This window comes from Vicia villosa, linkage group LG3 (genome assembly GCF_029867415.1).
Source record: "Vicia villosa cultivar HV-30 ecotype Madison, WI linkage group LG3, Vvil1.0, whole genome shotgun sequence".
In the NCBI taxonomy this organism is placed as follows: Eukaryota; Viridiplantae; Streptophyta; class Magnoliopsida; order Fabales; family Fabaceae; genus Vicia; species Vicia villosa.
The window spans coordinates 107,045,611-107,117,699 of NC_081182.1; the positions used below are offsets into that span (position 1 = coordinate 107,045,611).

Below are 72,089 nucleotides of genomic sequence, written 5' to 3' on the forward strand. Positions count from 1 at the left end.
TAGTAAAAAAAATCATTATTATCATATGCTCCGTTTAAAGAATATGTAACTTTCCCTAAATCAATAGCGTCTTCATCTTATTAATCCATGTAGTCTTGTACTATTTTTGGAAATGAAAGACCTTCATCCTCTTCATTATTCAAAACAATTTTATAATCTAAAGATTCTTTTACTACTTTCAAAAATATTGTTAAGTCTTTGAAATTTCATGAAAAATATTTCAAAAATGATTCTATGGTATTAGAAAAATAATACTTTGATAATGTTTATAAAGACACCATAAAATCGAAGTTCATTGTTCATAAGTAACTAATTCTCTCATAAACATAAGATTGTGATTGATTTGTTTTGTAACAAGAAATAATTCATTTTATTTATAATTCCTTCTATATAAAAATAATTTAAATTTATTTTATCCTTTGATAGAATTAATGACAAAAATAATTCATGGTAGTTTATTTATTATACTTATTTAAATAAACACTTGTGATATATAAGCTTCAAATAAATTAATTATCTAAAAAAAATTATTGTAATGGCTAAGAACAACTTATCAATATCCAAACTAACCACAAAATATTAACGTTATAATTGCACAAAGTCACCTATGAGTTCTATAACACAACTCTCTATATTCCAATTGCAAGTTCTTGAGTTGTCCTCTTATTTTTCTTCTTCCATAATGTGATCCAACTTACCACCTCTAACGATACCGCAATTAAAACCAAAGATACAATTACATAGTCATAGATATTTCTCCAAATAAAATACCCTCCATAGATCCCAAACCCTTTAAGGGCATTCCACACAGTCAAGAAAAAGTTCCAAAATATTGTATACTTGTGATCATTCTTTGGCCGGAGACAAAAAGCAACACAAACTTGAAGCAGTGCTAGGGTCATTAGTGTGATTCCAACGCATCTATGTGGAGTTTTGTGCAGTCCTTGATGATTTTCCATGTTTAAACCAGTGCCAATACCAATAGTGCCAATGAGTGATGCTATAGATTGAAAAATATTTGTTTGTGTTTGTGAATGATTAATCAATTGCTTATGCTTGTATTTATAGGGATAATTGGTAACAAACTAATGACTTTGGTTTTTAAAAGTTTTAATCTAGCATTTTTTTCGGAGCTGATTTAGCAAAAAATTGAATTTAAAACATCCTAGCAACACACTTATTAATCTAGCATTTTTTTCGGAGCTGATTTAGCAAAAATTTAATAAAACATAATTAATACTATCTTTGTTCATTTAATTAAACCATTCACTAGTATTTTCTAATGGATTGATACAATGCAACCAATGATTATATTTAAATTGTTAACCTTAGAAAGCGCTTTTAAAAAGCGCAGCTAATTGTTATTTGTTGAAAGCGCTTTTAAAAAGCGCTGCTAAAGGCATAGGAAAAGAAAGTGCTTTTATGGAAAAAACGCTGCTAACTCTAACATTACGAAATCTCTTTTGGAAAAGCGCTGCCTTAATTCATTAATTAATAAAAATTAAAATAAAACGACTGAATCCCTAATTCAGTCTATTTCCCTCTTCTCTCATCCACAGTCGCACTCCTCTTCGTTCATACACTTCTCCGTTCACAGCCTTCCTTTTTTTAACCTCCCTCTTCCCTCCGTTCACAGTCGCACGAGCTCCTCTCCATTCACAACCGTCGTTCGTTCTCAAGTTTGGTCGTCGTACTCCTCTTCGTTCACAGCCGGCGCCGTTCGTTCTTTTCTCATAGAGAAACGAAAGAGAAGTAACAACGCAACACAACGCCTGTTCGTATTCAAATTTGACTATGTGTTTGTTGCAACAAACAAAACTGTTGGTTTTTCTTCGCCGATTCCGTCTTTTCTAGTTCCTTTTCTTCTTCGTTTCTAATTAAACATTCTTTCTTCCCCTAATCTTTTTTTACTTTGAATGTTAGGGCTTAAATGAACCCCAATTTTGAACTGGGGGAAAAATGTTAAAAGCTAGGTTTAGCAATATTAAACGCACTGCATTTTTTGGGTGGGTTTAAAAATTGAATCTTTGTGAAGAAATTTATACTTCAAATAATTAAGCATCTGATTTTATAGTTTAATGCTTTTGATTCATTGATGCTTGAAAACTAAATGGTATTTTGTTTGATCTACTTGTTTGAAGAATCGGAGTGTGGAAGCGCTTGCTACTACTGCTCTTGTTCAGGCCATTCGAGAAGCTCAAGAACCTAGTGTCATACCCCAAATTTGTCCTACCCTTTAATTTCTAACTGGCTTTAGCTTCGCATTTCATCTGCATACCTCCACTAGGTCACTTAACATAACATGCACCATTAGGCAATAAACTGGGCAGGGGATTGAGGTCATAGATAGAGTTTAGATTTCACATGGTTCGAAGTTCACATCTCATGCAGGCTTGTTTCTATTGGGGTTTTCAATTGATCATGGATTGAGGTTCATTTCACTATGCTTGTGTCAACTAGTCAAGGTTTCATCTGGTTCACCTGATTATTTGGAATACAAGCTATTTGTCTAAAGCTTCATTAAAAGAGCGTGGATCCGTTCATTTGGGGACGGTATTGTGACACTTTCAATTTTTGAAGATATTTGGCAAAATTTTAACTTTTGGTCAAAGTTAACCGTTGGTTGACTTTGTGACCAAAATCCAAAATGGGTTATCTTGGGTTTTTGTATTATGATGTTTGGTCAAGTTGCAAATTGGAGAATATTTGGAATTGAGGCACTTAGATGGAAGGAGTTCTTTTTAAATTCAATACTATAGAACTACATGAATATATCATCTGCAAGTCAAGAAAGATTACATTGTTTGGACTACAGTTTCTAATTTGGTTCGAAGTCATGCAAGAATTACAAACTTCTGACATGAATGATCATGGACTTTCTAACTTCCTAAGGACCTATTCCTTTTTCATTTAGGTCAATCCCTAAAGCATCTCCATTCAGTATCAATCTGCCATGACTCCAGGAGTGCCTTCATGCATCATGTATACACATCCATAAAGTGCCAAACAAACCTGCATTCACAACAAAAACCAGTTCCAATCAGTTCATGAATCCAAGTACTAACCTACATCACATTATCCAAACCAATTCATGTTAGAGAAAACCATTTCAGTTCACCAAATGCCACAGTCAAATACATTCAGCCCTCATACATTTCCTAAACAACACAGTAAACCATCATCATATCATATACATCAGTTCAAAAAATCTACTAAACCAAAATCAGCCATCTACTAATCAGTCCTGAGCATCAAACTTCAATTCATCGAACACCGCTTTTCAGCCCAAACCAGTTTCATTTCAAACCTGCACTAGAGAAAAATTCCCTGCATCATAAAAGAACAACCCTGCCACATTCAGTCATCAAAAATCCCCAAATCTCTTCTAAAGTACCAATATGTCCATTTACTAACAGTTTCCAAACTAACTGATTTTCTAAGCTTAGCCACATGTCCACATTAACTCCTACTAACAAGTTTCCTAACAGCATTTCATTAACTCATAATTGAACCCACAATTAAACCAAAAAACAGAGTTATAACTAACAGACGGCAACAACAAAACCCATAACAGAAAAGAGATGACAGCTTCACAACCATCATCATCCTCAGTATTGCCTCCATGTGCGAGTCTCACGTACCATTCCGTACAACCGCAACCAAACTATCATCCAAATGATTCATCTGCTGCACAAAAAACAGTATGACCCCGCATAGCCGCTGCGTCTACTTGCATCAAAGTCAACGGAAACCGGTCCCTCTATCAATTCACGATTCTATGAGTCAATCCGAAGGGAAACCTGCACAATACACAACCACATTAGTCTCCAAAATTGCATCATCATATTAAACCATACGCACCATTTTCAAAATAATCCCAAGTTCACAATTCTAAACCAAGGGGAAAACGCCAGCTACATCAGTTCAGGAAATAAGAGGAAGGGTCTGAAATCAACACAACTGCTAGCTTAGCAAAAACAGAAGAAACAGTTCAAGCAAGAAAAGAAAACCTACTGCAGTCTTGTGTATACATTCGGAACGAAATCATGCGACTGGTTTCAAAATACGAACATGTTCACAGCTGAATAAACTCATCTCTACCTTCTAATTCCAATCCTAACTTCAAGACAAAAGCTAGCAGCCAATACAACCCAACAGAACTGTCACAATGTAACTAACCTAACAGAGTCTAACTGAATTTTTAACCAACCTAATCAGCACCTGTAACTAACTTGCCAGCTCAGTAACTAACTTTCACAGAGTCAACTCAAAACAAACTTCACTCCTAACTACGTATAACAGTCATAACAGAATTGGTTACAGAACACATAACCACCTCAAACCAACTTTAATCCTCACCCTTCAATTCATAACCGAAAATCAAAATCCAATGGCCCTAATCTCCTTCCAATTGAATTCATCTTACTCTCATCCTCTATTTAAACAGATTTCCCTCCAATTCAGAAACCTCCTCCACCATTGTATTTACCTTACACGTTTCATTCATCACACTCACCTTTCACTCTTCATCACTCTCTCACATATCCACTCATCTCCATCAATATACGCCATTTTCACTGATTCACTCTCACTCACCATATTCATCTCCTTCTCTTCTGCAACTCACCATCATCTTCTCCTTATCCTCACACTCTCTGCAATTCATCACCAACCTCACCTCAATTTTATTATCCCTCACCTCACCGTACGCACGTTCCCAGAGCTATTGAATTTCACCATTAGAACTTCAATAAGCTTGTGTTAAACCTTTGCTCCATCACCATTTGTCCGCACCTCATCACAGTCTACGCATCATCATCATCATCGCAGAGCATGGGAATTGAAAATAGAAGAAGAAGAAGAAGCAAGATGAAGTAGAAGTGATTTGAAGCGCAAAAAACGGGAGTACCTGAATCATCATCTTCTTTACCCTCGCGTTTATTTCGCGCATTTCGTCGTCTTCGCGCATTCCGTCGTCTTCAGAAGATTATTACATCGCATCTGGTTATCTGAAGCCGAGCATCATCATCTTCGAGTTATCGATTCAGGTTCCTCTTTCTTCGAATCCTTTAACTTCTTTTGTAGAACTTAATTTTGTTCTCGAATCTGTCCCTCGGATCCATGAGCGTGAGAAGTTTTTGTGCGAAATGAGGAAAACTGTGAGTTCGGATAGGAATTTTAGGCTAAGTCTTTATGGAGGAGAGGGCGGAACGAGGAGGCGATGGCGGTGGCGACACTGCCGGAAATCGCTCCGGTGAGAGAGAGACGAAGTGAGGCAAAGAGTCTGAACAATGAATCTCTATCGTCACTTTTTTTTACCCTAATTTCCCCTTTTTTCTATTTTCTTGATTTAATTTAATTCAATTCTTTTTTTTTAATTAATATCAAAATCTGAATAAAAAAATATAATGGATCATAACAATCCTTGGGCCTTCACTGAATTGTTCATTTCACCCCCTAGGCCCATGATTCGTTTTTGGCCACAAGAAAATCTGCAACAAAACTCTTTGGGCCTCCTGATTGGGTCTAAGCCCATTTCGCTTACTACACCACCATTTTCAGTATCACTACAACACGGAAGGGCTTTAAAAGCGCTTATTTTGGGCTTTAAAAGCGCTGCCAAAGCCAGCGTTGGCGTAGGTAACGAAAGCGCTTTTAAAAGCGCTCTGGTAACCCCCCCTATAAGAGCGCTTTTTCCAGAAAAGTGCTCTGGTAGCCCCCCCTATAAGAGCGCTTTTTCCAGAAAAGCGCTCTGGTAGCCCCCTATAAGAGCGCTTTTCCAGAAAAAGCGCTCTGGTATCCCCCCCTATAAGAGCGCTTTTCTGGAAAAAGCGCTCTGGTAGCCCCCCCTATAAGAGCGCTTTTCCAAAAGCGCTTTCGTAGGTTGCGTTTTTTTTTATTTTTTATGCTTTTTTTAATCTTTGCCAGCGCTTTTACTAAAAAGCGCTTTAGTAGGTGGCCCTTTAAGAGCGCTTTTTAAAAGCGCTGTCGTAGCTAAATGAGGTATTTTAAAGTGCAGCCTGTAATTTAAGCCTCCCAGTTCGACCTGTAATATATTTTCGACGATATATTTTCAACCATAGGTAGGACAATATATATACTAATATAATACCATTATAATATCCAAAATTATATATATACATCATTACAAACTAAATCAGTAACATCAACAATATTATACTTCAAATCGACACAAATCCTACATGAATAGTTGCTGAATATAAAATTGACACAAATCCTCTTTGATTTCTTCCAACTTAAGTCTCGTGTAAGAAGCAGCACGGAATTCGTCAAAGTACTACAGAACAAAAACATAATATGAATGATTTAGTTAAATGTAATAAATTATAAGAAATTATCTTAAGTTATAAATTCATACCGTGAGCGGAATCTCTAATTGATTCGCCTGAAGGATTTCTTTCATAAACCTCAAAACATAGTATCCGCAATCTGAACTGTTTCGCTGTTGCGGACACTACATAGAAAAACAAATAAGATTTTATAGTTGTCTTGTTTTATGAAGTAGCATAAATATTATAAGCAAAATTGTGAAAAATAATGTACCTGCACTTTGATCCAAGTAATGTTGTTTGATTTAGTCCGGGATACCTGTGCGTCTCGTTGACTTCGGAACACTTGTATTGATCTAACAAAAATATAAAAGCATATGTTTAGATCAATCTCACAAATAATTAAATATATAAATATAAACGAATATTTAGAACGATCCGACTTACAAATCAATCATTTCCTTCATAGCCGGATAATTGGTCCAGTCACCATTTACCGAATTCAGAGAATATACCACTTCTCTTATAGGGTTGATAGCAAGCAACAACCAGTGTGCTCTATAAATTAAAACAATAGGTTATATGAAAATTTTGCTACACAAAAGAAACAGAGATTAGATGAACCAAGAATGAGAAACTAACCCTACTGGTCAGGTATTATACGCCCAAAGAATCAGACTTTCTGTATTGCCGGTGGACAGGAATCTATCGACTAAACGCTGTCTAACTGATTCCGGTTCCGAAGCAATTGTCATTCCGCTGCAATGGGCGGAAGACACGAAACGGAATCTGTTTGACAATGCAGTCCCGCGCAACACTCTGTCATACAACAACCTTAAATAAAAACATAATAAACATTAGATTATTTTCATAAGGGCTAATAACTCTGTGAAACTTTTATCCGACCATCCATTGTCCGCCTTTAAGTTGTACAACTTTAACACCGCAGACAATCTTGTGAATTTTGAACAACCATCATACAACGGTTTCTCTGCATCGCTTACCAAACTCTCGAACATTTTGGGACAATCCTCAAGATCTTCTTCAAGCGCTTCTGCAATCTCTTCGACTCGATCGTAATCGTATGTGCCTGTGCAATCTTCATTTGAAGCATACTTCGTATTACACCTCGACTCAGCATTCCTGTTACTTTTCTCACCATGCAAACTCTAAACTGTATAACTTCTATCAATTCCAAACGTAGTAAATGCGATGCCATCTGTTTCCCGTCAACCTTATCCCCATAACAGCAACCCAAGCAAGGACACGTCATTCGAATCGGGTCTTCGGAGTGCGCAACCGCAAACTTAACGAATTCCCATACCCCTTTCTCGTATTCTTTCGACAATAGGTTTGAATTCATCCATGTCTTATCCATGTCTTAATTAAGCTAAACAAATGCTTCTTGGTTTCTCTATCAGGTACTAAGGAATTCTATCAAGGTAATAAATAGCTATCATCATTATGTCTTGATCAGAATACCTAATGAGATCTTATAAAGTGTGAATAATAGAATACCTAATCAGAATACCTAATCAGAAACCCCGATTTCTTAAAGAAGACATTACCTTATTTCAAGGTAATATAAGTCCACAAACCAAAAAACTGATTGAGAGACACTAAATTGAAATTAAATAGAACCATAAACTATAAACTATAAGCAGAAAACAACAAACTATAAGCAAGAAGAAAGGGATAGTAACCTGAGTTAGACTTGATGTGGGAGATGGGTAGGTTTGAATCGGCGTTGTACAAGTAGAAACCAGAGACTTCAAAGTAACTAAAATTAAACACACACACGATGCAGTTAAATACACCACTACTAACAAATATCAAAATAAACCCAATCTAGAACTCAATTATTTAAAATGATATGAAATCAATTATCAATTAGCTAGTAACTACAAACAAGAGAAAGAACAGATGCATACATGTGTACCACGGCTTGTTCAACATACATTGGTTCGTAAATGAGAGGCTAGTTCATTAGTCCTAACAATTAACCTCAACTAACAGTCTAACTTTATAACTAACTTACAACATAACCACTAGTAGGATTAAGTGACTTAGACTTTTAAAAGTAAAACATGAAAATTGTATTATAAAAAGAATATACAGGTGGATTCTATTGTAAGGTAACTCTATTATAAATGCTTAAATTTTTAATAATCGGATTTAGATAAAAGCATGGATAACTTATGAAGTTAAGTTGTGCAACCTACTTAGTTGTTTTTTGTTGCTAACTTTTTAAAATAGAATCTTAATTTTTTTTCATACATTACTTTTAATATGAAATGAAATAAATATCGAATTAGTAATGCTTTGAGATTATAAGAAATCAAATTACACAAAATACATATTATCACTTTCAAACATATATGCATTTATACAATTAAACAAACTTTAGTAACAAAGGTCTCCATTTTTCAAAACTCTACTCCTTTTAAGAAATGAAAGAATCCTCACTCATATTTTAGAATCAAGTAAAACCATAAAACATTTAAGTGAACACAGTTTCTCTTAATAATCATTTGGTGTAGACAAGTTAACCCTCAATTGAACTACCCATTACAATCCAAATAACTCAATGATATGAATTGGACTTGTTGAAGACATAACAATTGTTTAGTCTATCATAAAGTCAAACCACCTTGGATTCTTTTAATCAGATTAGTATTATCAGATTGACTAATATGTGTTCTTGTCAACAACAGATCAGTTCCACTTTGTAGAAAAAAATGCAGGCTACTTCTAAATCCAATATATCAAACAATTGACAAAGAAGAAATTATGCAGTAAGTAGTTCATATCATAACATAGCCAGTCGAACAAAAACAATTACAAATAAAGCAAAAGAAAACAAGCTGGCATACATGAAGATGACGACGGCGGCGGCGAGATGGTACACGGCGGCGGCGGCAGTGAAGAGCTTTGATATACAGAGTTGTGGGAGACAAAGTGGGGGCGACGACGGTTTTCTGGGTGAATGGTTTTTGCATATTCGAAGTGGGGGCGACGATGGTTTTCTGGGTGAATGGCTTTTGCAGATTCGAAGTTGAATTTGTGGAAGATTGGTTTTTTGGGCAGTTAGCGTCAATGGGAGAAAAAAGATGAATTAGGGATTCTGAAACGCGTAATACAAAATTTTGTTTTTAAAAATTTTAATTTAAAAAGGCTATGACAGCGCTTTTGAAAAGCGCCTTAGTAGACATAGTTATACCAGCGCTTTTAAGGGAAAAGCGCTCTTGTACCCTACCCCCTATAGCAGCGCTTTTGAAAGCGCTTTCATACCCCCCCCATATAAGAGCACTTTTTGAAAGCGCTTTCGTACCCCCCCATATAAGAGCGCTTTTTGAAAGCGCTTTCGTAACCCCCCTCTTCAAGAGCGCTTTTTTTGCGTATTTTTTTAGCGAAACCTATACCAGCGCTTTTTCCTAAAAGCGCTTTAGTAGAGGTGCTGCTAAAAGAAAAATTTGGCATAGTGTATCATACCCCCTGTTCATGTTAGATTTAGGTCTTTTCACATAGTTTCTTCATGTTATTTTTAGGTATTAAAAAAACGCATATAATCACAATAAAAAATTACTAGTTTAGGCTTATTAGAATTTAAGTTTCTTTAATACAATTTAAGCTTGAATTAGATTTTCTCCCACATAAAACTTTCATTAAAAGCTTGTAAAAAGGGTTTAATATACTTCACCCCCCTGCCAATATAGCGAATTTCGGTTTGACCTCCTTGAATGTTTTTTTTTAGCAAACGCCCCTTATAAAACCCAAAACCTGGATTTACCAAACCCTTTTACCACATTTGCTGACTGGGCTTTGACTTAGAGATGATGTGGCAAAAGAGTTGTATAATTAATTAATTGAATTATATTTAACCACTAATACCTCCACTTTCCACCACCACCACCTCCACCTCCACCTCCACCTCCACCTCCACTGCCACTTCCTCCATATCCACTATCCCAGCATTAGACGCAACATCTTCAACCAAAAGATGCACTACAACATCAACAACGATCCGCAATGGCTACAAAAAATGCCCTCGGCTGCTGTGTTCTAGTGTTCTAATGTCTGCTGCACTGAAATTCATTCCTTTGTGTCATATCTAAACATCTTAGACAACAAGTCTAAAGCATCATCACTTGCCATTGGAAATAAAGAACGCAGAGGAGGGGCAGGCACGTATTGATATTCCTTTGTGAAAAATTAAAGAAGAAACTCAATAAGAGACATAATATTATAAAATGTCAAAATATGTTTAGACTTGAGCATGCATGAACTATACATATAGTTATAGTTATATATATATTAGAAGTTGATTTGACCTGTAACACATGGCTTATGCAGTGGGAATAGGAAGTGGTCCAATTGAGTAAGGAATTCCAGACTGAACAATCCAAGCATCACGCAGAGTTGAGTTTGCAAGTTCAAAAAACTTTCCGGGGTAAAAAACAGCAGCTTCAGGTGCAGTTAGGACTTTAATTCCTGGCCATTTCACTCTTTGCTCAGTGTTAGCACCAAGACCCTTGTTGTTGTATTCATAATAAGTGCAAGTATCCTTATAAAGACTTCCCATCCATGGCATAAAACCCTCTGGGTTATAGAGACCATCAATAACGGAGATCGATTGTTCCGGAGATCGTGCAGTCGCGGTAACTTAGTTGAAAACATGTGTCAATGTTGTGTCAGTGTTTGATATCGGACTTGCCGTTAATTTGAAACACCGGTGCTAATAGCTTTAAGATGTCAACTCAACTGATCTGATTACTAATGTCTTGAATTTGTTGAATTAACAGGAGTTGCATACTCAAGGCACATTGTTCAGATATTCTCTTACCGTGGCGGTGATGAAGTTCAGCAGCACTTGGAGGTACACTCACATATATGTGTAGTTATAGTATATTACAGATAGATATATGCATTGTTATAACTGTTTTAATGTGAACTCGTTTTCTAGATTGATGCTCATGCCGATGGTTGTATGAGCAATTTGGGATCTCGTGTTGATTATGATGCTCCCGGTCGATGGTGCACAACCATGGCGTATAGTATTAGCATCAAAGCATGAAACTGTTCTGATTTTTCATAGCAGATATCGAGGTTGATATATACAAATTCAGGTAATGCTATTCTAGCATTAGCATCAAATGCCATTCATCATCTTCTATGGAAATGGCCGCGAAATGAACGTAACTCATCCGGCGATTCTTAAAGATCCATTGACGAGATTGTGGCCGGTCCTTTGCACTCACAAAACTTGTTTGAGAAGTGGATGGTCAGATTTTCAAAGAGTAAATAATATTAAAACCGGTGATGTGTGTGGTTTTAAGGTCGAAAATAAGTATGAAAATAAGTATGACAAACTTGAACCTTGGTACAGGGTGGCCTTACAACAGCCTTTCCTTACCTGCTAACAATAACCATTTTTGTTGTTTTTATATTTGAGAGTATTTGAATTCGAATATGAAGGAAATTAACTGTCAAATACTCCAAAGAAAACACTGGAACCAGCCTGGCTACTAGTACGTTTGAAAGCATACTCCTTTCAAAATAAAATGTAATAAAAAAAGAGTATTTAAAAAGTTGATATATGCAGTCTAATAAAGTTAAAAAGAATTTATTAATTTTTTAAGAACTTGAGTTTTTTTCCAATGTAATTTCTTAGTTGGCTGCATGTTCTCATTAGCCACTTTCCTTGCATGTATTTTTCGTTTTTATGAAATAGACAACTTATTCTTTCTGATAGCAGACTTTATCATTGAAATTTTCTTCTATTATTGTGAACTTTATATTTCCAATCTTTTGGAAAAACTTCTTTTTATGCAAATTCCAACATCACTTCAACTGTTACTCATACTGTTGTGCCATTTATAGACAAACAATGGCTTCTAACAGCATCAATGTTGATAGCAGTGGCCATATTGTTGTTAAGGGAGAGAGGCAAGCAAGTGAGCAGAAAACGTGTTCGTTTTCATCTGAGTTTTCCAGCACCATTGAAAATCCTTCTCAACCAAGTGACCTTCATTCAACTGCACAATTCTAGAATGTTCTTCCCTTGCTTTTGTGTTGTTTGAATGTTACAAACTAAATGGTTGTGTTACTAACCGAGAGAGAAAGAAGAAAAAATGAAGAGTGTAAAGATGGCAACTTGATGTAATAGCATGCTAAAAGAAGAACTAAATGAAAAAAGAAACTTATTTTGCCACATCATCAAGTCACCAAGTCTTATTTTGCCACATTATCAAAGCCCAGTCAGCAAAGAGGGTAAAAGGGTGTGGTAAATCCAGGATTTATGTTTTATAAGGGGCTTTTAATAAAAAAAAAACTTCAGGGGGCTCAAACCAAAACTCGCTATAATGGCAAGGGGTGAAGTATATTAAACCCTTGTAAAAAATATTAGTATTTTAGGTTAATTTTTGAATTGCCTCTTTTATTCTTTTATGCCATTTCCATGTTAAATTTTGTATGTTTTTTAGTATGATTTTGTTGTGTGACTTTGGACATATTTTTGGCCTATTTTGTTTGTATGCTCCTTTTAGAGTCTACCTCATTACCATGTTCACCATTAGATTTAGACCCCTTGTACATAAATAACAATCATTAGGCTAGTGATAGGATAGTCTCCCTTTCATTTCTTTTTCTTTTCGACTTTTAAAATACTTAATAAATAGATATGCGAATCACACGTTACTTAGTAGGAGAGAAATGAGTGGGATTTATTCCCTAATCTGTTTCTCAATCACTTAGTGGGAGAGAAATGAGTGGGATTCATTCCCTAATCTGTTTCTCGATCACTACATAATGGAAGAGAGATGAGTGGGATTCATTCCCTAATTTGTTTCTCTACCGTTATACACTTTTATGTGATTCAAATCGCAAACAAATTCCCCTTAAAAAATACACAACCAAAAACACTTAAAACACGTAATAATGGTTCAAAATTAAAACAAAGTAGAGAAAGTGGTGAGTGGCCCGGTATTGGGAACTGTTCATCACTCATCTACCCTAAAAGACACAAACCAATCATTTCTTTTTATTTTGCCTCGTTAGCACCTAAGGGCAATGTTATTTCCGCTCGATCGCATCGTAGGTCGTCCCTTATGCAAGAGCGCGAACGTTAACTCCGCCCAACTAAAAAACACAAAAACAAACAGAAAATCGTGAGCCGAGCTACGATAACTCTGATTCCTGAAAAGGATACGTAGGCAGCGGGGTATGGCCCGTGCGAGTACAATTCTTTCTTTTCCCTACATTCTGCATTCATTCGCATATAGACATAGACATAGTACACACCCTTTAGATAGAAACAAACATAGGTGGATACCATCGAGTACGATGGGCGTGAGGGGTGCTAGTACCTTCCCCTTGCGTAACCGACTCCCGTACCTTGATTCTTTGGTCGAAAGACCTCGTTCTTATTCTTTGTTAGGTTTCCTGGTATTCCTTTCCCTTATGGGATAAATATATTAGTGGCGACTCTGTTCTTTTTTCGCGAGCGTGCGACACCTAGAACCCTTCAAGTCTGTTTTTTAATTCAATTATTGGTTGTTAGTACTTTGTTAGAAGTTATAATGATCTTGATTTATAGAAGATTATGAATGCATGATTATAATTCCATTAATTCAAATGCAGAGTATACTTATTGTTAGAGTGGAACGTCCAGATAAGTATAGCAACTTCATTGGACTTAAATAATGGGATGATTTTGTAACCCAACGATTAGAAGATGAGAAATTCAAGAAAGTGAGTGACAAAAATCGCGAGAGAGTATCAAAACCCACGTATCCATACAGAAAAGGGCGTTTGGGATATGTACGCTTACAACAAAAATTTGTAAGTATATATAAATGCTACGATCTTATTAATTATCTCAATGTGTTATTTATGATCTTATTATTTGTGAAAATGTGTAGTTAGACGAAACGAAAAGTGATGAAACATCACTTCCCATACATGTTTTGTGGAAGGACACTCGTGTGGGAAAGGATAGAGTCATTAGGGAAGATGTTCAACATATTTATGATGAATGTGCAAGTATAACATTGTGTCTTTAATTAAATTAAAATTTTATTAATATATACTTAATTTTTTATCTCCACTAATAATTTTCGATATGTAAATGAGTTTCAGGAGACTCTATCTCAATCGATAACCACAACTGAGGACCAAGATAACAGGAGTGTACTTAGTCGAGCACTAAAACTTCTTGAGTATCCCAGTCGGGTGCAGGGTAAAGGATATGGTGTGACTCCAACTTCCTTGTATGAGAATCCAAGGAAAAGAAGTGATGCAAACGTTGGAGGAATTAAAGGCGCAAGTTCGTGAATTGCAAAGGGATAAAGAGAGATATATGACGGAAAAGTGCAGTTCAGAGGTGAGACAAACTAGTGACAGAGCTAGTATCAATTGCCAAAATAAATTTCCTGAGGTAATTATATATGTTATTTTGAAATTAAATTAGCATATTTATTTTAATTGACATATATACACATTAGTAACATATTTATTACTGGTTTAGGGCATTTCATCTTGTCAACTATACTTATCGTCACCGACTTATCGCCTAGTTGGCAAGGGAGAAGTGCATAACACATTGGGAGATTTACTTCACCATAGATCGCTACTGATGGACACCTGAAAGTATCGGTTGATGTTGCATTAGATCAGGATGCGTTGATACCAATTGAAAATTCTAGTAACACACGCTCGATGTCAAACTGGATGTTATGACATCTTGAATTACGCAACACAGACAGTAATAACAAAACAACATAAAAACAGTAAAGAACAAACGGAATTATTTACCCAGTTCGGTTCAAACAACCTACTCTGGGGGCTACCAAGCCAGGGATGAAGTCCACTATTAGTAGTATCAATTCAAAGCTAAACTCCCCCGTTTACAACTTCTCACTTAATCACTACCCAATGATCCTTCTACCTAGATTCTAGCTAGATATGGAATATCTCCATTCCACCCCCTTCAATCACAACAATGATTACACATAAACACATAAACAATTACAGATAGAAGACACTCTTCAAAAACACACCTTGATCTGCTTAAAAACTTCAATCAAGAGACATACACTCGTGCTTAAAATCTTAGAGTGACATTACACAAACACAAACTAATTCCAACGCAATCATCAAAGACAATTGCTTGGATCACACGAAACAAAAATAGAACATCAGTTCTTCACAATACACAGTCAAAGGTAAACTACTCCACAACAATTATCAACATGATAATTGTTTGGATCACAAGAAACACACACGGTGGAAACACAGGGAGTTTACTAATCTTTCATGCTGAAAAACTCTACCTCTGAAAGTAGGATTTGAAGTCGATATATAGTTAGCTGGCAGAAGGACTTGGGCCATGGGACTTTCATACATAAATTAGGGTTACCCATGTAAACTTAATTTCCACATCATCAGGATGATCACATGCGTTGTGATTCGGGATATTTTAGCACAAAACAAACATCGCACAATATAAATTTTCCTAAAAAAGAGACCTGAGATAAAAAAGGAAACCTCACAACTAAAAGGTGACAGCTTCTTCTGTCACATACCAGTGTCAAGACACCAAGCATGACATCCATTGAAAAGTTTTACTGGTTCAAACATACAATTCTGCATAATTCCACATACATACACTATGAATGTTTTACCACAAAATACAGCCAATTTAAAACATCTTCAACACCTTTTCCTAATCGTTTGGGAAAGTTCAAAAACTGCTAATCGGTTCGTTAGCTGAGCCTAAGTGAAATTTTTTTATTTGGATGGGGATAAGCTATTCTAAAATCTCTAGATCTTCTTGTATCAAAGGTTTATGGACATAACTGGTAAAAGCTCAAGTTCATAATAAATTCTCAGAAGATCTCTTAGGGTCAAGAGTAGGCCAACGTTTGGCAGAAACTGGATAAATCACTGGTGTCATTTCTCTAAACCATTATCTCTTACTTTCTGCTATTTACTTTTTGCTTTTAATTTGTCGTGTTCTAATTACTCTGATCTTAAAGAACATTAACACAATTCACCTTTTAAGTAACAAAACCTTAAATTTGATCGCCAATTTTGAGTACCATAATTCACTCCCTCTTATGCTTGAAGTCACTTGTCCAACACTATTCCCTTAGTTTTTTTCTATCTTTGACTTCTTCAACATCACTCTTTTTTTTAGGGATCACCACTTCATCCAATTCTCCATACTCCATGAAGATTTTATCCATTCATTTTTCTCAAAAGTTGTTTTAAATTTTTATGAAGAAAATAGTGGTACTCCTATCACCTTTTACAATTCTTCTTCCCTTCCCTCCCTCAATATCCCAATGACCTCCTGCTTGTCTTTTACCTAAAAAATTATTTCTTATATGTCTTTCTACTTCACTCCAGTCATCCTAATTCTTCCATACTTCAACCCTTGAATATTATCTTCTTCTATTCTACCCACCATTCCTTTCATGTTTAAGCATTCTCAATCTCTCTATATTCTCTGTTCTCTCTCTTTCTCATGATTTCTAAATAAAAACCTTCACACTAAAGAAGGGAATTGATTGTGAAATGGAAGGGAAAAGAGATAGATAGGTAATAGAGAATGAAAGAACAAATAAAAACATGAAGAAAAAAAGAGGGTGGAATTTTGTGGACTTCGATATTAAAACATATGAATGCGAGTCAATTGAATTTTTATCAAGTAGAAAAAACATTAGGATCAGACAAATAGACTTTATGTCTATGTTTCATGTTAATACCACTGCTAGTCAAAGATGACAATTAGTGTGAATCTGGAGCTTGGAAAAAATGCACATATAAATAAAGAGGCGACAAGAAGTTGAACGTGTGCCACCACAAACTCTAAAGTCAAGAAAACAATTAAGTATTATCCCCGTAAGTAGTTGAATGAAGAATCACTTCTAAAGGTTGTGAATCCATTACCAATAATATATTTCCTCTATAAATATCACAATTTTTAAATTTTTTGACACATCTAATCAATCAACCAAATTAATTTAGGCATATTTATCTTTTTTTATACTTTTTATGCTTATTTTAAGTAGTAATTCAACATCTCCTCCATACCCCGTAATTTATGTTTTTTTAGTAGTTAATGAATCCACAACTAAGACAAAAATTTATTTAGTGCAATCAATTAAAGACAAAAGAATTACTATTAAGAACTGATCGTACCTAATCAGACTGGATCGTCAATGGTCTTCAACAGCTGGGCTCTCCGATGCCAAAGTGACAATTCGAGCAAGGGAGAGCAAGTACAATGATTAGGTTAGATTGAATGAGTTACTTGACCCTCTAGTGAAAGAGAGTATTTATAGCTCCGACGTGGGGCCATGATTTCCTTATTTTAGGCTGGATTGTTGGAGGCTCAAAACGAAGGAAGGTTTCGAAACTGCCAGGATGCCACGTCGTAGGGCAGAGTCAACAAGTGATCCACGTCCTGGTTGAACCACCTGTAGGGTTCAGAGAGAAGGTTTATTTTTTGTTTTATTTCATGTATTTGTTCTTAGAATATAATTACATTTTGGAATGAGAAATCCGAAATTAATCACTTAGGGTTTTTTTAATGAGTTTTGGTTTTAGTTTTAAAATATTTATTTTGTAAATTAATTTAAAAATATATTTTTAAATAAAATAAAACATGTTTGGTAATCTGACAAAAAAAATATTTTGAAGATGATAAAATGAATACTTGTTTGATAGATTTATTTTCAAAATATATTAAAATTATAGAAAAGAACTTTTTTACACGCATTACATTTTTTATAATAATTTTTAATATATTTTATAATATAGATATAGTTCAAGGTGACGTCTAAAACAAAGCTCAATTAATTTCTTCACCGGTATAACATCCAATTGTTCCTTAAATATAAGTATACATCATATTATTACACTTTCCTGTATTAGATTCAATCTCTCCACGCATCCTAACATTGAATACTATTCTTTCAGAATCTTAATTGGACTAAAGCTCTAGCTCTTTTTAGTTTCACCACCATATTCCTATTTTCTCTGTCCCATATTATAAGTAAAAGTTATTAGTTCAGATACATTAATTATTCAATAAATCTGAAAAGGTAATTTTTGCGACGGAGGGGAGTATATTTTTATTTGAGTTTAAATAGCAAGTACACAATTTCCTACTATTTTTTCTTGAGATCTAAATCTTCTCTCTCTATGTTTTTTCTAAGATATGAATGCCTAAAAAAAATACCCATAGAAAAAAACACTTTTTATTATTTTTCTTGTCAAATAACTTGGCTTCTTCTCCATCTTCATTTCATGTAGTTTTCACCAAAGAATTAAAATTAAATATAAAAAGGCAACAAAGGTTACTGATCTTACCGAGCAGATCAGATGGCCAGCAACAATGAAGGCTTGAAGTTCGGGATGATGAATATGGGAATAAAGGGTTGTACCTGCAAGGCACTCCGATGCCAAAGTAAGTAGGTATTCCACAAGGTACAACAAAGTAATAGGGTTTTTCTGGGGTAAGAAAAGATTACCTTGCCCTCTGTATGTAGAGGGCTATTTATAGGATGTTTTTGAGCGGATTAGACTCCTCCTTCTGGGGCGGATATTTAGGAGATGCGTGGACTGGTTGTTTTCCGAGCACGAGGGATCCTCGTGGTCGATCGCTTGGCAAGTTTGCCCTGTCTGGTCGGACGGAAACAGCCATATGTGATCCGACGCGTATTGGGCCGAAGGCGGGAATGGCCCAATTGATTAAATTGGGCCGGTCTAGAACAGGAGCCCCCCAATTCGTTGCTTCCGGTCAGAGGAGTGACGGCTTATATGAAGTTGATCCAGGGGTCCGAGCCTAGGATATCCAAGGGAGGTAGGTCGTGCGTTTCCGGGGAGAAGAAGGGTTAGGCCGGGAGTAAGGAAGCGTGTCGTTTCAGAAAAGTTGATAGGGGGCGTGTCGCATTTAATGCGAAATGATGGCTAATCTATTCCCTAGGCTGTAGGGTTAATGATTGCCATTCCTCTGAATAGTATAGCACGTGCGGCGCGTGTGGTGCCTCAAGTATCTTATAAATAGAGGAACCCCTCATTTTTCCAAAACTTTTCAAACTCAGTCGCTTCGTTCTCCCTCCGCCGGCCTTTCTTTCTTGCAGTGGTGTCTGTTACAGATTCTTCAACCTTTCATCAAAATCGTACCTGTAAGTCGACCTTTAATCCTTACTTTCAGTATTTTTATACTTTAATCGTTGTTTAGAACTGATTGCATGTGGTTAGGGTAAGTTTTTAGTGAGACTTTGATGAAAATAGATGATGAATGTGGTGGCGTATGGCGGATATAGGAGGTTTCTCCGTCGTCCACGGCTGCGTCTTGTTGAGTTTATCTTTAGATCCCAGCTTTTTGTATCGTCGATAGACGTTTGATTATGCTTTTGGTGTTTCTCTTCGTATGTGTGCGTCATAGTTAGATGTCCTGCGTTTTTACCCTTTTCTCGGGCGCGAACTTTGTCTGGCTCGGAATTGGTGTTTATGGAGGGGGGCAAGGACGTGGTTCATCTGGTATATGGGCCGTTGACGTGCCCTTTCACTCTAGACGATGGTGGAAGAGTGAATTTGATTTAATTGTCGAATTCACTGTTTTGTCCTGTGTTTCAAGTGAAAATGACCGATGAAACTCGTCCGATGGCGTCGGACTCGTCGTCCTCTACCCCTCCAGCCCGGCAAGAGGCGCCTCAGTTAGCCTGGGTGCATCAAGAGGCACTGGATATAGAGAGCTATTTTGTGGAGGACGACTCTGATATTTTTACCGAGGTGGGAGAAGGGTGGTCGGTTTTGATTCCGGCCGAGGATGACCGCATTTGTGACGTGTACACCCCGGATTTGATTCCCATGTATGAGGTGGTGTTTTGGGATATGGGTTTTCGTGCCCCTTTCACCGAGTTTCAAGTGGCGGTGCTCAACCATTTGGAGGTGGATCCCGGGCAGCTTCACCCCAACTCAATCGCTTTTATCCGGGCCTTTGAGTTGGTCTGTACGCATTTAAAGATAGGGGCAACGATCCCTCTGTTCTTTTATATCTTCTGTGTTCAGCGTACAGTGAAGGATGGCCATTATGCATGGGTGTCTTTAAAGCAATCCAAGAAAATTTTTAAGTCTTATTCTGATTCTTTGAAGGGTTATAAGCCTCGCTTCTTCCTTATTCGTCCTCACTCTCGGGAAGCTCGGGAAAGTGTCTTTGATCGCGTGCCAACTTTGGACGTCCATGGTCGTCCGGTGCTCAATGACATTGGGGAGCCTGTCACCTCTCGTCGTTATAAGTTTAGGTTTTTCTGGTCGCGGGACTATTTCAGGTATGGGACCGATTAATATATAACTAGGCTTTCGGATTTGGACGATGATGCTCGAGGGGATTATGTTGCTCTCTAGCGGCTAGTGCAGGGTCTTCCCGTGGTCGCCAAAGTGGATCGCTCGGGGATACCTATCCTTGGCGAGGACGGGGAGCCGATCAGAGAGTCGGGGGTGATTAATATTAAGGAGTTTCTAGCCGAGGGAACCGATGAGGGGGCGTTTGCCTATTTGGGTATCTGCTCATTCTTTTTCGTCCCGTCTTTTATTTTGGCTCTGTTGTTTTTAGTAGCTTTTTTTCTTAGCGGTTTTTATGAGGGGCATATCTCTCACGTTTTTCCTTTTCTTTTTGCAGAGTCAATGGATCGTGCCCGTTATGATCGGATGCTTAGGCAGGCCAGTAAGTTGAAAGGAGTTGTTAAGAAAGGTGATGGTCCTCGGTTGGCAGCTGTGCAAAGGTCCCCGGTTGCGGGTTCGGGTGCTTCCTCCTCCTCTGCTGGTGTTGTTGGTTCCCCCCTGAGGAATTCGTATCAGGATGAATCTTTGAGGCCAATTACAATGCTTCCTTCTCCCCTTCGCCCACAGCCTGATCCGAACGCCTTGGTCCGCCGCAAGCGCCAGAGGACTGAAGCCGTGGATCTTACTCAGGAAGAGGCTGCTGATATCTTCACCCTTCCTTCGTGCTTTCTTCAGCCCAGATTCTTCGAAGGTGGACCCTCCTTGACTATTCCGCGTGCTGAATCTCTGCACATTGAGGGTGTGGAGCCTTCTGTTCGTCAAAGGTTCCTTGTGCAGGATGCTTCGGCCATGGTTCGACTTCTGGAGATGGCTTCCCTCTATGCTCGCTCAACGCCTTTGTCCGTGGACGCAGCGCGGTTGCTTCAGGAACATGTCAAGATAAAGGCCTCTGCCTTGGAAGAGAAGGACCAGCTGTTGAAGGAACAGGGCGAGGAACTGGACGCGGTGAAGGCTCGGTTGAACGAAAGGGAGGCTGCTCTGGTGGATGTGCAACGGCAATACACTTTGCTCTCCAGTGTAAATACAAGGTCACATTCACAAAGAAGTTTTTGATCCATGGCAAACTCCACAAGCAAACAAACAACAAGGCTTAAGCAAAAGAACTAAAGGAAATGCTAGGTTGGCTATTCAAGACAAATCAGGTCGACCTGCAATATATCTAGGTCGACTCAAAACTAAGAAAACAAGAAAGATTCAGAAATACCACAAGTAGGTCGACCTAACCACACTCCCAGGTCGACCTAAACTGAAGAGTTTTTCTCATATCACTGTTAGGTCGACCCACTCACATCCACAGGTCGACCTAATATGAAGAAATCTTCAAAAAGCTGAATTAACTGATTCTAGGTCGACCTAACCTACAAATGGGTCGACTCAACTGGCAACAAATTCATTTTGACTCATTCTTACCTCTGTTAGGTCGACCTAAGCACCAAGGTAGGTCGACCTATCTGCTAAAAACTTCCCAAATCATGTGTTCACTCTGCTCCAACATACCAGCAACTCATATATATTATCCAAGGTTCAATTATTACAAACCACACCAACAACTGAAAGATACACAAAGGCTTCTCATCTTCGTTCTTCGTCATCTCCAACACAATTACACATAATCATTCTTGCGTTGAGGGTTAGTGATTGAGTTCGATAACGTCCATGGAACGGAATTGAAGATTCCTAGTGGGTGAAGATTTGTGGGGTTTTTGGTGAATAAAATCTGCGGGTTTTGTCCTCCAAGATAGGTGTTTCTTGGGGGTTTTTATCAAGAGGTTTCATCGAGGATCCAGCTGAGTGTGAAGATTGAAGAACAAGGGTTCAAGCAATTCAAGACACTGCAGAAAGGGATCAAAGTGAAGCTCTTGGAATACCTTGATCTGACTCAAGATTAAGGGGGAAGAAGATTCAAAGGATCGACATAATTGGTTTATTGTTTATCGCTTTGTTATCTTCTTTGTATAAACTGCTTTCAACATTAATGAAAGATTTCCCAATTTCAGTTTGGAATTGGGGGCAGACGTAGTCGTAGCGAGGACGATCGACGAACTGCCTAAACAAATATCGTGTTCTTGTCGCTTTTACCTTTTCATTTACGTTCTGTTCATATTTGGTTATAATAGCAAATTGATCAACGATTCGAGTGTTAAGATTGTGAATTAAGAACTTATATAAACATCACAATCCATCACACATTGAATCACCATCAATTTGATCATTATCACCAAGTGTTTGTGTTTTTGCTTCTTTCACTATTACTGCATTGCAAACGTCGTTCATCATATAAGAAGTTAATTGATTTTCAATAGAGCGACGTATTGATTCTATAGAGTATTCTCTTATCGTTTATCTCAAGCTGGTTAGTGGTTTTAACACATATACAATCGTTTCAATAGTGGTTCGGAATAGACGCGAGTCGATTCAAAATCACTTCCGCTTAAAGTTCAATTAATTCCGCAAAACTGTGATAGATCTATTCACCCCCCCTCTAGATCCTTAGGCCAGCGTCTAACAAGTGGCATCAAGAGCTCTGGTTTATTCCGTGCTACGTGAAACACTTATTGGAAAGATGGCTTCCGGACCTAAAGGGGCTCACAATAGAGCTCCAGTTTTCAACGGTGAAAACTATGGCTATTGGAAGGATTGTATGTGTGTCCACATCAATGCAATTGATAGGAACATCTGGACAGCTATTGTCAATGGTCCCTTTCAGATCACCATGACAAATGCAGCTGGTGCAGTTGTTCCAAAACCAGAAAATACTTGGGATGCTGAAGATGAAAAGAGATGTGCATACGATTGGAAAGCGAGAAACATTCTAATCTCAGCTCTAGGAGTTGATGAATACTATCGCGTTTCCCATTGTAGATCCGCTAAAGCTATGTGGGACACATTGCAAGTTGCCCACGAGGGAACGAATGATGTCAAACTAGCTAGAATCAATACGTTAACTCAAGAATTTGAACTCTTCCACATGGAAGATGGCGAATCCATCGAAAACATGCAGAAGAGATTCGTTCACTTGAAAAATCGTTTAAATTCTCTTGATAGACCTGTTTCCAATGCAGTTGCTACTAACAAAATCTTAAGATGTTTGAACAGGGAATGGCAACCCAAGGTTACAGCAATAAAGGAAGCAAATGATCTAAACACCTTAGACATTACTACTCTCTTTGGCAAATTAGAGGAACATGAACAACACCTTAAATGCCTTGACATGCATGAGAAAAGGGCAAAGAAAGAAAAGAACATGGAGAAAGAGGTAGAGAAGAAGTCAATAGCTCTAAAAGCTTCAAGCTCCAAGACCTCAAGACAAGAGCTAGAGGATAGTGATACAAGTGATGACGAAGACTCCGATGATGAGGAAATGGGACTGTTTGTGCGAAGATACAACAAATATCTAAAGAAAAATGGAGCAAAACATTTTGACAAAGGCTTGATCAACTATAGAAAGCAATCAAACAAGTTCAAACAAGATGACGACAACAAAGGAAAAATCAAAGGCCCTTGCTTTAATTGTGGGAAAGCCGGGTCACTACAAACTGGATTGTCCATACCATAAGAAGGAAAAAGAGAAGAACCAAAGCAAAGGTCATAACAAATCTAAGAGAGCCTACATAGCATGGGAAAGTGATTCATCTAGTGAAAGCTCATCAAGCGATGAAGAAAAATCAGCAAACCTATGTTTTATGGCTCACCAACACAAGAAAAAGAAAGCTGTAAGTCATCTTAAACCTGAACTTGTAGATAAGGTATCTCATTCTCAACTAAAACTTGCTTTTGAAGAATTACATAGAGATGCAATTAAAGCCTTCAAACTTTTGGCCTCAAATAAGAAAATCTTTTCATATCTTGAATCAAAAGTTGAGAAAACCGAAAAGGATATGGAAGCTTTAAAATAATCTATGCTAGACATTCAAAAGGATAAAGTTGAAATAGATCCTACATCATGGTTTGGTTGTGAGACATGTCACATTTGGCAAAAAGAAGTAAGAGATCTAAAAGCCAAGTTAGACAAGGCTCTACAACCAAAAGTGACTTTTGCGGTTGATCCAAATAAGTTCAAAAGATCGTATACTCCGTTATATAGTAAATACACTTTTGTACCAAAAGTATCAACTAGCAAAACAGCATATTCTCATCATATTACCTGTCATTATTGTTGCAAAAAGGGACATACCATTGAAAAATGCAAATTTAGGAGAATTTTAGTTCCTAAAGGAGTATTTCAATGGTTGCCTAAGTGCAACAACTTCTGTACTCACCACCTAGGACCCAATGAAGATTGGGGACCTTCCATTCTAAATTAATTTTGCAGGAAAAGTGTCTTGACATCGCCGAAAGGTGGTGGTTCCTTGATAGCTGATGCTCAAGACACATAAAGGGAGACATATCACTTTTGGTATGTCATCTATGAAGAACTATTCTTGGCAAAGGAAATGTAGGTGACCTGGCCACCACTAATGTATAAGATACATCACAAATACAAGTTAACCCGAAAAACACAAAGGACGCATCACTTGATGAGCAATTGGCAAATTGCATTGCAAGGAAATTTAAACCTATTCTAAGCAGAATAATGTTTGGGACTCTGTCTCACATCCGGGAGAACATCAAGTAATCGATACTAGATGAGTTTTTCGCAAAATCAAGCAACCAAGACATGAAACATTCTATCAAGACAAATTCATCATCAAACCTAGGATTGTGGCACATTGACAAGAAGATCCCACATAATGATGACAAGACACCTACACATTGAGAAAGCAGTAACATGTTTATTATTCACTTCCAAAAATTTTATTGATACTATAATATGCTATCAATTAACATGCTTATAGTGACTTCATGTATGTTTATCCATATATCTCAATTACATATATGTGTCTATCATCTCCATTCATAACATATCATGTTTTGGGCATACAAGCAAGTAACTAAGCATAAATGCATCATATAGTAACATCCCTAAGGCATTTCAAACATTTGAAGCAACTTAGGTCGACCTACCTTGCATCTGAGTCGACCTACACAAGTCTTTTTTTAACATACCAGTCAAAATGCCCAGTTACGTCGACCTACCCACCTTTTAGGTCGACCTAATCTGCATTTTTTTAAAGGCTTCTCTGTTAGGTCGACCCAGCCCTAAATTAGGTCGACCTACTGCTTCAAAAATTCCCAAATTTGGGTCTGTTGGTCGACCCGACCCATCCCCATTCATTCATAATCTTTCCTCTTTTCATTCCCACTCATTCTCATATCATTGTGTACGGCCAACCCTAATTCCTCAAGTTCAAAGAGTGTCAAAAATCATCCCTCTCACACAAATCATCAGCAAGAATGCCTCCAAAATCAAGAAAGGGAAAGGAAATCGCATCTGGATCATCCTCTCAACCGGTAAGTGCTGTAGCCCTTGTTCATCCTGATTGCAAAGAAAATTTTGAAAAATGGCAAATGAAGAAGAAGGAAATGATCAAGAAATAGAAAATGATGAGGATCACACCATGGAAGATGTAGCTCATGACACGGACTCAAATTGGCAATATGTACCTCCTCAAGAGGAAGAAATTCCTTGGGGATACACGGCTCCACCTCCGCCGGATCAGTCCAACATCATCTCCATGCTTGAAAATATGCAACTCCTACAGCAACAACACTTCGACACACAACAGCTTCAGTTCCAGAACATGCAACAAATTCAACAAGATCGATATGACGAACAACAACGTCAATATCAATCACTATACAGCCTGATTCAAGACCACAAAAATGACTTTGAGACGTTTGCATCAAACTCTACTCTAAGACAGAATCAGCTTGAGGAGACTGCACTGAATCGTCATGCAAATATAAGTCAAAGCTTCAATACTCTAAACCACTCCGTGCTTGATCTGTTGGAACAAGTTGAAGAAGACCGTCCTCAAACATTTCAAAGAGGAAGAGGAAGACGGGGAAGGCGTTAGGATGCATATCTTTTCATTCCATCATATCATTACATCTCATTCCATCATTGTCATGAATATTTACTAAGATTTCTAAGTACTTAGTTTAGTTTTCTTTTAAATTTGTCTGAATATTATGTGTGCTTGGTTGTACATTAAAAGTTTTTTTTTTGGATATTATGTCACCTCTACTTGCTTCTGTTAACGATTATGTGTGCTACGTTCCTGCCTTATCTATTTTATACTATCTCTTGTTTCTATTACTCGTGCATTTCTTTTTTGATGTTGTCAAAAGGGGAGATAGATGCTGAGAGTACGGGGAATAGATGCTGAGAGTACGGGGGAGCTTAGTTATGGATGGTGAGAGTATGGGGGAGCAATCACTACCTGTTCTGCTAGAGATGTCACTGATTGTTTGCCATCATGAGATGTCATTGAGTGTTTGCCATCATCAAAAAGGGGGAGAATGTAAATACAAGGTCACATTCACAAAGAAGTTTTTGATCCATGGCAAACTCCACAAGCAAACAAACAACAAGGCTTAAGCAAAAGAACTCAAGGAAATGCTAGGTTGGCTATTCAAGACAAATCAGATCGACCTGCAATATATCTAGGTCAACTCAAAACTAAGAAAACAAGAAAGATTCATAAATACCACAAGTAGGTCGACCTAACCACACTCCCAGGTCGACCTAAATTGAAGAGTTTTTCTCATATCACTGTTAGGTCGACCCACTCACATCCACAGGTCGACCTAATCTGAAGAAATCTTCAAAAAGCTGAGTTAACTGATTCTAGGTCGACCTAACCTACAAATGGGTCGACTCAACTGGCAACAAATTCATTCTGACTCATTCTTACCTCTGTTAGGTCAACCTAAGCACCAAGGTAGGTCGACCTATCTGCTAAAAACTTCCCAAATCATGTGTTCACTCTGCTCCAACATACCAACAACTCATATATATTATCCAAGGTTCAATTATTACAAACCACACCAACAACTGAAAGATACACAAAGGCTTCTCATCTTCTTTCTTCGTCATCTCCAACACAATTACACATAATCATTCTTGCGTTGAGGGTTAGTGATCGAGTTCGATAACGTCCATGGAACGGAATTGAAGATTCCTAGTGGGTGAAGATGTTAGAACAAGATATGTTCTGATCAATTATCTTAGTTTTGATGATAACAATAATATGAATTTTGCTTAAGATTATATGGTACTCTAATCCAATGCAATTTCCTTTTCAGGAAATATATATAAAGAGTATGCATAATTCAGCGCTCAGAAGCTTTGTCTCAAAGGGTTCAGCATGCAACATCAGAACATGGTCTGGCAAGACATCAGAAGATGGTCGAAGCAGAATCAGAACATGGGTCTATGGAAGCATCAGAAGAACAAGAGAACAGAAGCACTGAAGTTCTGATGGTATCACGCTCAGAAGCACTTCAAGGTCAGAAGATCAGAAGATGCTATGCACCAAGCTGTTTGACTCTGATGATATTCAAACGTTGTATTCACAAACATCAGATCAGAAGGAAGTACAAGTGGCAGGCTACGCTGACTGACAAAAGGAACGTTAAAAGCTACTAAAGGCTACGTCAGTAGACACAGCGTGAACAAGGCTCGAGGTAGTTGACAAAAGCGTATAACATTAAATGCGATGCTGTACGGAACACGCAAAGCATTAAATGCATTCAACGGTCATCTTCTCCAACGCCTATAAATATGAAGTTCTGATGAGAAGCAAGGTTAACGATTCTGCACCAAAACAACTCATATTAAACTTGCTCAAACGCTGTTCAAATCTAAACTCAGAATCTTCATCTTCATCAAAGCTCACTACATTGCTGTTGTAATATTTTAGTGAGATTAAGCTTAAACGATTAAGAGAAATATCACAGTTGTGATTATCGCTTTTAAGAAGCATTTGTAATACTCTTAGAATTACATTAAGTTGTAAGGAACTAGAGTGATCGTGTGGATCAGTAGACTCTAGAAAAGTCTTAGAGGGTATCTAAGCAGTTGTTCCTGGAGTGATCAGTGTGTGATCAGTAGACTCTGGAAGACTTAGTTGCTGACTAAGTGGAGAACCATTGTAATCCGTGCGATTAGTGGATTAAATCCTCAGTTGAGGTAAATCATCTCTGCGGGGGTGGACTGGAGTAGTTTAGTTAACAACGAACCAGGATAAAAATAACTGTGCAATTTATTTTTATCTGTCAAGTTTTTAAAGCTACACTTATTCAAACCCCCCCCCCCCCCCTTTCTAAGTGTTTTTCTATCCTTCAATTGGCATCAGAGCGCCGGTTCTAAGGTGCAAGCACTTAACCGTGTTTAGAAAAGATTCAGGAAGAGAAAAACGCTTCAGTAAAAGATGGTTGATGAAAGTGAAAAGTCTACACCTACACCTGCATCTACATCTGGCTCTGCTGAGCAATACAACGGTAACAATGGTTATACTAGACCGCCGGTATTTGATGGTGAAAACTTTGAATACTGGAAAGATAAACTGGAAAGTTACTTTCTTGGTCTAGATGGTGATCTATGGGATCTTCTGATGGATGGTTACAAACATCCAGTAAATGCCAGTGGCGTAAAGCTGACAAGGCAAGAAATGAATGATGATCAGAAGAAGCTTTTCAGGAATCATCATAAATGCAGAACTGTTTTGCTGAATGCTATCTCTCATGCTGAGTATGAGAAGATATCTAACAGGGAAACGGCCTATGACATATATGAGTCCTTGAAAATGACTCATGAAGGAAATGCTCAAGTCAAGGAGACTAAAGCTCTAGCTTTAATCCAGAAGTATGAAGCCTTCAAGATGGAGGATGATGAAGACATTGAAAATATGTTTTCAAGATTTCAAACTCTTACTGCTGGATTGAGAGTTCTTGACAAGGGATACACCAAGGCTGGTCATGTAAAGAAGATCATCAGAAGCTTACCCAGAAGATGGGGTCCTATGGTGACTGCATTCAAGATTGCAAAGAATCTGAATGAAGTTTCTCTGGAAGAGCTTATCAGTGCCTTGAGAAGTCATGAAATAGAGCTGGACGCAAATGAGCCTCAAAAGAAAGGTAAGTCTATTGCATTAAAATCAAATATCAAGAAATGCACTAACGCTTTTCAGGCTAGAGAAGAAGATCCTGAAGAATCAGAATCTAAAGAAGAAGATGAACTGTCTTTGATCTCCAGAAGGCTAAATCAACTCTGGAAGACCAAGCAAAGGAAGTTCAGAGGCTTCAGAAGTTCAAAGAAATTTGAACGTGGAGAATCTTCTGATGACAGAAGATTTGACAAGAAGAAGGTCATGTGCTATGAATGCAATGAGCCTGGACACTACAAGAACGAATGTCCAAATCTTCAGAAGGAAAGTCCCAAGAAAAAGTTTCATAAGAAGAAAGGTCTTATGGCAACCTGGGATGAGTCAGAAGATGATTCAGAAGATGAGCAGGCTAACTGTGCGCTGATGGCGACAGAAGATGACGGATCAGAATCTACATCAGAATCAGATTCTGAAGAGGTATTTTCTGAACTTACTAGAGATGAGTTAGTTTCCGGTCTAACTGAACTTCTGGAACTCAAGTCTCAGATTAGTCTCAAATACAAAAAGCTGAAAAAGCTATTTGAATTTGAAACAAAGAAGCTTGGGTTGGAGAATTCTGAATTAAAAGAAAAACTTTTAAAATTATCCAATAATGTTGGATCTCCTTCTGATTCAGAAAAATCCACTCCTAGTCTAAACCATATTCTGAAAGAATATGATTTAAGTTTCAGGAAGTTCTTATCTAGAAGTATTGGCAGAAGTCAGCTAGCTTCTATGATATATGCTGTGTCTGGAAACAAAAGAGTTGGCATTGGTTTTGAGGGTGAAACCCCATACAAACTTGAACCTGTTGATGAAATGAAACTCACATACAAGCCATTGTATGATCAGTTCAAGTATGGCCACTCCCATGATATTAGGCACACTTCACATGCTCAAAGTTTTCACATAACACACACCAAAAAGCATGTGACACAACCTAGGAAATATCATGAAACTCACATTAAGAATTATCATGCTGTTCCTCCTATTGCTTACAATGTTAAACCCAAGTTCAATCAGAACTTGAGGAGAACTAACAAGAAAGGACCCAAGAAAATGTGGGTACCAAAGAAAAAGACTATTTCTTTTGCAGATCCTCTTGGCGACAAAGAAGATAAAAATCAACATGACATGTCCCCTAGACTCAAGTTGGTCTCAACACTTGAAGGGAAGAAAGATTGTCTTCCAAGTTCTGGTTCCTAAATCTGTTGAAGAAACTATGTTCGTAGGAAATCAGAAAAGAAGTTTATTAGTCTTGGAACCATCTGTTTTGTTTGTCTCTAAAGCATTGATGTTTCTTTCTTGATTATTCTGAATGATCTAAATGATACAGAATAGACAATATTGAAACATTGATTGTGGACTAATCAATAAATATCTGGTTTGATGATAAACTTGTTTCTAATGAAACAAAGCGCTTAAGAATTTCTGCAGATACAGTTTTGTCGTATCAGAAGCTGCAGAGCAAAGAAGTGATCCTCCAGAAGCTGTGCATATCAGAAGTAATGGATCAGAAGATCATTCAGATTTATATCGGCACACTTCAGAAGGAGTGTTTCCAGAAGAGAAATTTGATCAGATCAGAAGCAGTGATCAGAATCTGAAGGCGTAAAGTCTATTCTGAAATTTACAACTGTCATCTAGTATCTGATGGTGAACACGTGTCTGTACGGTTTATACAAAGCGTGTAGTTGAAAAGACGCCGACCTAGGTAACTGTTTTAAATCATTTCATTTACCACGTTCTCTCTCCTCACGTCACTCATCATTTAATAAAATTGATTTCCTTTGATTCTGGAACTGTTCAATTTATATTTCTTATTATTTTCCTTTTCAAATCCGTCTCTATATATTCTTTTCAAATCATATCTTACATCTTTTTCGCTCCCTTGTCTCTCTCTCTCCTTGCATTCTCTCGTTTGAAAAGTTCTTAGCCGTTTTCTAAAAACCCTAATCGAAAACCCAGTCCGTTCTTCTTGTTCGTTTTTGTTCATTCTGCATCCATGGCTGCCTTCTCATCCCAAAATGCTGAGTCATCTGTTCCTCATCATCTCCAAGAAGAAACTTTGCAACTCACTCCTGTTGTTGCATGCTCCATTCCTAAAGATGAATTGGAAGTTCTGTGTGAACTCATGGTTGACTTTGACAACATTGAAGAAAACCAATTTCACCTTAAAGACGACATCATCTTTCAAGGATGGACCTCGTTGTTTGCTGAGTTCGTTGGTCCAGTTTATCCGGATCTTGTCAAGGAGTTCTGGGCACATGCTGTGGTTGCTCCAAAATCTATACTTTCTTTCGTCCATGGAAAGTTTGTTGTTATTACTGAAAACATCCTAAGAATGATGTTTGATCTGAAAAACCCTGAAGGGGTTTATGAGTTTGATCAAAGGGCAGATTTGGGAGATGTTCTATCCACTCTCTATCTAAATGTCAAGAAAACAAAATACGTCAAGGATTTGAAAGATGTCTACAGAATCTGGACAAAGATCCTTCTTGGGTGTTTCTACCATAGGAAATCAACACATGCCCCGGACTTCATCAATAATGATCAAAGGTATATTCTGTATTGCATTGCCACTCAGAAGAAGGTTGATGTGATTTACATTATCTTCAACCATATGTGGAAAGCAGTAAAGGATTCCAGAAACGCTTTCAGAAAAGAAAATGGTGGAACAATCATTCCTTTTGGTAGAATTATTACAAACCTTCTGGTGCATTCCAAGATTGTTGAGAGTCTGGAGTCTGAAGGTATTATCAAAAACCTTGCTGTCACCTCTGGAGCCTGTCTGAATGCTTTTTCTTTGAAGAAGATGAAAATTATTGACACTATCCTCAAAGTTCCTAAACCTCTAGCTGGAACAAGAATCAGAAGAAAACCAGTACTAGCTGACTTTGAAACCTTCTTCAATAGTGAAGTACCTGAAGTCAGAACTAAGTATCTGAAGTCTCAAAAAGAGGATAAGAGTCTTAAAGATCAAGACAAAGGTGCTCCTATTAAAGTGAATCGTAAGAAGGAAGAAAGGACCAAAAGAAAGTTTGATCATCCTGCTGCTACCACCAATAAAGAAATGGTCCCAGAAGAAGTCATTGCAAAGGTTGCTAAGGCTGTCTCTGCTGACTTTGAGAAGAAAAAGAAGGAAGCTGAGAAAAAGAAGAAGAAGTCTAATAACAATGCTGAGATTGTTGGAGTTGTTGAGAAGAAGAAAATCGGAAAAAGAAAGATGATTCTTCAAGAATCTGATGAAGAAAATATCTCTCAAGAGGCTGAGAATCAACCAGAAGTTCTGGCATATGTCAGAAGGAAAGAAATCGCTAGCGGCAAAACAAAGATTTTTGAAGAGCCGAAGAGTAAGAAGCAGAAAAAGACTGAGGATGTGACCAAAGCTTTTCTGAGAAGTTCCAAAGGTATATGCATTTCTGAACCTAATTCTGTTCCTGCTGTTTGTTCAGAAGCTGCACCAATAGAGGTTGTCCCTACACCTGAATCAGAAAAAGCCACATCAGAATCACCAGTCTTTGTCCATGTTCTTACACCTCCATCTTCTCCTATAACCATTCCTTCCTCTCCACCTACCATAAATCCTGTTCTGGATATACCGCCCCTTCAAACTCTCTTTCCATCTCAACCTTCTCTCAATGCCACTCTTGAACATACTCCCTCCACCTCTCAAAACAATCCTTGTGATTCTCCTTTTCCAACCTCTACATCACATGAGCAGCTGCTCCGTGATTGCAACTACACTCCCAAGCCTCGTCCTGAAGCTGAAGTGGTAGTGTTAGATTCTGATACTGAAGCAGAATCTTCTTATAGGTTGGATAGAGAACCTCATCCGTACTTCACTTCCAACCCTGCCTGTTCAAAAACCCAAATAAAATCCCGCCCTGTATATCCTATTGGTGTAGTTTTTGAAAACATAAAGAGGACTCTCAGAAGTACCTTTGATACTCTCAGAATTGCTGAAAGTTCTGGATTGAATGATGTTGCTATGCGGAACTTCTGGAGGATCTTTCGCAGAGAATCAGATGCTCTGTTTTTAGAACTTCAGGAAGCCTGTGTAGCTGCTGCCCCACGGCCTCGTGGAATTCTGAGGAATTATGAAGACTTCTGGTTTGCTAGTCTCAAAGGAAGACATCTGTTGGAAGAGAAGCCCTTCTTGGATGAGATGGAACAATTAAGATTGGCTGCTGAAATGGAAGCAAATCCATGCAGGGATATAGTTATCTTTATTCCTCAATATCCTGTTCTGTTAGGAGACTTCAAGACTCTCTTTGACTATCTGAGGGAAAACCCGTCTGTGAAAGACCCAAGCTTGGTCATTCCAGAAGTTGTTGACCCACCAGTAGTTGAAGGTCCTTCTGCTCCAAGGAATCTAGCTGCCATTCTTCAGGCACTTGAGAATGGAGACTCGGAAATTCCTGCTGCAGAATATGGAGATGCTTCTATGCAAGAAGCAGATGCTGAAGATCATGTTGCTAAAACTGTTCCTGTTGAGGAAATCCCTGCAAATGATCTATCTATGGAAGCTGCAGATCAACATGCCATTCCTGTGGTTGAAAGCGGTGAAGCTTCTTCTGATGAATCTTCTCGTCTTGCAAGGACTCTAGAAGAAATTCAGAAGAGACAGGATGAGCAAAGCTCAATCAATGCTGAGTATAGTGCTTTCATGGTGAGGCAAGAAGGACACAACAATATGGTTCAAGAGATGCTGACCAAGATCTTGTCAAGACTAGGGCCATCTTAGATTGAGTCTATGCTGTTTCTTTCTTTTCGTTGCATCTGTCTTTGTGCATCTGACCTTAATTATCTTCATGTACTTCTGTACCTGCTGTTTGAACTTCAATGAAATCATCTTCTTCCTCCGTGTGTTTCGTTTTGTTTGTCTCTGAATCTTTTTTGCTTTTTGATGATATGATAAAAAGGGGGAGAAAGATAAATGATAAATGATTTGATTTAATCAGTTGCATTTACTAACAAGAACTGCAAGTTCTATATGGTTTAAGTGTTTTGCAGGTATAAAGAACTGAAGAGAATCTTCAAAGCAAACACAAGAAGCAAAACCATGGAATCTGAAGCAAGCCGAGTGCTGTCAAGCTTCAGAGATCAGAAGCAAGAAAGAAGAATGAATCAGAAGCACTGATAATAGAATTTGATCCATATTTGTCTATTTGTTCTGACAAAATTCTATTTGCTCTGATACATATAATGTTATGGCTCTGATACATTATTTGCTCTGATACATTATTTTAGCCTATATGGCTCTGATACATATAATGTGTTCGAATATACATTTTATGTTCTAACTCGTTCATGCTGACTTTTGTCGTTTAGTTTTTGTTCTGTAACATTTCAGGATGTAGAGATGCTCAGATGATGCTCTGGTACATTCAACAATGTTCTGATACAAATCTAGCATGAAGTGATGTTGGTAGAAATTCAAAGCTCTGAAGCTATCCGAGGGAAGCAGAAATCAGAAGCTGCGAATGTTCTAAAGATCCAGAAAACTCAAGTTCTGAAGCTGTCCTAAATGGAAGCAGAAATCAGAAGCTGTGAATGTTCAAAAGATCAAAGAAATTCAAGTTCTGAAGCTGTCCTGAATGGAAGTAGAAATCAGAAGCTGTGAATGTTCAGAAGATCAAAGAAATTCAAGTTCTGAAGCTGTCCTAGATGGAAGCAGGAATCAGAAGCTGTGAGTGTTCTAGGGATCTAAAGAAATTCTAGTTCTGAAGCTGTCCTATGGAAGCAGAAGTCAGAAGCTATGAATTCTCTGAAGACAAAAGCTTATATGATCGTCTCTACCGAAATAATCAGGGAAGTCTTTTATTAAAGTTCTTCGAGTATTTATTTCAGGGGGAGATTATTTATCTCAGGGGGAGATTGTTAATCTCAGGGGGAGACATATTCATATGCTTATGCAATAGCTGTGTAATTTGTCTTTTGCCATCTATTCTTTCTGATCGCAAATTCATATCATTTATATATGTTTTTGTCATCATCAAAAAGGGGGAGATTGTTAGAACAAGATTTGTTCTGATCAATTATCTTAGTTTTGATGATAACAATAATATGAATTTTGCTTAAGATTATATGGTACTCTAATCCAATGCAATTTCCTTTTCAGGAAATATATATAAAGAGTATGCATAATTCAGCGCTCAGAAGCTTTGTCTCAAAGGGTTCAGCATGCAACATCAGAACATGGTCTGGCAAGACATCAGAAGATGGTCGAAGCAGAATCAGAACATGGGTCTATGGAAGCATCAGAAGAACAAGAGAACAGAAGCACTGAAGTTCTGATGGTATCACGCTCAGAAGCACTTCAAGGTCAGAAGATCAGAAGATGCTATGCACCAAGCTGTTTGACTCTGATGATATTCAAACGTTGTATTCACAAACATCAGATCAGAAGGAAGTACAAGTGGCAGGCTACGCTGACTGACAAAAGGAACGTTAAAAGCTACTAAAGGCTACGTTAGTAGACACAGCGTGAACAAGGCTCGAGGTAGTTGACAAAAGCGTATAACATTAAATGCGATGCTGTACGGAACACGCAAAGCATTAAATGCATTCAACGGTCATCTTCTCCAACGCCTATAAATATGAAGTTCTGATGAGAAGCAAGGTTAACGATTCTGCACCAAAACAACTCATATTAAACTTGCTCAAACGATGTTCAAATCTAAACTCAGAATCTTCATCTTCATCAAAGCTCACTACATTGCTGTTGTAATATTTTAGTGAGATTAAGCTTAAACGATTAAGAGAAATATCACAGTTGTGATTATCGCTTTTAAGAAGCATTTGTAATACTCTTAGAATTACATTAAGTTGTAAGGAACTAGAGTGATCGTGTGGATCAGTAGACTCTAGAAAAGTCTTAGAGGGTATCTAAGCAGTTGTTCCTGGAGTGATCAGTGTGTGATCAGTAGACTCTGGAAGACTTAGTTGCTGACTAAGTGGAGAACCATTGTAATCCGTGCGATTAGTGGATTAAATCCTCAGTTGAGGTAAATCATCTCTGCGGGGGTGGACTGGAGTAGTTTAGTTAACAACGAACCAGGATAAAAATAACTGTGCAATTTATTTTTATCTGTCAAGTTTTTAAAGCTACACTTATTCAAACCCCCCCCCCCCTTTCTAAGTGTTTTTCTATCCTTCAGAAGATTTGTGGGGTTTTTGGTGAATAAAATCTGCGGGTTTTGTCCTCCAAGATAGGTGTTTCTTGGGGGTTTTTATCAAGAGGTTTCATCGAGGATCCAGCTGAGTGTGAAGATTGAAGAACAAGGGTTCAAGCAATTTAAGACACTGCAGAAAGGGATCAAAGTGAAGCTCTTGGAATACCTTGATCTGACTCAAGATTAAGGGGGAAGAAGATTCAAAGGATCGACATAATTGGTTTATTGTTTATCGCTTTGTTATCTTCTTTGTATAAACTTCTTTCAACATTAATGAAAGATTTCCCAATTTCAGTTTGGAATTGGGGGCAGACATAGTCGTAGCGAGGAAGATCGACGAACTGCCTAAACAAATATCGTGTTCTTGTCGCTTTTACCTTTTCATTTACGTTCTGTTCATATTTGGTTATAATAGCAAATTGATCAACGATTCGAGTGTTAAGATTGTGAATTAAGAACTTATATAAACATCATAATCCATCACACATTGAATCACCATCAATTTGATCATTATCACCAAGTGTTTGTGTTTTTGCTTCTTTCACTATTACTGCATTGCAAACGTCGTTCATCATATAAGAAGTTAATTGATTTTCAATAGAGCGACGTATTGATTCTATAGAGTATTCTCTTATCGTTTATCTCAAGCTGGTTAGTGGTTTTAACACATATACAATCGCTTCAATAGTGGTTCGAAATAGACGCGAGTCGATTCAGAATCACTTCCGCTTAAAGTTCAACTAATTCCGCAAAACTGTGAAAGATCTATTCACCCCCCCTCTAGATCCTTAGGCCAGCGTCTAACATCCAGGACTCTGTATGGAACAATGTTGTCTTCCTCGGTTAGGGAGGCCTCTCTTCGCTGTTCTCAGGCTCCTGCTGAGGATGAGTCGGAAGAGGATAGGGCTATTTTAACCCGGGCATACTTGATTCAATATATCAGAGTCTTGGGGAGTGATTGTGTGCCGACTGGCGAGGATACCTATCACTCCACTGTGGCCCAGCTTAAATTGAAGAATCCGGGGGTGGAGTTGGTGGTTGAAGGTACCGGGCCTTACCATCGTGTGGAGGGTGACCAGATTGTTTCTCCGGCTTTTGGAGTGGATCCCGTGACGCAGGAAGCCGAGGAGGTCCAAGGTGAGGAAGGTGTTTAAAGATTTTCTGTTTGTGTCTAAATGTGGGGCCCGCGCGCCCGTATTTTGAAATGTTGTTTTTCTAGGGGGGTATGCCCCCATTTTGATCTTGTACGCACATTAACCAGCTCGGCCTAGATGGCCGTAGTTGGGCACATTATCGGGTTTTTTGTCCATTTTTATTTAATGTACTTAGCTTTTAACGCTTATGTTTTGTTTTCTTTGGAACTTGTGCGCATGCGTTTTTTCGGAAAATGCGTTATTGGTTCCCAACGCATTTTCTTTTTAAGGCTTTGTTTGCTTCCCGATATTGCTGTTGCCTTTCTTCCTGTATAAAAGGAGGTCTTATGGACCTCTCTTTCTTCATTTCTCGCAGGGATGGGTGGAGCTAACAAGAAGAAGGTATCCTCAAGCTCGTGTTCCCGTGGAGTGAAAAATGTGAAGGAGAAGAAGCAGGCTTCGACCGATTCTGCTTCTTGTTCCCATGGCTCTCTTAGTTCAGATGCTCGTGCTCGGGCGACTAGAGTGAGAATCGTGGTTTACGCTAATGGTTCTGAGACCGAGTGGGATGAAGATTGTTATTAGTATATTCACTCGGAGGAATTTTCCAATCGGGAGGAGTGAAGCGTTTTCTTTTCAATTAGTGTTTGTTTTGTAATTTTCATGAATGATGAATAAAAAATACCGTTGCTGGTCTTTTGTGTGTTTATTTAGCATTTTATGAAGATTTGCTCGACTTATAATTTACTGATCGCCCAGTGTGTGGAACCGTGGTCGATTGCCCGGGACATGTGCCTGGCGTTGGGTGAGTCTCAGATTTCGTTGTGCTGAGCTCCGGGGCTCATGGCGTGAACGGTCCCCTCGCGAGCGGGGTGTTCTACCTTCGTGGTACATGATTATGACAGGGATGCTCGGTATTCGGCCCCCCGAAGGACAAGGCGTCTTCTCGATTAATAGAGCAGGCTTCTGTCGTTTTGTTACATTTATAGGTGCTCGGCGTGTACCAGGCCGCACCTGTGGTCTTAACTGTAGTATTGTTTAAGTTTTTCAGCGTTCCAAGGTAGAGCGAGTTCTTCTCCTTGCAAATTATCTAGATAGTAGGCCCCGTTTTCTGTCCTTGCTCGGATGCGATAAGGGCCTTCCCAATTCGCGGCCAGTTTGCCTTCTTTGGAATCTTTGTGGTTTCTTTTTAGCACCAAGCTGTCTAATTTAAATTCTCGTTTAATAACCTTCGCGTCATGTCTTAGGGCAATTTTTTGCTTGAGTAAAGCTTCGCGTAGAGCGACCCCGATGCGAATTTCCTCGACCAGGTCGAGTTCTTCCCTAATCGCCTCGATGTTGCCCTCTATCTCGAGTGGCTTTTTGATGCGTCTCGATGGCACATGTATTTCGACGGGGATCACGGCCTCCATTCCGTACGTCAGTCGGAAGGGGGTTTCCCCGGTGGTGGAGTGTGGGGTGGTGCGATAGGCCCAAAGAATGCTGTGCAGCTCTTCTACCCATCCCTTTTTTATCTCGTCTAGTCTTCTTTTGAGGCCCCTCAAGATTACTCTATTAGCGGCCTCTTCTTGCCCGTTCGTTTGTGGGTGTTCGACCGACGCGAAATGTTGCTTTGTTCCCAATTTTGTGATGAACTCTTGGAAGCATCCGTCTGTGAACTGGGTGCCGTTGTCAGTGATGATGGCCAAGGGTAGCCTGAATCGGGCGAGGATGTTTCTTTCGTAGAAGCGGAGTACGTTCAAGGATGTGATTTTGGCCAATGGCTCGGCCTCGATCCACATGGTGAAATAGTCGACCGCAACTATTAGGTACTTGTTTTGATTGCTTCCGGTCACGAATGGACCGAGGAGATCGATCCCCCACCATGCGAACGACCAGGGAGATGATAAGGACTTAAGTTCGTTGGGGGGTGCGAGGTGCATGTCCCCGAAACGTTGGCATTTGTCGCATTTCTTCACGTATTCTTTGGCATCGTCTTGCATCGTTGGCCAATAGTAGCCTGCTCGGAGGGCTTTTTGAGCGAGTGATCTTCCCCCTAGATGTTGGGAGTTGATTCCTTCGTGTATCTCTTGGAGTATGTGGGGAACTGTGCCCTCGTCTATACATTTGAGGAGAGGTATGGAAAATCCTCGTCGGTAGAGGCAATTTTCGACTAAGGCGTACGAGCAGGCTCTCCTTCGGATGGTGGAGGCCTCTTTTGGATCAGTGGGCAAAATGTCATTTGTTAGGTAATTGTATACGGGGGTCATCCAACCGGACGTGTCCCCAATTGCGCTTACGAGTGATAGTGAGGATGGGGTCTCGGTACTGGGTTTTGGCAATATCTCATGGATTACGGATTTGTTACCTCCCTTCTTTCTTATGCTCGCCAGTTTTGATAGGACGTCTGCCCGAGTGTTGTGTTCCCTTGGGATGTGTTTTACTTTGGCACTCCTGAATCGGGCCAGTCTTTCTTTCATGAGGGCCAAGTATTCCGCGAGGGTTTCGCTTTTGACCTGATACTCGCCCGAGATGTGGGATGCGACTAGTTGAGAGTCGGTGAATACCTCAATGTCTTCGGCTTCTAAGTCATTTGCGAGGCGCAGCCCGGCTAGCAGGGCCTCATATTCTACTTGGTTGTTGGATGTTGGGAATGATAGTGAAAGGGATACCTCTATGAGGGTTCCTTCTCCATTCTCAAGAATGATCCCCGCTCCGCTGCCGTTTGAGCTTGAAGCACCGTCTACGTATAAGGTCCATCTTCGGACATTGTTGTTTGTTGTTTCGGGGAAGGCCATTTCGGCTACAAAATCTGCCAAGACTTGTGCTTTAAGGGCTTTTCTTCCTTCATATTTGATGTCGAACTCCGCCAGTTCCAACGACCACCAGAGCATTCTCCCGGCCATGTCGGGGAGTGCAAGTAATTGTTTCACGGGTTGCTCAGTTCGCACGACTATGGTATGTGCTAGGAAATAGTGTCTGAGTCTTTGGGCTGCGGTTATTAACGCGAGTCCGACCTTTTCGATCTGTTGATATCTGACCTCGGGGCCCTGAAGTGCTTTGCTGGTGAAGTAAATGGGCTTTTGGCCTTCCGGGATTTCTCGTCTCAAGGCCGCGCTGACGGCCTCAGTGGATACGGCGAGATAGAGGTACAAGATTTCTCCAGCTTCCGGCCTAGATAAAACCGGCGGGCTGGATAGGGCCCGCTTGAGGTGGGAGAGGGCGCGTTCGCACTCTTCCGTCCATTCGAATGCGGTCTCTTTGTGCAGGAGTTTGAATAGTGGCAGGGCGTGCTGCGCGGATTTGACCACGAACCTGGATAGTGACGTGAGCATGCCGTTCAAGGTTTGGATTGACTTCTTCAAATTTGGAGTGGGAAAATCCGAGAAAGCCTTGCATTTATCCCGGTTGGCTTCGATTCCTCTTTCTGTTAAGTAAAATCCGAGGAATTTTCCTGCACAGACGCCGAATGTGCATTTTTCCGGATTGAATCTCATTTTACACTTTCGGGCTTGCTCGAAAACCTTTTTAAGGTGAGTGGCGTGATCGGTTTCCCTTTGGGATTTGACGATCATATCGTCCATATAGACTTTGAGCATATCGCCTATCTCCGCTCGGAATACTTTGTTCATCATGCGCTGGTATGTCGCACCAGCGTTCTTCAGACCGAAGGGCATTACGTTGTAGTAATAATTGCCCGATTCGGTCATGAAGACCGTGTATTTCTTGTCAGTTTTAGCCATGGGTATTTGATTATACCCGGAATACGCGTCCATAAATGAAAGTAGTTTAAAACCGGCGGAATTATCGACTAGTTTATCTATGTTAGGGAGAGGATAAGTGTCTTTTGGGTAAGCCCTATTAAGATCGGTGTAGTCAGTGCACATGCGCCATTTTCCATTTGATTTTTTAACAAGTACAACATTGGAGAGCCAAGTAGTGTACTTGGCCTCAGATATAAATTTGGCCTCTAGGAGGTCTTTTACAGCTAGTTCGGCCGCAACCGTTTTTTCTGGTGACTGTTTTCTTTTCCTCTGAGCGACGGCCTTGCAGGCAGGGTCGATGGTCAAGTGATGGCAATCCACTTCTGGGTCGAGTCCGGGCATCTCTGCGGCGCTCCAAGCGAATAGGTCGGCGTTTTCACGTAGGCAAGCTTTGAGTTGTCTTTTGGCCAGGTCTAGCAAGTCTAATGCGATCTTGACTCCCCTGGTCGGATCTTCTCCGAGGGCCATGAGTTCGAAGTCTCCGTCAAGGATCGGCCGGAGGATCCCTTCTAATGCGCTTGAGTTGATGTTCTACTCAGGTTCTCCCCAAAAAGGACTGTCGAGGTCGACAGTGTCGATGCGGGGCATCGATTTGTTGGTTTCTGAGGTAGCGCTGGTTGCTGTCTTCTCTTGGGCTGGTGTCTTTATCGCGCTCAGGCCCTTGGCGGAGGCTTCGAAACATCTCCTGGCCGCTTCGATGTCGCCGTTGAGTGTTGCTACTTGTCCTTTGGTCGTATAATATTTCAGCTTGAGGTGTACGGTTGAGGGGACCGCGATTAGTTCGGCCAAAGTGGGACGTCCGAGGATGCACTGGTATATTAATGGGCAGTCGATGACCAGAAATTGGACTTTCACTGCCCTTGTGGCCTCTGCCGATCCGATCGAAACTATGAGTTCCACGAACCCCCATGGCTTGGTTACCGTGCCATTGAATCCTTGTAAATCCGACCCCACGTATGGGGTAAGGTGATTGTCGTTCAGCTGCAATGTTTTGAATAGTTGGAAGTACATGATGTCCAGTGAACTTCCCTAGTCGACCAATATGCGTCGTACGTCAAAATTAGCCATCCGGGCTCGGATGAGGAGTGGGATGGTCGCGTTAGGTGCTCCTCCGGGCAACTCTTCTTTGTAAAAAGATATTGAGGAAGAACTGCCTTTGGCATGGTCGAAGGTTGAGGCTACGCTCGCGCTGGCCGAGATTAGCTCGTTGAACTTGCGTTTTACGGATCCGACGGTGAGTTTGCTGAAAACCCCGCCGGATATAACCATTGCGGATGGGAACCTCTCCCTTGCGCTGTAGGAGGAATTGGTAGTTTCCGTGTTTGCCCAATCAGGGAGATAAAAATCTTCCGGCCTAGTAACACTCATGGCCACTTGCATGGCGGGTGTATCTTCCGCCGGCTTTTCCTCGGTGACTGGTTTAGCTTCTCTAGCGGCCTCCTGCTTCTTCGCATATTGCTTTAGATGTCCCTCTCTGATTAATATCTCTATGGCATCTTTAAGGTGGATGCAATCCTCGTTGTTGTACCCGTGGCCTTTGTGGAATCGACAGAATTTCGATTTATCCACGTTTGGCCGGGCGGGCATGCTCTTCGGGAACCGGACCTTGCCCGTCTGAAACTCGGCTATTGCGCATTCGTTCAAGATGCGCTCACTCGAAGCGTTCAGCGGGGTGTACTCTCGGAATTTCCCCGCAGGGGTTTTGTAGTCCTTAGGGTCCCGAGTTTTATCATCCTTCTTTTTGTCAGTTCCCCGGTGAGACTCATCTTGGCGTGCATTTTTATTGCTCTCTTTGTGCCTGGAATTGCGAACGGCGTGGGCGGCTTCTTTCTCCTCATACTGTATGTAGGCTTGGGCTTTGAGGAAAAATTCGTCAAGAGTGGTCGGTGTTTCAATTCCGATGGCTTTAGCGAAATCCGAGCGTGGTCGGAGGCCGCGCTCGAGCAAGAATTTCTTCATATGGGCAATGGTGGATACCTGTACGGCTTCCTTGTTGAATCTTTCTATGTACGCCCGTAGGGACTCGTCCTTTCCTTGGATAATGGCTTCCCAAGAGGCTTCTGATTTGGGGTGTCTTCGGGAGGCTGTGAAATGTCTGGAAAAAAGTTTTCCGAGCACCCTCCATGATGTGATAGACTCGTCGGGCAAACTTTTATACCAGGTCATGGCTCCTTTTCGCAGGGTGGTGTTGCACCCCAAAATTTGCCCATCTGATTCTATTTCTAATTGGCTTAAGTTTTAGATTCATACGCATCTTTCCATTAGGTCATTATACACATCGTGCAACATTTGTCAATAACTTTAACTTGGGATCAAGGATCTTGAAAATTAGGGCTCCTATTTTATTCAAGCTCGATTCATCTTATTTATGGTTTGAAATATGAGCATTATAAATTCTTTCTCCTCCAGTTACAAGAGTTATGCTTCATCCAAAATCATCGAGGCTAAGGATTAGGGTTCATTTTCCTACCAAGGTCGCTTAAGGGCTTCTCGCTACTTGCTCCATGCTTTTCAAAAGATTTAAAGATATCGTTCTTATGGTGGTGTCTTGGTTAAAGCTTGCTCTAAGACGTTTTATGTGAAGGATTAAGATTATCTTTACTATTCATTTGTGGGGATTATTTCAAGAGAAAAATAGTTTGCATTTGAGCATGAAGTAAAGGTAAAGCATATTGGAAAAATATCAAAATGGCATTCAGGATTATATTCATAATTCCAAGCTTTCATTCAATTTGTCAAATGCTCGTCATCTTTCCAAGCTATCCATACAAGATCCAATTACATCAAAGCCATGTTCATTACCAAAATAAAACTACAAAAGAACCTCACAAATAGTTCTAATACTTTGTTCATCTTACAAACCATTACCAATATCCATTTTTATACACTTCTGGAACATGGAACAAGAAAAGAAAAAGAGACATCATAAACTTATTGCTAAGTCTAAAATCTCTAAGTTCCTAAGTTCCATTGAGCAAGCTTTAAACTTCCAATGTCTTTGAATTGTGCTTGGCCTTCATTAGGTGTTAAGAAGCTCATCAAATATCCACCATCATTCTGCAGCCACTCAAAAGGAAACATAAAAAAGTGTCTTTTGTTTTTAGTCTTTTTACTTGATTTGTAATTCAATTTCTCCCATAAAAAATCAATATAAAAATAATAGTTTCTTTAACTCAATTTTGTACTATATTTTTGACTTGTTATTTCATGCTTGTGTGTAATTTTGTATAATTGCTTACTTGTGATTTTTACTTGTAATTTCACTTGTATGTTCCCATAGATTTAGGGCTTATAATCTTCACATGGCACTTAGGCTAGTCTTTCTCCTTTAAACTCCTAACACTTTAGGTAGAAACCATGATAACATTAGGATCTAGAAATTCCCATGATAACATTAGGTAGTTAATTCATATTAGGCTAGTTTCCCATTTCTTTTCCTTTTCAACTTTAAAACACTTAACCAATACTTGATTTAATTTCCCTTAAAAGATACAAAGAAAATACCTAAAAAATGCTTAATAAAGGTCAGACTAATAAAAAGGGAATGGAAACTCTCGTCCCTCTTGTTTAAGGGGATCACTTGAGTGGAAGTTCCCAATCTTAAAAAACACCAACAAGAGTAATTCGAATCTCCCTTGTTTAAGGGGTACACCTGAAACGCTCGACAAACCTCTCTTCTCTATCTTGCCTTCAGGGCATTCTTTCTCCTAATCTGACACGTTATTTCCGCTCCATTCCTAGCTTAAGACTCCAGAGGTCGAGCAGCGGAGTGCGAATGTAACTATTCAACTAAAAAACACAAAAACAAACAAAACTAAAGAGCCGAACTACGGCGCTCTGATTCCTGAAAAGGATACGTAGGCATAAGGTCGCGGGGCCTAAGCGAGCACAACTATTTATAAACCTTTTTTTCCCGTACTTCTTTTTTTTTCTTTTGCATGCATTCCCTTAGTAATTAAGCTATAGATTTATACACCCTTTAGGTAGCAACAAACATAGGTGGATACCATCGAGTACGATGGACGTGAGGGGTGCTAGTACCTTCCCCTTGCGTAACCGACTCCCGTACCCTATCTCTGGTCGAAAGACCTTGTTCTTATTCTTTTCCAGGTTTTCTGATATTCCTTTCCCTCGATGGGATAAATATATTAGTGGCGACTCTGTTCATTTTCGCGAGCGTGCGACAGGTGGTAGGGAACAAACGACATTTGATGGCACCGGGCACTCCTCTGTAGTCGAGAAGGGCGTCGATGTTCTCAATATGCTCTTCCGGATCGGTGGTCCCGTCGTAGGTCCCCAGCGGAGGGGGTTTTTCGAGACCGGTTGGTAGGGGAGCCTCTAAGATTGCCTGGGATAGAGGACCATGGCGCTCCTCTTCGTCGTCGCTGGCGGACGGAGAAAAAGATCGGCTCTGGCTACGCCTGCGTCGCCTCTGGTTGTCGTCGTGCTTGGCCAGGGGTGATCTAGATTTCCTTTTTGGCCGAGGGGACTGTGAACGGTGTCGGGAACGCATCAACCCTTTCTTGGAAGAGGGATTCTCCTTCTCCCTGGGAGAAGGGGAACGTGGGCGTTTCTTGGTGACCACTTCGCGTCGAGAACGAGTTTTGTGATCGGGGGGAGTTCTTGAGCGACGCTTCTGCTCGAGGGCTCCGATTTGGTCACTTTGTCGTTGTAAGAGCGCATTGGTCTAGGCAAGGGCAGCTAAAACAACGTTTATGGTCTGGTCTTAAGGAGGCTGTCCTTTGGAGAGGAAGGGGTTGCCCAGACTTTCTTCGTGGTTGTCCTTCTCACTTGTATCTTCGAAACGATGAGATTGATTATCTTGGAGATCTTTAGGGGAAGGGGACGCTGTGACACCGTCTCGAGGAACGGTGTTTCTGGAAGGAGGAACGATGGAGATGTCGTTTTTCTTGAGTATTGCAGCGTCTAATGAAGAGGGATCTTCGTTATTACTGCCCATGAGTAATGATTTGATTAAAGCTTTGGTTCTTGGGTCTTGCAAAAAGGCAAGAATGGATCAAGAAGATGCAAGAAAAGGACTGGGGGAGCTAGATTTCCCACAGACGGCGCCACTGATCTTACCGAGCAGATCAGATGGCCAGCAACAATGAAGGCTTGAAGTTCGGGATGATGAATATGGGAAAAAAGGGTTGTACCTGCAAGGCACTCCGATGCCAAAGTAAGTAGGTATTCCACAAGGTACAACAAAGTAATAGGTTTTTTTGGGGTAAGAAAAGATTACTTTGCCCTCTGTATGTAGAGGGCTATTTATAGGATGTTTTTGAGCGGATTAGACTCCTCCTTCTGGGGCAGATATTTAGGAGATGCGTGGACTGGTTGTTTGTCGAGCACGAGGTGTCCTCGTGGTCGATCGCTTGGCAAGTTTGCCCGGTCTGGTCGGACGGAAACAGCCATATGTGATCCGACGCGTATTGGGCCGAAGGCGGGAATGGCCCAATTGATTAAATTGGGCCGGTCCAGAATAGTTACAAATTAGAAGGTTATTCATGGTTAGAGGTGTCAATTTAAGAGGCCAATTAATTTGGGCCCTAGCCCTTATAATAAGAGGGCCTAAAATAATTTTAAAATAGTAAGCCCTCAAATACAAAGGGCCCAATGTTAGAAGGCTCCAAAATTTTAAAGAGGGCTATAAGGCCCAAAATAAAATAAAAAACTCAATTCAAAAAAAAAAATAAAATCAAAAAATCAAAAAAATAAATAACTTTTAAATAAAAATTTTTAAAAATATGTTTAAAATTTCAGAAAACAAACAACTTGTTAAATTAGTTTTTTTAAAAAAAATTTGACAAAAATAAATTAAAAATTCTGTTAAAAAATTCCAAAAATAAAAAAAAAGTTTTTCCAACAAAAAAATTTCAAAAATAAAAAATATATTTGAGTATATAATAAACAATATATATATATATATATATTGAGAAGGACTTTATATTTTTCTAAAAGAAAAATAACTCAATGCTCATAAACAAGATTTTCCTTTTTATAGATTCCTTTTGTTTCTACTTTCTTTTAGAAAAGTATGATAATATATATATATATATATATATATATATATATATATATATATATATATATATATATATATATATATATTGAGAAGGACTTTATATTTTTCTAATAGAAAAATAACTCAATGCTCATAAACAAGATTTTCCTTTTTATAGATTCCTTTTGTTTCTACTTTCTTTTAGAAAAGTATGATAACTCTTAATCTTTATTAGTCAACTATTCCTTTCGTTTCCAATTGATCTATGTATAAATAACATGGATCAGCTCAAACATAATTACTTCACAGCTTTTACTTCAGCAAACATATGTTAAACTCAAATGATCTAAAATAGGGTCAAACTCATTATTCAAAAACAATTTCCAAAGGGTTGGAACTGAGTAACTCGTTTCTTCCAAGCCTGAATGACTTTCTTCTTTCTAACGAAATCACTCCTTTTATCTTTGGGATTGAAAACTCGATTATTGAAAACTCGAAATCAAATGAGATGAAAAATGAAAGTTCGATGGAGGCGCAATAGGTTGACGGTGACGGTAGCGGTGAAGATGAAGCTTTGCTGAACCAAAAAGAGTCTTCGTATCGTGCTACAGAAAATGAGCTTTTGTGAGTTTTTGGAATAAAACAAAGCCCTTTCAATAGGGTAAAAAAAATGCATTATGGAAAGGGCCTAAAATTTTAGGGCCCAAAATAAATCTCAATAATTAGGGGCTCAATATAATAGGGTTTTAATAGAGTCAAATCATCAGGGCTTTTAATTATAGGTATTTGACAACTCTATTCATGGTTAAGCCAACACAAACCATTTCTCAAGTGATATTTATCACTAGGGGTTATTTATCATAAATGAGTGATAAGAACAAAAAAATAAATCAGAATAGCAATTCAATAATAGATCATTTTTATTAGATTGGAATTGGGCACTTAATAAAGAAAGAGAAATTTTTAAAACTCAATCGTGTCCTGAAACAAAATTTCAAATGAGTGGTATAGGGCCCGTTTGTTTCAGTTTTAAAAACTGATTTTTTTTTTGTATTTTTGAAAATATATTTTTCAAAACCGTTTTTCAAAATACTACCAGTTTTTTATATTCGTTTTTTCTAAAATTAAACACTAATTTTGACATCCTATAACCAAGGACGGATCTAGGCATTATATATTGGTGTGACTAAACTTTGATGTTGAGTTTTCGATGCTTCAAAATTAGTCGAATAGTAGTTTTGTCTCTAAAAAGTACCAGGAAAATTTCTTCATTCTATAAAGAGAACAATAAAACCAATTGATTATAAAGAAAACAATTTATGAAAATTAAGAAAATTGATATTTTTAATATATTGAAATTTTATGGTGCAACTCAAAAAGGAGGGAATGAGAGAAATTTGGCATAATTATAAGAGGGATCCTTTAAATTATTTTATTGTAACAAGTTGGTCCCTTAAGTTTTATTTGTAACAACTTGATCCTTTAAGTTAACAAATGTGTGCACAATTATCCTTTTTTTAATCAGTTTTTCAATCTTTGATTAAACTAATCATCCAAAATACATAAAGCTGCAAATAAAAAATATCTAATTAGCATTCTAAATACATAAAGTAGCATCCAAAAAACATAAAGTCAGATACTAATTCAACCAAAAAAAACTTAAAAGACCAAGTTGTTACAAAAAAAATTAATGGACCAACCTGTTACAATAAAATAACTTAAAGGACTCCTGGTATATCTCATGTCTGTATAATAAAATCTACCGTTGGATTAAAAGCTATTATCATATAGATCACGCTTATAAGATTTCACATTAATAAAGAATTATTTAATATGTTAAAGAGAATGATATTTAATTAATGTTAAATTTTATGATATATATATATATATATATATATATATATATATATATATATATATATATATGTATATATATATGAAAATATTGAAAATTTTGGTGTGGCTAGTCTATGAATCGATCCATCCCTGCCTATAACATAAATCTATATTATTGAAAATCAAAATTTAGTCAAAATCAGAATTTTTTCAAAAAATTGTATGTAAAAGATCCTAACAACGCACTTATATTGGGAGTCTAGGTGGCACTTAAAATTCAAAAATCAATACCATACTCGTAGGTTTCAATATAAAACATTTAAAACTCATCAATATTTTTAAAACAATGACTCATTAATCTAGCATTTTTTTCGGAGCTGATTTAGCAAATATTTAATAAAACATAATTAATATTATCTTTGTTCATTTAATTAAACCATTCACTAGTATTTTCTAATGGATTGATACAATGCAACTAGTATTTTATAAGGCTTGGGTCTGACCTACGATAAACTTGAAAGGTCTAAGCCTGGTCTCTGGCCTATAATAGGCTCTGTTTTTTTGACCTGACCTTTTTAAAAGTCTGGCCTGGCTTGAAAGCCTATTTAAAAGCCTATTTTTAATTATAATTTTCAATTAATCCATATTATTTAAAAAAACCTTATAAGTCGTCCTATATATGCATATATAAGTCGACCTATTTAGCATTTGTTCTAATATATGCATATATCGGCTTGCCTATTTAGCCTTTTTTTCTAATATACATGCAAATATAGGCCGGTCTATTTAGCCTATTTTAATATACATGAAAATATAGCCCGACTTATAAGGCTTCATAGGCTTTTTTAATAGCCTAATCCTTGCCTATTTTATTAAATAGGCTTTTAAAAAAGCCTAAGCCTGGTCTTTTTGTTAAATAAGTCTGGCCTGGCCTGGCATTATATAGGCTAGGCCAAAGGCCCCTATAAGTCGGCCTGGCCTATTCCCACCCCTAAATGCAACCATAAATTATATTTAAATTTTTTTAGTTTTTTAAAATGATTATTAAAACTGTTATATTTGTAATTTATTATTTTTAAACTATTCTACTATTAGAGGTAGTGAGAAAGAATAAGTTATATGAGAATGTGAGAATGAATAAGGACCATTAGACTGAAAAAGGAATGGTTGAGATTAAATTGTGATCTTTAATAAATTATGTGTCATTAAGAGAAAAGAGAAATTATTAATCAAATTTTAAAAATTATAGAGTAAATTATACTCGCCACCCTTGATATCTTTGTAAATAATACTAACACCCCCTCTAGTTTATAACTAAACGCTAATATCCCTTATTTTGATCTAAAGTGGCAAACACTTCCCTTCCATTTAACATTGTTATCTCTCAGTTAGTTAACATAAGATAAATACAATGGAATCTTAATTGTTCTGTTTGCTCTCTAATTTGCAATACTCACGGTGTTACCCTTTTTTCTCTCTTTAAATCATATAAAAAAGCAACATTAAAGAAAGCGGAACCATTTGATGAAACAAGAATTATTATTCTAACTTGAACTTCAACAACTATGCTGTGTCTATGCATGTTAACAAATTTAAGTTTGAATTTGATCCGGAGTATGTTATCACATATAGAGAAAATGGATCAATCCAGTTACTACTAGACTACTAGTAGTTTACAACAGCAACTAAAACAACAAAAATAATCTTATTAATTTGTTTTAATTCAATGTAAAAAATAACTTTATTCCTATTATGTGTCTTTACCTTCACTTTCTTCTTCTATGTAATCTTCATTTTCTAATTTTTCATTAGTTTTTCACTCTCTTCTTCTTTGTAATCTTCAATTCTTTATTTTCTAGTTTTTTTTCACATAAGTGTTAGTTAAAATTGAACGATCTCATGTAGAGCATGACCATTACCAAAAGGAAAAATATAATTTTTTAAGCTTTATTTGCAAGTTTAGAGGGAAAGAAAAATATAATTCTAATGGCACTATTGTATTTTGAGCAAATAAAAACTTAATTATTGTTGAGAGGGTGAATGATAGAGGTTTAATTAACTGAGAACTAACGGTGTTAAATAGAGGGGAGGTGTGTGTCAATTTAAATAAAAATAAGGGAGGTTAGTGGTTAGTTACAAACTAGAGGGGATATTAGTTATATTTAAGAATACTTTAAGGGAGCTGTGTGTAATTTACCCAAAAATATATTTTGATCTCAACCATTAAATATAAATTCAATAATTATTATTATATTCTCACATTTTCATATAAATTATTCATTGTCATATTATATGTTCTCTCTACTATTAATAGTTTAAATAATACATTTTCAAAAATAAATAAATAAATGGTTAAATGGTATTTGGTAGCATGGCCCTCAAAGAGTGTTGATGATTAAATAAATAAATAAATAAATGGTTAAATGGTCACTAGAGTGTTATGATTATGGCAGTTTAAATTTATTTAATAAAAAATACTTAATTTTTAAAGATTTATAAATTAAGTAAAAATAATTAATGATATAGATAATTTATTAATAAGAGAAAAGAGGTCTGACGGTGTAAAATATTTTTTCACTGTCAATCAATCACCATCATGCATTCAATTAAAACATTTTTTTATTTAAAAAAATTTTTAATGCATGATACATTTATGACTCCCTATTGGATGACAGTGTAAAACTAATGCACTATCTCTCAAATAATAAATCATAAAAGCAGGTTTTTGATAACTTATTTTGTGCAACACTCTCTAACTCAATAAATTAAACATTTAATTTAATTAAAATTGACTTGTCATTTTTCTTAAATTCTTCCTCAATAATTTATCTATATTTGATAAAAAATAATTGTGCAACAAATCATATTTCATTATAAAAAATTGATAAAAAAATGCGAAGGAAATTGATAATAAATGTGAAGGTCGTATGATAAATTTTAAATATTTAATTAAGACCTGTGAATGATATCTAAAATTTATAAAAAATTTGAAATAAAATTTAAGATTTATAATAAATAATCATAAAGAACAAAGCTTGAGGGTTCATTATGAATTTCAAAAGATTATATAAAAGTATTATTTGTCATGAAAAATATAAAATAAAATTAATACATTAAATTTTTATAAAATATGAAAATGTATTAATTCGAGGCTCTATGAATTGCAAAAGATTATATTAAAAAATTCCTTTACCAATGAAAATATAAAATGAAATTAATATATTGAGTTGAACTGCTGGGCTATATCAATTAAATCCCAATAACTAAGCAAACACAATTTTTATTAGCTATTATTTATTTTAATTTTTAAATCATTTTTCTTATTTTGAGGTCTTCGCTTCTCAAAGATGTGGAGAAAGCTTCTCGCAATTTTATTTGGAGCGGTAACATCAACTCCAAACGGCTTGTTACAGTGGCTTGGCATAAGGTTTGTCAACCGAAATCTCATGGTGGTCTTGGCATTCGATCTCTTCCCGTTCTTAACAACGCTTATAATTTTAAACTATGTTGGGACTTTCTTCACAGTGATGAGGACTGGGCCATTCTTCTTAGAGCCAGAGTGTTACGCAAGTTTGGAATCATTCGGCATCATATATTCTCGTCTATTTGGTACAGTATCAAGTCTGAAGTGTTTGCTTTCTAGCACTACTTGGTCGTTGGGTAACGACAGCCGTATTAAATTTTGGAAGGACGCTTGGTGTGGCCCTCCTCTGTTAGATAAAACTCAGACTCATGTTCTTATTGCTAAAGACATTGATCCCAATATTTGTCGGCGAGTTACTGAACGGAGGAACTTGGAATATCCCTCCTTCTTGGTTAACGCTGTTTCCTTTCCTTGCGCAGAACATTTTGCAGGTACCTCTTATTATTTTTCTTCCGGATGTTTTGGTGTGGCCTTCCTCTTCAGACGGCATGCTCATGTTAAAGGACACATATCATTTTAAAGCTGCCCCTTCGGCCAAGCTCCCCTGGGCACCCACGGTTTGGAATCAGGACATTTCTCCCTCAAAATCCATCTTGGTCTGGCGCCTATTGTACGATAAAATCCCAACAAACGATGCTCTTCAACTCTGCGGATGTAAGCTCTGTTCCATGTGCAGTATCTGCAGGAAGCAATGTGAATCCACTCCTCACTTTTTTTCCAATGCCCTTACGCCGCCAAGCTTTGGAGTTGGCTTCACAATTGGCATAATTCAGCCCAAAGCATTACTTCGATTGATTCCGTTTGGACTCTATGCCAAAACAGCAGCTCCCCTCAAGGTTCTCTCATCATCTCAGATGCCATTGTTTATCTTATTTCTTTCATTTGGCAGGTTCTTAATAGTGCTAGACACAAGAACAACATCCCTTCTTTTAATTCAGTCGTCTCGTGCATATTGGCGCGTGTTACCTTGTCCGGAAATCTGTCAGTCTTGCGTGTGTCCTCCTCTATGTCAGATTTCTATTTACTCAAGTCTTCAAAGTTAATATCAATTACCCTCGTGCTCCCAAGGTTATTGAAGTTCTTTGGCATCCTCTGGTGATGGATTGGCTTAAATGCAATTGTGATGGTTCTTTTGATAGCATTTCTAGCGGTTGTGGCGGTATCTTTTGGAATTTGCTTGGTAACTTTATTCTTGCATTTGCTGATCCAACTTTGGATATGAATTCCTTACATGCGGAATTATCTACAGTTTTTAGAGCTATTGAGATTGCTAGAGATCGAGCATGGTCAAAGCTTTGGATTAAATGCAATTCTTTCATTGTGGTCCAAGCTTTTTCAAAGGAAACTTTGGTGCCTTGGAAATTCAGAAATAGGTGGTTCGATTGTAAAAACATAATAGCTATTGGTTATTACTCATATTTATAGGGAAGGTAACTCATGTGCGGACTTTTTTCCTAACCTGGGCCGCACTTCCTAATTGCTAACTTTTTTTGACGCCACCCCCTAGAGATTAGAAGTGATTTTGTAAAGAATAGATTAGGGATGAGCTTTTTCCGATTTGTTACATCTTGAGAGGGTTTGGTTTGGCTCCCCCTCTCCTTTTTGTGTATCACCTTTTCTTTTTAATCTATTTGGTCTTATTCGAAAAAAAAGAAGATCCTTTGCAACAGGTTAGGTTGCACATGCCCATATCCGCCGCCCTGACGGTATTAGAAATAGATCAAGTTTGAGAATATTTATAAAGAGATACTTCTCCCACTGAGAAGCATTGTTTTTTCTTCTTAGCTTTTCCTGGGTAGCTGGTCTTATCTATCGTTGTTCTACGGATCAGGATGGCAGGTCTTACCATGGATGACATCTCTCTTCATGAAGAGGAGGAAGAAGAAGGCTTTTGTTTTGATGTTGAAGGGGAAGGTGATGAAGCAAGTGATCTGCGACTGTGTCTCGTGGGCAGATTCCTGAGTGACAAACCAGTCCATTTTATGTCAATGAAAACGAGAGTAGCAGACATGTGGAGACCAGTTATGGGGGTAACGATCAAAAAGGCGGTTGAAGGATTGTTTCTGTTTCAATTTGCGCACAAATTAGATATGGAGGCAGTTCTGAAAGGGGGTCCATGGATGTTTGGGAGCCATTTACTAATTATCGAGAAGGTAAAAATTGGTGTCCAAATTGAGAACATTCCTCTGTTCCATGTTGATTTTTGGGTGCAAATCCATAATTTCCCGACAGGTCTGATGTTGGAGAAGGTCGGAAGGACGATGGAGAATTTCATTGGCACGTTTGTCGAATATGATAAAAATAATAATTCGAGTTTCTGGAGACAATATATGCGGTTGAGAGTAAAGGTGGATATACGACAGCCATTAAAAAAGAATACAAAGGTGAAGAACAAGGGCGGTGAATGGTGTACGGTTTCGTTCAAGTACGAGAACTTGGGTCTATTCTGTTTTGTTTGCGGATTACTTGGACATTCTGAACAACATTGTCAAATCCGCTTTGCTATGGTTGAGGATAATGGAGATAGAGGTTGGTCGAATGAGCTGCGGGTTGAAAATAGAAGATTTGCACAAGGATCAAGTTCAAGGTGGCTGAAGGAAGAAGGTGCTGGAAGAACAAAAGAATTTGTGAACATGCAAGAGGCGTCTGCAACACACGCTACAAATGCTGGAACTGGGGAGCAGAATGTCCAGCTGGGGGTCCCACGAGAAATAATTGTCAATCAGAATATGGCCATAAAATCTGGGTGCACTAATGCTATAGTAATTCAAAAAGATGTCACTTCATTATTCTCTTTTAATGCATTAAATGGAAAATATCCTGGGACATTGAACAGCATTGGCGACAACACAGCAGAGCAATCATTGCGCCATCATGTTGTTGTCCCCTCGTTTTCAAATGTGTTTAGTGGAGGGCCAGCGCGGATTCCCAGTATTACCCCTATGGTGGGCCAACATGAACATATTTTTCCTAATAGCTCTCAGCCAATCGCAGTACAACAACTAATTCCCATGCAAAAGGAAACAAGTGCTTATAATGACTATACCATGTTTTCCCAAGGTAGTAATTTTACGGGAAATAATAGCACTGGAAAAGAAGGTAAGCTGATTTCCAAGCTTCACGTTTTCAAGGCAAAAACTGGTATTTCAAAGAGCACAAGCAGTAACCATGGCAGCCATAAAAACAAAATTAATCAGTACCGTGACACAATTCCAAAAGGTATGAAGAGCCAAACAACAGTCTATGATGAAATAAGTGGTGAAGGAGAAGTTGAACCTCTGGAAAGGAAAAGACGTAGGGAGCAAGTTACGCATAGCAGCTTTATCGCTTCAGACGAAAATCAATCTTTTTTATCGGCAGGTCCTGGCAGCCAGGACTGCCGGGACAAATGAGGATCCTTAGCTGGAATTGCCGGGGATTGAGCAACCCGAGAGCAATTCCGAATTTGAAACAACTTGCTCAGCAGCACCAGCCGGATGTCTTGTTTTTGTCTGAAACTTTATCGAATGCACAGAAGCTCGAATCTATTCGTGTCCTTTTGAAGTTTGATTCTTGTCTATCCGTAGATTTCGTTGGCAGAAGCGGGGGTTTGGCGGTGTTGTGGAAAGAGGGAGCTAACTGTAATATTGTTAATTATTCGAGAAATTTTGTTAACGTGTCAGTTCAAGATAAAAATAAGGAAGCTTGGCGCCTCACTTGCTATTATGGTTATCCGGAGCGTAGTCGGAGGAAGGAAGCGTGGGATATGCTACGTGAGCTTAGAAATATGTCGGCTGTCCTGTGGCTTGTTATCGGAGACTTTAATGATTTATTGTCGCAGCAAGATAAATTCGGTATTCATCAACAACCTAATTGGTCGTGTGTCGGTTTCCGAGAAGCAGTTAGTGATTGTAATCTTACGGACATGCCGCTAGAAGGACATCCGTTTACTTGGATTAAAAGTAGGGGAACACCTCAGGTGGTTGAAGAAAGGTTGGATCGTACTCTTGTATCCTCTGACTGGTTAGACATTTTCCCGGATGCGAAGCTTGTTAACTTGTTAGCCCCACACTCAGACCATAGCCCATTCTGTTACACTGCGACCCAGTGCATCAGCGGCGGAAATCTTTCACTTTTAAGTTTGAAAACATGTGGTTAAGGGAGGAGGAGCTGGGAGATGTTATTCGGAAAGGGTGGAACCGAGATAGCGGAGGGGATGTGTTACAAAAGATTAAAAATTGTGCAGGAGAGTTGTCGACTTGGAATAGGGTGCGGTTCAAGCAGAAAAGAGAAAAACTATCCATGCACATGGCTGTTATGGAAGCGACTCGGTTGTCCCATGATGAAGTAGCGGCGTCGAGGTTTATCGAAGCTCAGCGAGAATACAATGAGATCCTTACTCGTGAGGAAATTTTATGGAAACAACGTGCAAAGATCCATTGGTTGCGAGATGGAGATTCGAATACAAAGTTTTTCCATAGAACAGCCACTGCCAGAAAGAGTTTTAAGAAGATTAATATGCTAAGTGATGATGCAGGGGTGGAGGTAAATGATCAGGAAGGTATTTGTAGTATTGCAAAGGCATACTTTGAGAACCTGTTTGAGGGCAAGCATGGTAATTATGAACCGGTGTTAAGTTGCATTCAGCCAGTTATTACATCTCAGGATAATACCAACCTGCTGAAGCACATAACCAAATTAGAACTTTTTGAAGCCCTTACTGATATGCACCCGGATAAATCGCCGGGTCCTGACGGTTTTAACCCGGCTTTTTATCAAAATTTTTGGGATTTGTGCGGAGATGATATCTATGAAGCGACTAGCTCTTGGTTGGCAAGAGGTTTTTTTCCAGCAGAGCTAAATGAGACTAATATATGTCTCATTCCTAAATGTGTGAATCCAAAGAATATGAAGGAACTTCGGCCTATATCCCTTTGTAATGTGGTTTACAAGCTGGTGTCTAAACTGCTCGCTAACAGATTGAAGCTTGTTTTAGATAAATGTGTGTCAGAGGAACAATCGGCGTTTGTGGAGGGTAGGTCTATTCTAGACAATGCCATGGTTGCGACAGAAATTATTCATGCCTTGAAGAGAAGGACGAGAGGGAGCATAGCACACCTTGCTCTTAAAATCGATATCAGTAAAGCTTACGATAGAGTTGATTGGGGTTTCCTGAAAGGAATCCTTGCTTGTATGGGTTTTGATGGTAAATGGATCCATTGGATCATGATGTGTGTGACCACGGTGCATTATTCTGTTCTTGTTAACAACGATAGAGTTGGGCCAATTATCCCAGGACAAGGGCTAAGGCAAGGAGACCCCTTGTCTCCATATTTGTTCATTCTGGTCTCTGAGGGGCTTTCTACCTTAATAAGATGTGCGGTGAATCGAGGTGATTGGCATGGGGTTCAAATTTGCAGGGGGGCACCTAGTGTGTCCCACTTGCTTTTTGCTGACGACTGTTTTTTATTTTGCAGGGCAAATCTTTCAGAGGTGACTAATCTTATGGAGACCCTTAATATCTACGCAGAAGCGTCGGGCCAAGAAATCAACTTAACCAAATCTGAAGTGTTCTTTAGTCGCAATCTTAGTGGACCGGTGCAAGAAGACTTGGCGAAGTTGATGGGTGTAAGACATGTGTTAGGTACAGGTTCATACTTGGGATTACCATCCATGATTGGGAGAAGTAAAAAGGCAACGTTCTCTTTTATCAAAGATCGGATATGGAAAAGAATTAACTCTTGGAGTGGTCGCTCTTTGTCACAAGCAGGGAAGGAGGTCATGATTAAATCCGTTCTACAGGCAATTCCGGCTTACATCATGAGTATCTATTTAATTCCAGATGGGGTTGTGAAGGATATTGAAAAAATGATTAACTCGTTCTGGTGGGGGGGTGGTACCAATAACAAAGGTATCAGGTGGATGTCTTGGGAAAGATTGACAACGTTGAAAAAGGATGGAGGGATGGGTTTTCGAGACCTTAAGGCGTTCAATAGAGCGATGATTGCAAAGCAAGGATGGAAATTTGTATCCAAACCAAACTCTATGGTGGCCAAGGTATTTAAGGCTAGGTATTTTCCCCATTCATCCTTTGTTGACGCTAACATTGGGCATAATCCAAGTTTTGTTTGGCGGAGTTTATGGACGGCAAAGGATGTGTTAAAGGTGGGTTGTAGGTGGAGTATTGGCGATGGAAGTGGTATTAAGGTTATGCAAGATCCGTGGCTAAGGGATAAGGAGGTGAGGTGGGTAAATGGCCCTCAAACGCAAGAAGTGTATGATCTTCGAGTGAAAGACCTATTGCTTCCAACTTCAAAGCAGTGGGATGTTATTAAGGTGCGTAGTACTTTAGATCATATCGGGGCTGATCTTGTTCTTAAAGTTCCGTTAATGGAAGATATTGTGGAGGATAGGTTGATTTGGCAAGAAGAGACGAACGGAGAGTATAGTGTGAAGTCGGGGTATCGGATGTGGCGTAAGATGCAAAGTAGTAGTTTTGGTGGGAACGGTGTGGAAGGAAATTGGAATGCCCTTTGGAACATAACCGCACCGCCTAGAGCTAAACAATTATTATGGAGGATTTGTAGGGGCTGCCTACCAACACGTTCTAATCTGCAAAAACATCACGTCCAATGCTCGTCTCTTTGTCCTTGGTGCGAGCTTGAAGACGAGGATGAATGGCATGTTTTTTTGGATGTTTTTCTACATCTCACAGTTGGAGGGCAGCAGGTTTGTTTTTTATAATTGAATCCCGGTTGTCTTCTTTCCACGATGCTAAATCCCTCATTTTTGATGTTTGTAGTCGAGAAGATACTAGAGATGCGGGTAGATTTGCCGTGTTGTTATATAATATTTGGAGGAGTAGAAATAAGGTGGTTTGGCAGGATACTCGAGAGGATGGTTCTAGCATTGGGATACAAGCTTTTCATAATTGGCAGGATTGGTTTCTAGCTAAAGAAGATAATAATATCGCTACAGGTACTACGGTTATGGATAGTCTGAATCCGCCGGAGTATGGTCAGGTGAAGTGTAATGTCGATGCAGGTTTCAATAATATGTGTTGTACCACAAACAGAGGTTGGTGTTTCAGGGATCATTTAGGGAGATTCCAGTGTGCAGGTGTGGCGTGGGATGTGGGGTTCTTATCGGTCATGGAGGCTGAAGCCATGGCTTTGAAGGAAGCGATCCAGAAGGCTATCTCTTTTCAGTTATCACATGTTATTTTTTAGAGTGATTGCCAAGGTGTAGTCCATGCTGTTTACTCTAAACAGTTAGGAAACTCTGAATTTAGTGTTATTATTAAGAATATTAAGACTTTGTTGCTTTTGTATCCGAACTTTGAGGTAAAGTTCATTAAGCGCCAAGCGAATTCGGTTGCCCATTTGTTAACAAAGGCGGCCAATTCTTGGTCTAGGCGTAGTACCCTTAATTTGATACCTCCTTGTATTGAAACTTGCTTATTGAATGAAAGTCGTTAAGTTGTTTTCTGTCAAAAAAAAAAAGTAATTACTTCTCTTATAAAATAAGATTTTGATTAATTTGTTTTGTAAAAAAAAATACTTGTATCGACAAGACAAATTGAATAATGTAGAAAAAAGAGAAGATTTAAGGGTAGTTTAGAAAAAACGAAATTTATTATAAATTGATTTTCCAAAACAATTTATAAACGGTTTATAAATTGTCTTAAAATTCACTTCAATTTTCTGTGATTAATTTCGGACTTTTTGAGTAAAAATGAATAAGTTTTCTCTTATTATGATATTAATTTATTGGTGTGTAAATCTGTTACCGTGTTAATAATCAAGTTCATTTAATATTTTCAAAATTTAGATTCATTGCACATGGTGTGTGGTTGATATGCTCTCTTTGTTTTCATTTTATTTGCACATCCTGTGCACCCCATTTATTAGCAAAGAAAACCAAATTGTTGGATACCCGTAACCAAAAATAAAACTATTTTACAACAACCACGATCATGATAGAAGAAAATGTGATTTTTTTTTTAAATAACCAACTATTAAAAAAAAATAGTTCAAAAAAACCAAGTTTTTAAGTTTATGTACTAAAGTGTCTAGGTTTGGAGGTGTATGCGCCAAATGATATGACACCATAGTTTAAAGTATGCAAAATCATTTGGGGCAAACATTAAAAATTTAGGGCAAAATATTGCTAGCCAAATGATTTGGCGCATTAGAGCATGAAACAACACATAGGCGCCATTTGGTATGGCTCTTACGTGTTGGAGTATTTAAAAAAAATCCGTTTTGTATTTTTTCGCGCAAAGTTTTTGATTCTGGTCTTTTATTTTCGTAAAAACGTCCGATAAATCGATTTTGTAAAATTATTATTAACCCTAAATAATGTCTGCGTTGTCTATTTTGGTTTTTTAATAAAGCACACTTTATTGATGAAAGACTAAAGAAAAGTTACAAGAGGTGGTAAACAAAATTGATACAATGTCGTAAAAATAAATTAGAAAGTAGATTAAACTTGCGACGAGGTCGAACCACGATTAGGACAATTTTTTTTATTGTGCCCCACTTGACGACAAATGCTGCATTTTCTTTCCATTTTGTCGTGGACGTCCATTTCAGTTCTAATCCGCGTACTATTGGGGCGACCCTTTTTCTTTCGCCGCATTGCGTCATTATGCTAAACTACCTCCCCATCATACTCAGGCCAATAATCCTCCTTGGCTACCACTGGAAACGCAACACTGTAAACTCAGAGCAATGTCTAAGCCTTGTAAATTGGAGACAGTAGTGATATTGCGTCGCGGTGCGCAAATGCACATGCCGCTATGACATGTGAGCAAGGCATACGGAAAGCTTGAAACTTTCCATAGTCGCACCAATGGTCGTCTAGAAGAACCTGATATTGTTGTCTGGGAAAACCCTCATTGTGGTCAATTGTTTCGCGAACACTGAAGGTGCGGTTGAATCGATCGAAAGTAGTTACTTGATGAGTGTTTACTTTTGCCGATTGCTTTTGCATAAATTTCATGCAACTATCACTAAACAATTGACCCGATTCTCTAACATCGCTCCACTTCTTGCCTCTCGTTGAGAATAGCGAAGCCATCCTAAAGTAGGTTGCCTCTACTAGTGTAGTGATAGGAAGGTTACGAATGCCTTTGAAAACTCCATTCATGGATTCTACTAGATTTGTCGTCATGTGGCCCCATCGCACGCCGTTGTCATAAGCCCTTGCCCATTTCTCCTTGGAAAGGTTATCTATCCTATCCAAGTTCCCGCATCTGGATTTGTTAATACAATCTCACTTCGATAATGCTGGAATGTAGGTTGGGTTAATGCATAACCAGCATTGACCAGGGCCTTCCTGAGCTGCCTATCCCTGATCTCCCGCATGAAGTTCTGGGAAATATGGCGAATACAATACACATGAGTTGATGGTGGGTCATGCCATCCATTTGCTGGATTGTTATAAGAACTCTCTATGGAAGCGTGCCTATCAGAGATTAAACAGAGGTCAGGATGAGAAGCAACATGCTCTCGGAGATTCCTTAGAAAGAAACTCCAAGCCGCGGAAGTTTCACCTTCAACTATTGCGAATGCCACTGGAAATATATTGTTGTTTCCGTCCTGTGTAACCGCCATCAGCATGGTTCCCTTGTATTTTTCGTATGACCATGTTCCATCGATTTGAAGTATGGGTTTACAATATGCAAACCCTCGTATGCAAGGTTTGAACGCCTAGAAAAGGCGATGGAATATGCCGTTTCCTTGGACACGGGTTCCATCCGGGGCCTGCGCGGGCAGTGTCTCTAGAATAGAAACAATGCCAGTTGCGTAAGTTTGTAGCGTAGTAAGGTAACGGGGAAGATTTTTGTATGACTCCTCCCAATTGTTGTATACTATTTCAATTTCCTTTATCTTTGCAATCCACGCCTTTCTGTAAGATGGAGTGTAGTTGTACTTCAAAATCAATGTTGTGCGCCATGTGCCATTTTTTATTGTTCTAAGACATGCCTCCTTAGAAGGAAACTTGTCTTCTTTCTTTAACTCATAGTCACTTTGGATGTACGGGGTGAAGAAGATATCGGATGAAGGTTCGTCGCCTTCTAAGTTCAAGTTACTCATATGTGCTCGAGGTTGGTACACATGAGCATGAGGCACTGATATGTCTTTTTCGTATTCGGATTCCTCGTTGACCACGTAGTCAACTTCAGTTTCCATTTCTTCTTCTTCCTCGTCTATGACATCAACCTCTCCTTGCTCGTCGACGGGTGGGTCAACAACCTGTGACTGAACAATATGAGGTTCTTGTGTATCAACCTGTATAGTAACGTACAACTTGATGGTTTCGAAGCCAAAATATTTGTGGTTAGCAAACATATTCGGGAGGTCTTCGTTATTTTCAGTCTCCATCTGATAAAACTTGACGATGCTGTTGTTATTGAAAGAAGCATACTGGTAGACAATGTTTGCAATAGGACCCATTGCAATCTTAGCCTGAAGTCGTTGATGGAAGGATGTAAAATTGGCTCTTTTTCTTAACAAAAATGTCACAATTTCTGTGTTTCTCATCAGAAAACCGGTTGTTTCAGATATGTAAGTCTCACCGTTTAGATGGGCATTTACTAAGTATTTGGGAGATGAAGCCATTGTTTCGGGTTAGTGTTTGGTTTTGGATGTTGTAATCTCAAGTATTATTAAGCAATATTATTTGTGTGTGTTGTAATGTTAAGAAATATTGGTTGTCTTGAATAGGATAAGATATTGCTCTATTGCGCACTGTTTATCAACATGCTTACAGCCTTGCACACCGTTCAAAGTCAGTCAGTAGATTCCAACATGATGAGACTAGACAGACGCACACTGATCTATGTTTGCTCTAATGATTCCAAGATGATGTGACTATACAGATGCACAGTGATCTATGTCTGTCTCAAGATTCCAAATTGATTGTAAAAGACAAACGCACAATGATCAATGTCTGTTAGCTTACTTAATGTTTGCAACAACCACAACAACCACATAAACTTTAATTAAATGATCCAAGGTCTAATTACACCATAATAACGTTTGTAACATATACTTGGAAACCCTTACAATAAGTGGTAGAACACGAAATTATATTGCAACAATAAAATAACACAAAACAAGTAGATTTTCAAGTATGATGTGTACGACCACATCATACACAATTTAAACTACTCAAGTATAACTGCTAGAACAAGTGGATTTTCAATGCCTCGATTAACTTCTCCATTGTATGTCCAAAACATTAGATCCACATCCACGTCATCTTTCACACGATCCCAATAATACATGTAGGTGCCTTCTGGGTTATTATCAATGGAGCATATGGACAACGATAATCTATTTGTTTAACTTTCCTGGTTGGACCATCCAGTTGACGAAACCTGGTGTTGATGGCTCTAACAATTCTCTTGAAATCCCAATGTGGGTTCAGACAAACCCTCATGTGACTACCTTCCTCAAAAAACACTACAGCCCAAACAGAGGCCATTTATAACTATTGGAAGTAAGAACAACAAAAGATTTGATACTTCAACCTCCACATACACACACCTCTATTTATAGTAGAGCCTACCACTTCTACCAATTATTTTTTAGCGGGAAAGTATTGTACAATATTTTATTTTTGGCGGGAAATATTGTTGTTAATTATTAATAACTTATTTATTTACTGACGACGTTGTAATGATAAAATATCAACTCATTGAAATATGCGTTGAGCATTTGATTGAATAGTAAAGAAATTACAGAAATCAAAGAAACTACGACATCTAAGAAATTACAACAGTTAAAACAATGTCTTGTCTGTCCTCCATCATCTGAGTGCATTGGATGTCGTCCTCCATATTCTCCCACCAACGTTGCCTTTCAATTACAACACCATCCCTTGTTCTAAGCCTCTTGATACTTCTGATCTGTTCGCCGAGATTGTACTCCCCATCCAAAAACCTCAGGATAGTCCTCTTGAGTTGGTCCATGGAATGGATATTCCAAAACATAACCGGCATGGGAGGTTTGACGGGAGAGAATATGACATGCCCGTTCCTTCTACGATACTCCGGTTGATAGTCGAGCCGCTTCACGGGTGGTGGGGGCTCTGATCTCCAGTGCGTGTCATCTGACCTAATGCGAGATCTCATCCTTAATTTGCGTGTGTAGTCTTTCACACATAAGAAACCCTAATTTATAGATGGACGCACGCCTATCTTACTGTCCATAACACAGACGGTATGGGACATCAGGACAGCTTCACTACAAGAAGAAACAGAAACCCTAATTTTCAAAAAATTAGGGTTTCATAGAAGGCGCCATACCATATGGCGCAAAGGAACAAATTTTTCCAAGAAGGCGCCAAACCAAATGGCGCATATGTATATTTCCTTAGTGAATGCGCCAAATCATATGGCGCATATGTATATGTGCCAAAATTGGTGGTCCCCACCTGTCACGCTTGCGTCTGAATGATTCCTATCTGTTGCATGCGTCTGAAACGATTCTAGCAAGTTCCTATGATCTGAAACGATTCCTGCTACTATTTCATGCATGCCACACTATCTTGTCACCTACTTCTACTTTTGCATGCATGCCACCCTATCCTGTCACCTACTTCTGCTGTGCATGCATGTCACCATGTCCTGTCACTGAACCCTATGTTGCATGCATGCCACCCAATTCTACACAAGCAACACCTAACATAATTGAATGTGTTGATATGTCCAACATGCAGCATGTTACCGTTCCAGCCTTCTCACTACATATACTAGCTTTCCCTTTGCATATTTATCATCATCATCACACATTTACTCTCACCAAAATCGTTTCGTTTTCAAACTCCAGATTTCCGATCTGCAAGCATGTCTCTCTTAACCATGGGAAACACCCACCGAGGAACCAGGGAAAACATCGAAACATAGGTTAGTATTTTACTTATAGTTACAAGCCTATTATGTTATAACTGCATATTAATACTTACATAATTTTGTTCAGGACGCTTGCCGATTCCGCACACGTAGTCACTCTATCGTTGCTCCAGATGAACGTATAAAACCATATTTACAATTTGCTTGTTTCGAGGCCATCAGCAGCATCGCAGAGTCAGCCATAGATCACAAATTTTCTCTGGCCTTGTTAGAACGTTGGAGACCGGAAACCCACACATTCCATCTTCCAACAGGGGAGTGCACAATAACCCTGGGGGATGTACACATGTTGTTAGGCCTTCTAGTAGACGGTAAGGACATTAATGGTTGTGTAATGCAAGCTAATTCCCTTTGCCAGCAGGCAATAGGTATAAATCTGATAGAGGGAGACACAGGTTCTAGGGGATAGGGTGAAACCTCAAGAAGTTAAAGCTATATTATTCTAATTTTCATTTGAACGATGATTCTTCCGAAGAAATGATACTCATGAAAACCAGGTGTTACCTGACGTTGCTCTTTTAAAACGTTTTATTTCCAGATAGTACCGGTAACAACTTAAATTTTATGTATTTACGTTTGTTAATGGATTTTAATAGAGTGGGTTAATATAGTTGGGGGTCTGTTGTCTTGGCTACGTTGTACCAATACCTTTGCAAGAATGCAAAAAAGGATTCTTATACATTCTATGGATGCGCTCTATTGGTGCAAGTTTGGGGGTGGTGGAGAGTGTCTATACTGGTCCCAGTAAACAGAACCAACTGGACCTTTCCATATGCAATGAGGTAATTTTTTAATTCATATTTTTAATGCAAAATAAATTGATTAGGGTTTACTTTAACTGACACATTTAAATTGCGTTTTAGATTTTGCGTGAAAGGGATGGACTACACGAAAAATCTGCGGTCAAATATAACGATGTACCGCCAACTGATTGATCACTTACAACCCGAGGATGTATAATCTCTAATCTTTTCCTATTTTATAAGTGTCTTTTTTATATATACTTGACTGAAATAATGTATAAGACTTATGCATGCAGTTTATCTGGAGACCGTATCTGGAATGCTATCACGAACCAAGAGGTGCAGATGCAGCTATTTGGACCGTAAAAACTTGCATCATTAGGTACAACATCATCGAGATGCATCATAGTGATCGGGTCAAACTCTAGTTCGGGATGCATCAAGGTATACCTGATCCTCCAATTGACTTGGGAGTATGGCACCTTAAACGAGTAAACCATCAGTGGAATCATCAAAATTGGAAGGATTACGCTTTCGAATGGCGCCAAATATGGAAAGACCGTCGCCAATATGTCCTCAACTTCCCCGTGAATGATCGTGAGATGAAACCGTTTGCACAGTACATGAGTTGGTACCGTATCGTTACCACTCCGCCTTCACAACTATATCCTACCACAACAACAACAGCAACAGGAACAACAACAACAAGAACAACAACGACAAGAACAACATTAAGAAGAACAATATCAGTACACCCAGCAATAACAAAATTTGTTCCTGACTCCGTCCCGTTCCAACCGCAACTACCGCCAACAAAATCTATTCCAAACACAGTCCTTACCAAACAATCAAGCTGAGAGCCAACACAAGTACGCTAGCCCATACAAGACCCATTCACAACCACTTGGCTTTGCAGGGTACTCAAGGTTGTTCGGCCAAAACATTGAGACTGGTTCATCAATGCTCTATCTAAGTCCTGACGAGGGTCCACATGCTGAATCATCTCACTGCGATACACCCTTTGGATTTGCAACACCGTTCAATCAATTTGGGCTTTATCAAGGTAGTACAAGTCTTGCTGGGTGTTACTTTCCGAAAGTCGTATCCCAACTTACTCCCCCACCACCATTTAGCACTTTTGAGGGCTTGGGTAACCGAATTTACGACAGTCGGTTTCCAGGAAATTATGGTAGCGTTGACGAATTCACTGACAGCGACCATCGGAACAACACAATTACAGGCCCAGCTACACAATCACAACAAGAACCACAAAGGGGTATGGGTGGTCCTAGGGTTCGTGGCGGCGTCAACGACCGTCCTCGACGTGTCATAACAAGACCTAACTGCGGAACAGATGGGCGTCTTGGCGATGAAAGACATAAGGCATTTTGTTAGGTTTTCGATAATCAGTTGTTTTCGTCGTATCCAAAGCCTAAAAGTAATAAAATTTGTTATATAGACCCGTTGTTTCAATTTCTATTACTGGATGTCAAAATAGATCTCTAAATGTTAATTATAAAAATTATAAAAAAAAAGACACTTAGCCTTATGCGCCATTTCATTTGGCTAAAAAAAAATTATGAACTAATGCGCCATTTCATTTGGTGCAAATGTATGTCTAATTAGGGCAAGCCAAATGAAATGGCGCATACACCTATTTGCACCTTCTTTTACGCCATTTTAATTGGCGCATCCACCTATAGGGTAACCAAAACTTAGACACTTTGGTAAATAACTTGAAATGTTAATTTTTTTGGTTTTTTTTTTAAACTGGTTATTTCAATTTTTTTTTTTTCAAAAAATGTGTTCCTTAAGATTTTAGTATAAAGAAATCTTCTATTACTTTTACAAATATTGTTAGGTCTTTAAACCTGCTCATGACCAAAATCTCAAAAATGGTTCTATGGTATTAAAAAAAAAAATATTTGATAATGTTTACGAAGAGACTGTAAAATCAAAACTCAATATTTACACGTAATTAATTCTCTAGTAAACATAATATTAGGTTATGACACTTTTTAAAAAAAAAATTACACTTATTTTATAAATATTCTCTTATGTAAACCTATTGTAATCGACTAATCGCTAAGAACAATTTATCAATATCCAAAAATAATCACAAAATACTAAACTTATAATTACACAAAGGCACCCATGAGTTCTAACATAAATGATTGGTGCTTATATTTTTTAGAATATCAAATGTAAAAATGTAATATTATATATGTATATTTCTAAAATTAAAAGTTATTGTTATGTGTTATATAATATGTTATGTTATTGTTATAATAAAATATAATATAATATGATTATATGTTATATTTCTAAAATTAAAATATATGTTATTGTTATTAAATTGAAAATATATTTTTTTCAATTAAAATATATATTAAAAGTAGAATATATATTATATATGTATATTTAAAATAAAATAAAAATATACCGACGTGGTAATCACGTGAGTCAATTAAAATTTACAGAGAAATTAAAATTACGAAAGTAATAACAAAGAATCTTTATTAAATTCGTAAAGACTACAAATTGAGTGAGTAATTTCTCTTATAAAAGTTCACTTCCATATAAAGATTTATTTATTTTTTATGATAACAACTTATAACATATATAGAAATAAAATAAATTTATCAAATTGAAAATACATTTTTTCAATTAAAATATATATTAAAAGTAGAATATATATTATATATGTATATTTAAAATAAAATAAAAATATAGCGTGGTAATCACGTGAATCAATTAAAATTTACAAAGAATCTTTATAGTTATTAATGTATTAGTTTTAGAGAGAAACTCTCCCTTCTCTCTAGCTTTACGTAAGCCTCAAGTTTGCCCGTGGATGAGGAAGCAGAACAACGCTAGGGGGGGATGGACGACGGTGGTAAGGAAATCTTTCAACAGGGGAGACGGAGGAATGTGGGATGTGGCGAAAGGTGAAGGAAAGAAGACGGAGGGAGCCGTGGTATCTTCGTTTTTCTTTACGGAGTTCGGAAGCAAGTGGAAGGCAAGGGATCTGTTATTCGAGTTTAAGGAATTTGGGGCAATTGATGAAGTTGTTATCCCTTCTAAAAGGGATAAGTTTGGAAGGAGGTATGGCTTTGTGCGTGTCTACAACGTCGAGAATGAGAAGTTGTTGGGCATCAAATTGGATAGTATGATTCTCGAAGGGCGAAAATTGCATGCGAACCCTCCAAGGTTTCAGCGTCAAGTTAAGGATACGGCGAAGTCGCTCTGGAATACAGGCAGGGGAGGGAAAGAGGTTGTAAAGGAGAGCAAGGAGGGTATGGTGCAACCTCATAGCACCAGGACTTGGATGGATAAGAGATCCTTTGTGGATGTAGTTCATAATCGCTTGGGGAGGGATGTCAATGGTGCTGCGTCAATGGGGCTTAAGACTGTTTTTTTCGAGGCTGACAAGGATGAAACCGATCGTTACCTTAATGCGTACGTAGGTGTTTTCAAAGATGTGGAAGTGGCGCTGAAGATTAAAAAGAGTTTCTATGAAGAAGGTCTATTCTCCATCAGGGTCACTCTGTTAGGCCCTAATCTCTGTGTTCTTGAAGATTTGGTGTGTGGCAAAGTGGAAGCTCTAATTGAGGAGCGAAGAGGGTGGTGGGAGAACTGGTTCTCCTCCATTAGACCTTGGGCTCCTGACGATGTTGATGCGGAGAGACTTACATGTTTGAGAATATCTGGATTTCCTTGTAATGTTTGGGGTGCAGGCTTCTTCAAGGGGGTTACGAAAACAGTTGGAACTTATATCAAAAGTGATGAGTCGACGGAAGCGAGAATCAGAATGGATGAGGCGAGAGTTTGTATAAAGACAGGGAGGAGGGAGTTGATCAACGATTCAGTTAAGTTTGTAATAGACGGCGTCCCTTTCCTGATCAGTGTAAGAGAAGACTATTCTTCGTTCAACGAGATGATGATGGTGCGAAGGTGGTCGGAAGAAGCTAGGTCGAACTCTAATGTTTCACCGGAAAGTGAGTTCTTTGAGGAGGAGAGCATGGGAGAGATGAATGTTAATATCGAGGCAGAAAGGTGCAAAAAGGTTTCAGAGGGTTTGATTAAGACGGCACAGATAGGGAGTAGAACAGAGGGTGGCTCCCAGTCTGAAAGTTCAGCAGCTCAGAAAAATCTTACACCTTTTAAGGAACCTAGCAAGCTTATGGGTATAAAGAAGACTGTTGTTTCATCATATTTGAATAAGGAGGCGGTGTTTATGGAAGAGGAGGCAGAGGCATTTAATGAAACACCGTATAGTTTGGAGAAAGTGGACAGAGGGGGTGTAGGTGATTCAGGTGAGGAGATTAGGGTTGCTAACAGCTTTATAAAAGGTGGGCCCATAGTTAATGACGTGGAGATAGAAACAGATGGGGAGTGTTTCATTAAGTGTGGGACCACCGATGGGTGCGTGAGGCCTTCTACAGACTTGTTACGTGGGACTGTTTTAAATGTTACACCTTTCTTATCTTCTAATGGGCCGAGGCAGGGTGAAAAGGGTGTAGGCCCATGTTCTTTTGATTTGGAATGTAGAAGAATCAGAAAGAAAAAATCAAAGTCTACTCATAGAAAAAGAAAAATGAAGCAGGTGAAGGACTTGGGGAAAATTGTTGACATATCCCCTTCGTTTTATGCGTGTATAACTCCAAGGAATACTGCAAACCCGACGTCTGCGAGAGAGCCCACTGAGGCAGAACCGTCCAAGGGCGATTCCATCTTTACCGGTGAGTCATCTTCTCATTTCTCTCTAGCAGAGTCAGATATTATGCGATGTAACAATAGAATGAGTCACAATTCTTGCTCCGAGGTGGGCAAGAAATTATGGAATTCCATTACTTAACTGGGTGTCAGTGGGGTGGTAGAGGATAGTATGAGCATTAAGTTGCTGGAAGTTCTGGAAAGGAAAGATAAATGTGTCTTAGAAGGAAAGAAGAAGGTAGAAGTTTCGTTATCATGAATCTGATTTCGTTAAATCTAAGAGGAGGGGGTTCTCTTTTGAAGAGGAAGAGAGTGTGTTTTCTGATTAAGAATTTCAACATTGATGTTTGCTTTTTACAAGAAACCAAGTTAGATTGTTTTGATGATATGTTAGCAAAATCCTTTTGGGGGAGTAGCGATGTTGAATGGACGGCGTGTAACTCTATAGGTGCGTCCGGAGGAATGGTGATCCTTTGGAAGAAGGATCTCTTATCCCTTAACTTTAGTTTTAGAGGTAAGGGATATGTTGGTATTAATGCGTGTTGGAAAGGAGTTTGCTATAATCTCGTCAATGTGTATGCCCCATGTTGTGCCGTGGAAAGGAGAGTTGTTTGGAGTTCTTTAGGGGTCTGGAAGCTTAGAAGTGGTATTGAGGATTGGTGTGTTGTGGGTGACTTCAACGAAATTTTAAGAAAGGAGGAAAGATTGGGAGAAGGTTCTTCTTTGAGTTCTAGAGG

The 72,089-nt window shown here is 38.5% G+C and overlaps 2 protein-coding genes across 2 annotated transcripts; both read right to left on the reverse strand.

The window, feature by feature from the left end:
• Nucleotides 1-39,007: 39,007 nt before the first annotated feature.
• LOC131658751 (uncharacterized) lies at nt 39,008-41,641 on the reverse strand. The gene has a single exon (XM_058928012.1). It carries the CDS (start codon nt 41,639-41,641, stop codon nt 39,008-39,010), a length of 2,634 nt encoding a protein of 877 aa, XP_058783995.1.
• A 1,116-nt stretch (nt 41,642-42,757) lies between these two features.
• On the reverse strand, nt 42,758-43,894 carry LOC131658752 (uncharacterized). The gene has a single exon (XM_058928013.1). The coding sequence runs from the start codon at nt 43,892-43,894 to the stop codon at nt 42,758-42,760; it is 1,137 nt and encodes a 378-aa protein (XP_058783996.1).
• Nucleotides 43,895-72,089: the final 28,195 nt, after the last annotated feature.

What these genes read in the sequence shown, in the direction of transcription:
- LOC131658751 (XM_058928012.1), bottom strand. Translation starts at nt 41,641, where the DNA reads ATGCCCTTCGGTCTGAAGAACGCTGGTGCGACATACCAGCGCATGATG.
- LOC131658752 (XM_058928013.1), bottom strand. Translation starts at nt 43,894, where the DNA reads ATGACCTGGTATAAAAGTTTGCCCGACGAGTCTATCACATCATGGAGG.